Genomic DNA, 71,406 nt, shown 5'->3' on the forward strand with positions numbered 1-71,406 from the left:
CTACAATAAATACTCCAAGAAATCATCACCTGGTTGCTCCATGGATATGGATAAGCAGTTGGAAGAGGTCTCATCATTGGTATAACGGAATTATACAATGCAGCGGAATTACTCAAGGTAGCAATACTTGACGCGGCAGCAGAACTATGAATGGCAATAGTATTTGACACAGTAGAGGAACTACTCAAGGCATCAGTACTTGAAGCGACAGTGGAAGTAGAGTTCCATGGGTGTTGCTGCAGTTTTTCATAAAAAAAATTTAAACATAACTAATTAGAACAAAAATTCAATTTCAGAAAATAAAAACACACTAACTACAATAAATACTCAAAGAAATTATCATATGGTTGCTCCATGGATATTGATAGGCAGTTGGAGGAGGTCCTATCATTGTTATGGCGGAACTATATAGGGTAGCGGTACTATATAGGGCAGTAGTACTTGATGTGATAGCGGAAGGAGAGCTCCATGAGTGTTGCTGTAGTTTTCTAAAAAATATTTAAAAATAAATAATTAGACCAAATATTCAAGTTCATAAAATAAAGCATATGTGAACTATTTTATCATCCAACAATCACCTGATTAATAATTGGATATGGGTTGGCACTTGGAGGAGGCACAAAAGGTGGTAACCAAGCATGAGGTACTAGACCGTAGTAACTTGGCATGTAGTTTGAAAAGTTTGGATAAAGTGGTCTTGATATGTCCTAACATATAGCAACATAATGGTAATCAACGCACCCGTGCAATAAAATAAACATGCGTCAACTGTTGAAAGAGGTGTACAATACCTGGGTTGATGGAGTGGTGATAAGAGCTGTTATGCAGGATACGTCTTCTTTCTCTTTCTCCATCTACCTCAGCAATGAGGGTGATTGTCAAGAATGAAAACAAGATGCACGCACCTACATTATTATATTAACTTTGAATATGATCAGTGAGTACCCATTCATTTGTATCAGAAAGTTGTTTTTATTTTTTTATGACAAGAAATATATGATCTTTTTTTATTAAATTTCTTGTGTGCTTTTTTTTTCTTTGGGATCTACTTTCTAGCTACCTGAGTGTCAAAATTTATATGATACAACCTGAATAATATGATAAAACCTGAATAAAAAAAATAAAACTTGAATAACCAAGTGTAATATGATACAATCTGAATAACTAAATTCTCATAAAAATAAAACTGATGTTATAGAAATAATTTCTGCCAAAATTTACAACCAAAACAAACACTTGGAAAGCTATAAAATTGACAAATTATGCATGTATAACCATACAAATGCCACCCAACTAAGGAACACATGAACCAAATTCTATACAATGAAACAAATGGACATTTTTCACTACAGGCCTCCTGTACGTTCGCAACGAAAAATGAAACACATGTTCGATGCATAAATCCACATTTTTCACTACAGGCATTTGTGATTTTCACTACAAGCATCTGTAATTTTTCACTACAGGCATCTGTGATTTTCACTAAGCCTCTTACCAGGTTCCATTATGAAATGTGGGTAGATGGGTTGCTGCAAGTGATCAACGATGGAGTCACGACGCGAAGGAAGAAATTGACAACTGAGATCTGAGAGAGAGGAATAAATCTGATGAAACTTTCTGCAGCACTACGTTGAAGTCACGAAAATTGGATTTTTCGCCTTCGTCGTCGCCGGGATTGCCGCTTGAATGAAATGCAAATAATTCTTCCCTCCCACTTTTACATATTTCCTTCCTTTTCAGCCTTTTTGTCTTTTTCCCTTTTTTTTTTTAATTACAGGCACGCATTTGTGCCTGTCTGTAGAACTACTCAATAATTAAACCACAATATTTAACTAGGAAATTAATTTTTCAGCCAAGAAATTTCTACACATCTAACTCTATGCAATGCAAAAATCTTGTATTTAACAATATCAAATCTAAATCACAACATGCTGTGAAAGAAAAAAACCAACTAAATCACAACAGCAATGGAAGAAAAAAAATAACTAAATCACAACATGCTTGATTGTTTATCAGTGACCAAAACATTTAATCAAATGCAAAGTTAAAATTTCAGATTCAAGCACAGATAAAGATGACCCACGAACCTGACCCAAACGAAGCCCACAAAGCTGACCCAAACGACGCTCGGCCTTGACCCAGCCCAACACAGATTGGCCTTGCTTTGGGCACCAAACGCAGTTGGATTGAGGATCTCTGGGTTTCAATCTGCAGACCAAAACGAGGAAGAAAATCTTGCAAAGTCGCCCAAATTTCTCTTCTGGTCTCGCATTGCGCATGCAGGAATCAGGAAGCGAGAAACGAAATGAAATGTAATTTCTTTCAGCTTTTTCTTCTTTGTTTCGTATTTTTTTTTATCAGCTGACACGTGGCCGTCTACATGAGACGACTGTACATAGTAGAATTGATTTTTTAATATTATTATTATTTTAAGATTTAAAAAAAATTAAATTATTTATTATATTTTGTGTGAGAATTTAAAAAAAATTAAAATAATAAAATAAAATGAAATAAGATAAAATAAGATAAAATATTTTTACTATCTGGCCTTACACATCTTAGTGCAAGTGAAATTTTTATTTTTATTTGTTTTCGTGAACCTGGGCGGAGGATGAAAGAGTTGTACAGGCGAGAGAGAGAAATGCCAAAAATTGTAAAGAAGCTTTCATTTTACTTTTTATTGTTTTATTTTATTTTTTCTTTACTTATCCGACTCGGCACTATACGTGCGATTCGTGCACTACAAGGAGCTTCCAGTAGCAGCACTCGCAAATTAATATTTCATTTGAAGGTTGTATATACTATATCCTTGTTTGGAAATATGAAATAAATTAATATTTCATTTTAATTTTTACCCACCGGCTCAACATAGTTAGAGGTTTTAAAGCAAACAAAGATTTTATTATTAAATGATAGTGCCACATACACCGATTGTATAATAATTATATAATAATTATGTACTTGGTTGTAGATTAGTTATATAAAATTATGTCTATATTAGAAATTTAGGCTTTGTTTAGTTATTAAACTCATTTCAATTCATTTTAATTCATCATTATAATTTTTTTAAAATTTTAATATAAAATATAATAAATAATTTAACTTTTTTAAATCTCAAAATAATAATAATATTAAAAAATAATATTTTATGATCTCAACTCAATTCAAATCAACATCCAAATCCAACCTTAATATACATTGATTACGCATTGATTTAACAAAATTTTTACATAGGAAAACTCAATTGAAAATTTGAATAAATATAAAGTATAAAATTACTTTTGTAGGAATTTTTTTTATGAAAACGATGCGTTTAGGACAATGATAACCAGACTTTCACGAGGGGTGGTGACGGGTAAGAAGTAGGAACGGCGTTTTTTTTGTTTTGTTTTTTTGTTGAAGAAGATTGTCATTGTGGTTTCGAGCCTCAAGGGCGGTCGAGCTTCGCCGTGTCTGCGCTAACTGCAGAGAAGAAAATCAATGGCGACCGAACTGGAGGAATTAGTGGGCTTTCTCTCCTCCCCCTCTCCTCAAGTGAGTTTCCTGCTCTTTCTCAACAGTTCTCTGTTTGTTTTCTGAGAAACTTACGGGAAAGCTAGTTGCCAAAAATTGGCCGTTGCAAAGATTTCAATTTCTCTCCACGAATCTCTGACTCCCCAGCTACCAAATATTCTATACCGAGTATATTATTGAGGGTTATTTGATATTAGCTTCTTTTTTTTTTCTTCTTTTTTTTTTTTTTTTTTTTTTTTTTTGTGTTTTTTTTAAATATATAGGTTACACAGGCGGCTGTGGATATTGTTCGGGGATTAACAGGCTCTGAGGATGGCTTGCAATCTCTTGCCAAATACGCGAAGATCGTTCTTCCATCACTATCTCGGCTCTTAAGTGCACCAAAGGTGCCCCCTCAAATTCAATCTAGCCCAACTTTTGAGTGCGAATAGACAAGAGGTTTATGCACCACCATGTAAACAAAACTAATCAAGAATTGATAGGGCTTGCAAAAATAAAACAGAAAAGGGACCATTTACATTATTGCTATTATCATACGACATTTTTTTAATCTTATATTATGATCGACGGCAGTTGAACTTGGGATTATGATTTAACACAAACTTGCCGACTCTTTAGCATTCTATACCAAGTATAAAGTGGAGCAGCATAATAATTAGTTAAACGTTTATAGGAGGTGTCAGGACCTGCTGCGGAAGCTCTTGTAAATCTTTCACAGAATTCGGATCTCGCAGCAAAGATGGTTGAGATGGGAATGATCAAAATGGCCATGGAAAACCTATATAAGCCAGACTCTGGCAATGGGCGATTACTGGTTATGCTTCTAGTCAATCTCACGCAGTTGGATGCTGGTATTGCTTCATTACTACAGGTGTGATCATCCGCTTCTTTCTACAATCATTAGTTTTTTTTTTCATTCATTCTATCAAAACATACACACACATGCAGTGATGCGCACACACACGCACATATATATTATATATAGATATATATATATATATATATATATATATATATCAATTGCAATCAATTAAGCCATTTCTGGTTTCTTTTTTTTTTTCCCTTTTATCTTTTGGTTGAATAGTAGATAAGTTTTCTTGTTATTATTTGTTAGATCAAGGTAGTAATACATGATTTTATTGTTCTATGTCATATCGTATTGATACTTCAGTTAGCTAATTATGTGTTTCTCATGTATACTACCTGTGTACTTGGGCTTTGCCAACTTCTATGAATAAAACATCTTGATTACCTATATAAAAAAGGTATTGATACTTCAGTTAGTTATGGTGGAATTTTTCTTGTTGTAGACTGAAGACGAGAAGATGCACGGACTGTACGTTATGAAGCTTGTGAGATCATTTTGTAGGACCTCCAGCGAAAGTAGTGGTGTGTTTTTCTTCTTTTGAACTCAAGTTTGCTTCCATACACATAATATATGACAATACTGGAATTCTAGGTTGTTCAGGACCACTGTAGATTGGTGATTCGACCCAATTTTCTCTCTACACTGTCATAAAATCTTTGGCATAATTTCTTAACCTGTTTAATGGGCTTTATTGGTCATGAGTCATGACTATATTTCTACTTGAAGGCTGCATGATTGTTATTTTTATCTTTATTTTTTTTTATAAGTAGTTAAAATTTTATTTTTGGTGAGTATAGATTGTTTCTGCCTGAGAACTTATAATCTGGGACTGAAAAATTGGGAAAACAGCTATTGCTAATTTAAAAGCTCTTTTTTATTAGTGTATGCTTTTTGTATGTTATTATTCTTGTATATTCTGGTTTTCCAATATCTTGTTCAGTGTGTTCATCCAACAATGTTGTTCTGAGATTCTTTACTTCACACATCTACCAGATGATCCATTTGAACACGTCGGTTCAATACTTGTAAACATCTCAAAGCTGGAAGCAGGAAGGAAACTTTTACTGGACCCTAAACGAGGGCTTCTGAAGCAGATTATTAGACAGTTTGATTCAAGTAGTCCACTGAGAAAGAAGGGGGTATGTTCGATAGATTGGATTACCTAAAAGGACTATATTCTTATTTTTAAATGGAATGTTGTTTACTCTACCGTGTATTGGGATGTATATATTTCGAAGAATTTTTGTTATTCTTCACAGTTAATAAAAGAAAGCACAAACAAGAAGTGAAGGTCCTTGAATTTTTTAGATAGATGACTTATAAAAAAATAGATATAGACTTGGAGCATGGGTTTCTCAATGCATATAATAATTGCAGCAAATCATAGCCCAGAATTGTACGTTGTATAAGCAAACCTATCTTCTTTATATCTTGTGAAAGATGTGGGACTGGTTATGCCTCTTTTAGTCATGTCGAATTGGACCCTTATGGATCCCTTCTATGTAGTTTTAAAGCATACTAATGGATTTGATGCATTTTTTTGAGTTTTATTGCAAAGAAAGCCCCTTAATTTTGTATGTGTAATTGAACTTGTAACGATCCAAGGAAAGCATCAGTCATATCTACGTTTATACTCCAAAAGTATTCGTCAAGGTTACAATTGAAGGGCATTGAAATCATTATAAAGCTTTGTTTCACATGGTAGAGAATAATTTACCCACCCAATGTGGAGCTTAATCAATTCAAGGTATTACAATCTTTTCTACTCAGATCCTTGATAAGGAAAACAGTAGTTACATCTGTGCTTATACTCAAAAAATACTAGTTAAAATTAGAATTGGAGCTCCTTGGAATAAAGTCGAGTTACAGACCCAATGTGGGACTTGGCACTCATGCACCTATATCATTACTCTACTCTAGTCTGCCAACATAATATGGGACTTAGCCAATTCAGAGTGTTACAGAACTCTTTCTGAGTTAGAATAATTAGAGGAAATTGTCCTAACATTATATGATGATAGAAGACTATGTTTAGCTATATACAGATATGGTGAACTCACAAATTCTATGATTTAGGAGTCATTTTCTTATGCAACATCAAAGTCTTGGTCTAACTGGTACAATTTAATGCAAAAGAGCTGAAATGTAAAATTTTATCCAAGCCATCTCTCACGAGATCGTCCTTTGGTTGGACCAACATGATTAATGACCCAAGTTAAAAGATTCTAGAGGGCTTTGAAGCGGGGTAGCCATATCATACTGTCTGTTTCTGGATGACTTGAGCTGGCTTATTAAGTGCTTTATGCACCAAGCTAAACTTAAGCAGAGGTTCATTTTTTAACAGTGTGACAGATAATTCCAATACAATAGTCTTTCTAAAAAAAAGGATTATTGACAGATTATATAAACCTGGTAAGTTATGACAGGTAATTGTATGACCTTCAGGTGTGGATTGGATGGGCTAATTAGTGAGCTTGGTTTAGCTTCTGAAGCTTGACAAAGCATATGTAATAAAGGTTGCTATGGTCATGCTAAAGTGGCCAACATCAATACCAATTCCACCAAATTAGACTTTATAGTTATCTTAGCTCTGTGTGTGTGGTTAGAGGATATTCTTTTGGCATGCAGGTTTCTGGAACAATTCGGAATTGTTGTTTTGAAGCTGAGAGTCAGCTACAGAATTTGCTTTTGATATCAGAGTTTCTTTGGCCAGCTTTACTTCTACCAGTTGCCGGTAACAAGGTACTTTGCTTTTTCTTTTTTTGCTCTTCTTAACCCTTTAAAGCGTTTGTAATTTATTAAATTGGTTGGGAAGGGCTTGACTCTTTAGTTAACTACCAGAAAATTAGGCCCAACTTTCTAAGTTCGATTTTGCCGTGGTAAGTTATAGGTTGCTCCCTTATTAAAATATTCATTTTCCATGAAACTAGTTCCATTTGCAGATACAGAAAGGAGGCTGTAGTAACTATATGCTGTTTTATTCTTTGTATTTTAGGCATGCTAATTACTCAAATCAAAATTTAAAGATCAACCAAGATCATGGTTGATTGTTTTAGATACCTGCAGATTTTGTAATAAAAAACATAGAGAAGATAGTATTTGGAATGATAACAATATAGTTATTCAATGAGATTTTTTTATTTGCTGCTATTAGTTCTTTTAGAATTTCTTATTCTACTGATGAAGTTTAATTTTCATTGAAGTTTTACAGAAAATGTCTTCATTTTGCAGTTACAAACTGTGTTACTGTATATGGTGTTCGTTGTTTTTTCCACTTGCAATCTCAATATATGATTTCAAACTGTTACTGTATATGGTGTTCATTGTTTTTTCCACTTGCAATCTCAATATATGATTTCAACTTTTCTTTTCTTGATCGCATAAGCTAATGTTTGGAATTCTTTTCTGTTGGCTGGGTGACTTGTGTCCAGATTTATAATAAACAGGACACATCAAAAATGCCACTTGAGCTTGGGAGTGCACTCTCGATTGAGCGTGAACCTGTTACTGATCCTGAGATACGAGTACAAGCACTGGAGGCTGTTTACTTGATCTCATTACAGGTCAAATAAGTACCAAAAATTTTCATTTTTAGATTAGTTGTGCTGTTTTGATTAATCGAAATATACTTTACCAGCATGCAAATCGATTGAAACCATCTTTAAATAGATAACTCAGAACATCTATAAGAAAAATGTGCTTTCTTTAACAAATTGTCTTATAAGAACATGCAGAACTTTTCTCTCTTCTTGTTAGACAACAAAGAGTTGCAAGCTTGTTCCCTGCATCTGTGCGTGAACTAAGGAAATTTACCACTAGCCTTTGTAGCCATGTCCCTCCTCTTTAAAAGAGGGAGTTCCAGGTTCAACTCATGAAAGGAGAGGGCTTTGAGGTGGAAGAAGGCTGGCCATGTTATGTAGCCTACTCCTGCCATTAGTCTAAAATTTTAGTGTTTTTTTTTCTTCCAACTAAGCTGGAGTGAGGACTTGAGCCTAGCACCCTTGGCTTCTGAGCCCTATGGAAGACTAAGCACCTTTCCTAAAGCTGTGGATAATATTAAGTAAAGGAGAGTACTTGTGCTGTTGCATGGAGAGTGTGTTTGTGCATTGGTTTATATACGATGTTATTAACTTATTTCTGTTGGCAGAAGCATAATAAATTAATGATTCTCTTTATGCCAATAATTGTGGGCGTTCTCCTTATTTGGAGTATCTGGATGCTTCAAATATATATATATATATATATATATATATTTATCCTTCCAACTTCGAGCTTGTTACACCTAACTGGAAAATGGTATACTTCTTCTTTAGCCATTCTTCCATATTCTTTCAGGAGGCAGGTCGAAGAGCTTTGTGGTCTGTCAATGGACCAAGAATACTTCAAGTGGGGTATGAGACTGAGGAAGATGCAAAAGTAATGGAAGCATATGAACGGGTTGGCTCCTTGGTATGCAAAAACCCATCTTCTGACCTATTCTTTTCCTTCTTTCATTGTAATTTGTAGTGGCTTCTTTCGTCTTGTGCATTACACTGTTGCTACAAATATGAACTCTCTTATTGTTTACCAGCTGATTCACAACAGTGACACAGAGGAACCATCCACAGAGAATTCAAGTTAGCAGTTCTGTATGTATTCATTGAATCCCACATGAATTTAATGCTGGTTTTGAAAAGGTCAATGCAAGTCCCATACCTTTTGATCATTTATGGATGTAGTTTTTTATGATTCCTAGTTTACTTTCTCAGCATATAACAGTTGGGAAAGTTGTTCTCAACATGTAATTTAGGGTTTTATTTGATCGTATCCCATAAAAAGGTTGGGGCTAGATGGGAGGAGTTTTCGCATTCGTTGGTTGTATCCTTCAAAATCAAAGGAAGAGCTTAAAAAGTACAAGCCATAACCAGTATTCTTTTTGGCGTGTAGAGTAATGTAGACAGTAATATTTAAGCTTGTGATCCACATGCATTTTTATTGGTCTGGTGCGACATTTGGTTACTTCAGAACTTATACTCAATTGAACAGCCTAAATATTTTGAATGACAACAATATAATGATATTCATATTGAATAAGTTGATCAAGCTATGCCACATGGTTACAATATCGTTTATAGCTAATTAACTTTGTATACCTGAGCTCAGCCCTCGAGTGAACATCTGCTTGCGTGTTTGCACAGAATGACATCAAAAACACATCATTGGTCGATTGTATGGGCAATCTTTCTTCTCCTTTTCTCGAAAGAAAAACAAAAACTGACAAGGTTAACTCGATCTTCTCTTTGAAAAGTGACAAATTTACAAATAGATCTTACAAAAGTAAATTTATAAATTGATATTGTTTAATATAATATATCAACAAATCTACCTTATAAAAAATATTTACAATTTAAAATATTATATCAAGCCACACAAATTTAACACACGATTGGATCAAGACCTTAGGATATTGGCTAGAACCATTCAGTCCGCTTTGACAACATGATAATTGAAATTTATTTTTGAGCTTGTTATTTTAAAAAATAAAAGTTAATCTATTGTTTGATAGATATCTATCATTCTACTTTTTGAATAAAAATATGAGATGAGATGAATTGAGATAGTTTGCTCATAGTAGTGAGATTATTAGTTGAAATTAAATAAGATGAGATGAGGTGTGATTATCTCACTTTTGTATCCAAACGGACTCGTTAACCACATTAACTTAATGAAATGAGAACATGCTGCTAGATGTACTAAGAGAGTGTACCGATGGGTACATTTCCCCTGTTTTTTATTTAATTATTAAAAAAAATAAAGGAAATGTACTCATCGGTGTATTCTCTCAATACAATCTCTCGATCTGTTTAACATTATTCACTATGAAAAATATACTTAGCAGTCATACACCATACATCTACGGTCTACCGAGAGAAAAAAAAATAAAAATTCACATAAATAAATATGTAATATAAGATTGTTGAATAGAAGAACTCTATTCAAGATATATACGTGACATTTTTTTTTATTCTAAATAGCTGAAAAAAACAAACAAACGGGTTATGTTGATTAGCCTAAGTCCGTTATAACTTTAAAGTTAAAAGTTCATTGTTAATTCTGTATTAGAGCATTCTCAATGGATTAGTTAAAGTTAAAGTACATTTTTAATGAATGTAAGATGAATTTAGTTTTTGACTATTCCATTCACATAAGTCTCTATATTGGAATAACTATTTTTTCATTATATGATAATAAAATAATATAAGATGAATTTGGTATTGACTATTCACATCAAATCTCTACATTGGACTATCTATTTATTTATTATATAATAATGAGTAATTAATAATTTTAAAAATATTTTATTTTTTTAATTATGAATTTATTTTATTTTATCATATTTTACTATTCATAATATTATATATTAATTAGTAATCATATTTTAATTATATTTTTTCAATGGTCATTTAAAATGAAAAAAAAAATTGATATAAAAGGGAGAAAAAAATAATTGATATAAAATACATTTGATATATGAATAGTTATTTTCAAATTTAAAAATTATTTTTGAAATGATTGTAGCTAGCTAATATATTGTGATGCTATTTTATGTTGTAAAAGCTAAATTGGATTAGCTTTTGAGAATGCTCTAGTGGAAACATCCGCCGCACGCCCACAGATAATTCCCGCGGAAACCTTTTGTCAGTTTGCGCGAGCGGAGTTATTGAAAAATAGGAAAAGAAAAATTGCAGATCAAATCATCAACTACGTATTCCCGCCAACTCCTACAGTTAGTTTGTCTAATCTCTCTCCATTCCCCCGATCTCTTGGTTCTCTTCACATGCAAAACCTCCGTTCCCCTCTCCCCACTCGATAACCCGGTAGACCCGATTTGTTGAAAATGGACCTCTCGGAGGTAGTAAAAAAGCTGGGCCTGTCTGAGTCCAAGCACTTGATCCGGAAAGCCGCGGAGCTCCGTCGCCTCTGTGACGTCCAGTTCGACTCCTCCATTATCGGCGTCGTGAGTTTCATTACAATCTTTATTCAAGTCCATTTTTAAAAATATATGAAAATGGGCAAATAAATATTAAGTGATAATTGAATATCGGGTTGTTACTTGTAGGGAGAGGTTTGCAAAGCTATAATCTGCTTAGAAATCGCCGCGACAAGGTACTGATCTTATTACTTAATCGATGAAAACTTCGTTTTTTTTGTTAAGGGTGTTATCGTTCCGATCATTGGATTCAATGATTATAGGTTAGGGGTTTTATTTGATCGGCAAAGTGCTATAAGGCTGAGTGGCATGTCGGAGAAGGCTTATAGCAGGTCTTTCAATTCGTTGCAGAACGGACTTGGCGTCAAGTGGGTGCCTTTTTACTCGTATAACGTTTGTATTTTATTCTAATGTTATGGATGGTGGAATGGGGCTTAGATTGGATCGGAGTTGTTGCAATGCTGTGATGTTTTAATTTGCAGGAACAACCTGGATGTAAGAGAGTTGGCGATTCAGTTTGGATGTGTGAGGCTCATCCCTTTTGTGAAAAAGGGCTTATCTCTGTAAGACCCATTTACTTTCACAATGTCAGCATTTCAATTTCTTTCTCTTCATGTACCTTCATATAATGGCTCTCTTTGACAAAATCTCCGAGCATGAAACTTATTACTTTTGCAAAATGCTAGATGTTTCACAATGTTAGTGGTTATTTTAGTTTAGGTATAGTGGTTAATGTGTTTTTTTTCTTTTTGTTTTGGATTTCAAAGTGGTTGAAGTCTGTAGTTGCTGGCCCTTGTACGATTTTGTTGAGATGCTACATGTGAACGTTTGTTAAAATGTCTGCTTTTCAGCCATAAGGAACGGTTTTTGGCTTCGTTGCCAGCTTCTCGGCGGGCAAGTGCTGACTTCACTCGCCCCTTGTTTACTTCTGTGGCGTTCTATTTGTGTGCTAAAAAGCATAAGGTACCTCATTAATGAGTTCCCTTCTGGTGTTTTGACCTGATTATGATATTTTCCTGCTTATTTTACAGCTAAAGATAGACAAGCTCAAGTTGATCGAGCTCTGTGGTGCATCTGAACCTGAATTCTCTAATGTAAGACAGGCGCCTTCCAATTATGCATGATTGTTATGTGTAGCCAGCTATAGCTTTCGTTCTTAGCTTTTAATATGTTTGATAATGATTAGTGTTTCCTACTTAAGGTTTCTACATCCATGAAGGACTTGTGCCATGATGTTTTTGGAGTTGCAAAGGAGAAGAAGGATGCCGGAGATGTAAAGGGGAATCGAGGTACGTCCCTATAGATGCTTAGATTGTCACTTTGTCGCGTTAATGTTTGAGTCAGTCAATGTTGCTAAGCAGCTTATATCTTCCTTCCTTTTCAGAACTTTTGGACGTATTACCTAGAAAAAGGAAAATGGAGGATGGTGGTTATTTATCTGATGATGAATCAGAGGTACTTTAACAGCATCACAAATTGTTATCCAGTTTTTTTTTTTCAGGTAAAGTGTGTCACTCTTGTTTGGCTGTAGATAAGATCAAATGTCGAGATGTATCCAGTCCTCTCAACACTTTATTGTCGTAAAGTGTAGAGGCGGCATACTAATATAGTTCATAATAATAGGAAAATACTATATATTATACTCTTATCATATTCTTATCCTACTATAATGATCAAATCTTCAATTTGTCATTTTAAAAATCGAGAGTGGTTGATGTGTAATGTCACATCAATACAGTAGGATGGAAGTGAGATGAGTGCTTAGTATATATCATAACTTAACAATAATATGGTACGAAATATGAAATCAGCACTTATGAGTGGTAAATAATAAATTTCACCAAATAGAGGTCGAGTATGTGTTCCCACTGATCAGTTTCAGCTCAATAGACTGTGACATGTAGTTGGGATCCGATTCTAGAAGGCTCTGGCACTGGCCTTAGTTGATTTGTAGAGATTTCTAATTAATAGATTCACTTTTTGTTGTATGACCAGATAGATGCTCTTGGAAATGTCTAGTGTTTTACATGTGATTCTCTGAATTGAGCTTTATATGCAAGTATGAGCCAAGATAGAAAATAGGTGACAGTGAATCACTGCAAAAAATCCCACTACCACCCATTTATTGAGGCTGTCATTGTGCTTTGCTATATGGTATTTTCATTTTGCCTTATCCAATATTATGGTGTGAAGCGTTGTGTTCACCTTGAAGATTTAACTGCTGCGCCCGATAAGTCAAAACTCCTGAAATAAGTTTTATGTTCTGTCTAATGAATCGAGGTAATGCACCTGCAGTTTTCAAGTTACAAGAAGATCAAAAGAAAGGAAAAACATACTTATGAGGAATGGAAATCTTCTGTCGTTGCATCTAACAACCAAAACAACACAAAAGGTTTTGAAAAACACTTCCCTTCTCGGTTTTGCACTAGTGCCACATCTATTAGCCTAGATAAGTTTGTTATGAATGATTCTCTAGCACCACCTTAGTATATTCTAGAATATGTATTATTTACTTGTTATTTTCCTATTGAATATCATGTAACAGAAATATTCTCTGTAAAGTTATAAAAGAGAACACTCCCTCAATAGAAAGATGAGATTCAGATTTTTATAAAAATACTTCTTTGACATGGTATCAGAGCTGCTCGACTAGCAATCCTCTTGATCCATGGCCTCACTCGTCCCTTCTTCTTCCTTTCCCTCCCCTCCCAATTCTTCTATCATTTCCTCTTTCTCCCATGTTGTTCCTATCAAGCTAACCACATAAAACTTTTTATTATGGAATGTTCAAATTTCGGCATACCTTAGAGGACAAGATATCTATGGTTATGTTGATGGAACTCTCCCATGCCCATCTCAATTTCTCCTTGCTTCCTCTGATTCTTCTCCTCAAACAAATTCTGATTTTCTGTCTTGGACATGCATGGACTAGTTAGTTCTTAGTATTCTTTTCTCATCTCTCTTTGAATCCATCAATAGCCATATTCTCTCTACTGTAACTGCCCTAGACTTATGGCTCTCTTTGACCTCTATGTTTACATCTCATTCTCAGGCAAAGGAATTTCAGATTTGATTTTAGTTAACTAATCTTTCCCGTGGAGAACAATCCATCTTTGATTATTTTGGGAAAGTTAGAGCTCTTGTGATACACTTGCAGGAACTAGCAACCCTCTTCTAGACAAAAATTTTGTTACTTACTTGCTCAACGGCCTAGGGCCTACTTATGAGACCTTCGTGACTTAAGTCATTGCTCGAGCTGAGCCTCTCCCTTCTCATGAGCTCTATCAACTCCTACTCACCATGAAAACCGCATCAATCATTCCTCTAAAACCATCATTATACCTTTAGCTAATTATACTGCAAGTGGGGGCTGAGATACTCGTGGCCATTCCCCTTTTTGTGGTGGAAGACAAGGCCGTGACAAAGGTCGCTACAATGGTCGTGGTCGATAATACTCACATGCCTCAGGAATCAATTATCAAACACCTGGTGGAGCTTGACCCACATGTTAAGTATGCCACAAAATAGACAATGTCGCTCTTCAGTGCCATCATCGCTTTGACCATTCATACCAACTTGACCCTCCCTGCTCATTCTCAGTCAATTACACCACCCCAAACACCTGATCCTACCTAGTACTCAAACTCTGTTGCAACCCATCACATAACCAATGACTTGAGCAACTTGAATATGTCTTTCGAGCCGTACAGTGGTCTTGAAGCAATCCACGTTGGAGATGGGTTGTGCCTTCCAATAAGCATCTCGATGACTCTTCCTTTTACTCAAATTCTTCCTCATTTCGTTTACATAATTACTTCATGTGCCTAGCATCATTAAGAATCTTGTTTCAGTTGTTCAACTTTGTCATGATAGTGCCTACTTTTTTGAGTTTCCCTCCACTAATTTCTCTGTGAAGGAAAATCGGACCAATAAAATCCTCCTCACAGGACCCACCCATAATGGGCTCTACGTGTTTCCAATGTCTCCATCTTTATCTCTGCCTCTCCACTCGCCGCCTTCTAACTCTATCGGTGAACGATCCTCTATCGCACAGTGGCATCGACGCTTGTGCCATCTCTCACTCGAGGTTGGTAGCCAAAGGCTATCATCAACAACCTAGCCTTGATTACCATGATATTTTTACTCCAGTAGTCAAATTGACTACGGTTCGATTGGTCATTTCTATTTTTGTCAATCGTGGCTGGCTTCTGTGCCAAATAGATATATAGAATGCTTTTCTACACAGTTCTTTATCTGATACTATTTACATGCAACAGCCTCAAGGCTTTATTGACAAAAAATTTCCAAATTATGTGTGTAAAGCTTCATAAGGTCATTTATGGTCTGAAGTAGGTCTCGAGGGCCTGGTTTGCACTACTTAGCTCCTAGTTAATTGGCTATGGTTTCTCTGCCTCTCAATCTGACCCATCTTTATTCATCTTAAATAATGGTGATTTACATATGTTTTTTCTGGTATACATTGATGATATTGTTCTGACTTCATCAAAATTGAGTGCCATTGACAATTTTATGCATGATTTGGGCCTTGTTTTTCCTGTTAAGGATCTTGGCCGTCTATCATATTTTCTTAGCCTTGAGATTGATTATTCCGGTTTCGGATTATTTCTGTCCCAACGCAAGTATTTTAAAGATTTACTTGCCAGAAGCAATATGCTGCATGCTAAACCAATGACCTCTTCCATGGTTGCTTCTATCAAACTCTCCCAGGTTGATACTCCATCCTTTGATGACAGTACTTTATTTAGAAATATTGTAGGTGGTTTAGAATACTTGTCTTTTACTAGGCCTGATATATCCTTCTTAGTCAATAAAGTATGTCAATTTATACACTTGCCAAAACTATCACATTGGTTTGCAGTTAAAATGATACTTAGGTATCTTAAAGCCACGATTAACTATGGCTTGATGTTCAAATTTTCATCTTCCTTTACCCTTCAAGCCTATTCAGATGCAGATTGGGCAGGATGCCCAGATGATAGATGCTCTACATTTGATTTTTGTGTATACTTGGGAAATCATATCATTTCTTGTAGTTCCAAGAAACAAAAAACAGTTGCAAGATCAAGTACGAAAGCAGAATATAAAACTCTTGCCTCCACAATTGTAGAATTAATCTGGTTGCAAAAAATGCTTCGTGAACTTGCCCTCTTTCTCCCAAAATCCTCAATTTTGTGGTGTGACAATATTGGAACAATGGACCTGTCCATTAATTGTGTATATCATTCCAAGGCCAAGCACATGGATATTGACTACCACTTCGTTCGTGATCAAGTCGTTGCCAAGATCTTGACAGTTTCCTTCTACAATTCTAAAGACCAATTGGCTGATGTGTTCACTAAGCCTTTAATTTCGAATAAATTTTCAAACTTTAGAACGAGTCTCATTGTTATTGAAATTCCATTAGACTGGAGGGGACGTATTAGCCTAGATAAGTTTATTATGAATGATTCTCTAGTACCACCTTAATATATCATGTAACATAAATATTTTATGTAGCGTATATAAAAGAGAACACTCCTTCAATAAAAAAATAAGATTCAGAATTCATAAAGATGCTTCTATGACAACATCGCACATCGAAGAACGCCACCCTTACTAATTTTGTCTATCTATTTGCATTTTTCAGATCTTTGCAAGCGGACCAAACAAAGTGGACTCAACTTTACAAAGGAAGTTGCAGGGACACAAGAGTTGGCAGGAGGCTATGTAAGAGACAAATTTCTGGTCATGCTGTGATGGAAATTCACGTGGGAAGAAAAGTTGTCAAAGCTCGTAATGGATTATGACGTGACATTAAATTTGAAAGAGTATTTATTAAATTTTATTTATCTATAATCACTTAATATCACAATAATTAATATTAAAAAAATAATTTAATAGTAGTTTTTCCTAATGCATAGAGATTCTGTTTCGTCTGCATTATCAGTTCGGATCATGAAGACTGGCATCCATTATTGCAACAACGCGTCTTATATAGAACGGCAAGCATTATTGCCTGCTTTAAACATGGGCTTGGCATGTACTTTTTTATTTGTATTTTTTTAATTTATTTTTTATATAGATTTTTTTATGCTATTAAATATTTTTAAAAAATAAAATAAATTTAAAATATTATTAAAAATACTTCTTTAATCAAAAAGTAAAAAAAAAAATTATTAAAAAATACTTTTTTAATCATAAAGAAGAATAAATATTTGATGATTAAAAAAATATTTTTTAATAATATTATAATTTTTATTTTATTTTTTTAAAATATTAAAAATTATTAAAAAAAACACATAAAAAAATTAGCCCAGCGAGAGTCCCAACGGGACATCTAACATTTTCCAAAAAATAAATAGAGAAGCCACCCTATATGACAAAACACATCAATCTGGGTAGGTGAAAAGTACCCATAAAAGGAGCATTAAAAAAACACCATTGCAGAGAATCTGATACGTAGTTCCATTTTGTAACCTACATTTACTGTGGATTTAGCTCATTCATGACCGTTGATCTCCAGCCGTCTTGGGATCGTTTGGTTACCGTTGATTTTCGTGTCCATTAATTAACAAAGATGTGGGTGGTTTGCAGGGATTTCAATGAGAAATACTTACTAGGGAAATGAAATTCAAATCTACAAATTCGAAGCAGTCCACTGAATAATTTGAATTTTAATGTATTATAGACAAGAGTTTATATATTGGATGGATACTAATCCAAATCCATTCATGAGTTGATTCAAATGGATTCCTGATTAACATGAATTTTGACTTTTTTTTGGGATTTAGGGTGAATATTATATATATTCATATCCTAAGAGGGTAACTGAAAACATTCAAATATATTCTTTTAATAACTCTTAACACGATACTCAATAAATGGAAAAAAATAAAATTTATGTTAGCGTGTAACACGTGAGCTATAAATAATGTTACTTATTATTTTCGCATCACATACTAATATGTGATTTATCATTTTTATCTTTTTATTTAAATACACATATTTACATATCAATATGTGTATGTTTAGATATAAAAATAATAATAATTCGTATATTGACGTGTAATGTAAATGATGATAAATAGAATTTATCTATATGTAAAAGCAAGAACATAAACAGCCGTTGTAGTTTTAATAATATCAATGATAATAATTATATAGTCAGCTAAAATTTTTTGTGAATGATAAAAAAATGTTATTCATTATCCTTTTCATCATCGTTTTAACATTTCTTGATATAGTATTAGATGATTGGTTAATAAGTAAAACATAACAAATAGTTTTTCAATTATTTAATATTACTTCATGAGATGATGAAAGGATGTTGATGATGAGCATCATTACTCAAAAAGAAATGCTTTAGCCACAAAAAGATTTCAACAAAATAAACCCACAAACTGACGTGGCTTAATTTAGTATATTAGATTGTAAAGTTACTTTTATTATAAAGCAGATCTAATATATCATATAAAGCCATATCAGTTTGTGAGTTTATTTTTGTGAAATCTCTTTATAACTGCAACACTTCTCTTACTGAAATCTTATCCATTCTATTAACAGGAGAAGTACTATTCACCATATATATTTTTGTCATCATCATTCCATCTAGGGGTAAAAAAAAAACTTGTGAACCGGTAAACTGGACTGGACTGAACTGATGGGTTTTGTTCAGTACCAGTATCGGGTTTGGTCAAGTCCTGTACCAATTTTATTTTTCTCAAAACCGATCGAAATTGATCCATTTTTCTAACATCGAACCAAACCGATTTATATATATAATTTTTTATTTTTTATATTGTATAAAATATTTTTTTAATTTATATATAATATATATAATTATATATAAAATAATTTTGTATTATATGATAAATTACTAATTAATATAATATTAAATTTTAAAATCCTATATAAATAACTATATATTGTCACTATAGTTTATTGTATTAGTAGTTATACTATATAACTATATATTATAACATACTATAATATATCACTATATTATATATAATTATATGTATTAGGGGTGTAATCGGTGCAGTATCAACTCTTCAAATCTCAAAATTAATATATACTGATTCGGTTATAAAATATGTCAAAAATCGAACCGAACTAGACTGATTACATCCATAATCTCATCATCCCTAATGCGGTATTAAACAATTGACAAATTATTTATCATTCAATCATTGGATGCCACACATAGAATGCCGATTACCATGATGATAGATAAATTCTTGAATACTCTTATTTGAATGTCTTTACACTAAGCACTATTCACATAAAAAAATTCTATTTATCATTTTCACATTTCACATTTTTTTTCTCTTATTAAATGTGTGTTATATGAATGATGAGTAGAAGAATTCAATAAGTTTAAAAAGAATAAAATCAAAAGAAATTTAAAAAATTAAAAAAATATGATGTGTAGTATATAAAGATGATGAATAACAAAACACGTTCACATAAAATAATTTAATTGGTAAAATTCAAAATTTCTTGTTAGTATATAAAATAACCGAATGTACATTAGAGGTGAGAGAAATATAACTAGATCTAATAATGTAACATCTAAAGCTCTAGACTCTAGACTAGTACTGCATGTTAGTATCCCCAAACTATCATTCTTTAAATAACGTAGCCCACTCAACGCCTCCTACCATTTAGCATCTCACACAATATTTGAGAGGTAAAAAAATATAAAAACAAAAGTGTCACTTCCCAAACTTTATCCAATTCCACATTCCAAACTTTAATACTGGCTTTAATGGTGAAGTAATTGTGGCCAACCAACCAACCACCTATAAATATACTTATTAGGTAGCGATTCATATATAAATTCATTCAAAATATACTACATCAATCAATTCATTTACCCGAAATAATCAGACTTTAATCTCTTAGAATAATTTTAGAAAATATCTTTTACAAATAACGCAGAAATATAGTAAAATAAAAGCAGAATGAGTAAGAAAAACTCTCTCTTCTTTCTTTTGTTTTGTTGTGTTAATTAGGTTAATTTTTGTATTTTTTTGAATTCATTGGTAGTTGTATGATCCTAGCAAGTCAATGTTTCTTAGGGTTTCATTCCAAATTATAAAATATAAAATCCAATCTACCTAATTTGTATCGTCTAAAATATCATGAATTTCAATTAATTTAAAATAATATTAGATATAATTATAGATTGTGTAAACGTCGCACTCATGTTGACTATAAATATTATTTTTCGGCAATTTATGCGCCTCTATCTATGTTATGTTTGAGATTGATTTGTCCACGTGTGGTCAATGAAGGAGGGCGGCTACCTTGGATTACAAACAAGGTGGACACAGTCCGCGCACATCTTTTGCTTGGTTACTCCCTTCCTTCCCTCAGATAGTCAAAAGTCGTCAGTCAAAACCGGTGCGTGTTTATCGTCCACAGAATCAAAAAGCACACCGAAAATAAATAAATAAATCAAGAAGGATTAATCCCCATGGCTTTATTCGTCAATCAAGATTCGAAACCCTTCATCTACGTCTCCCTCTCTCTCTCTCCCCTATAATTCCAATTTCCAGAGAGTCCCTTCGGATCGGGTTGCCTTATTTTTCGAACCGTAATCTGATTCCATCACCCACCCGTATTAATCTATAAATTTTGGTTTCTTTTCGGAATATATTTGCCCACTAATCGTTTTCGGGAATACTATCGTTCACAAGAAACCAATTCCAACATAGACCGAAAAGCTACTAGGGAAGGGCAGTTCCCACTTTCCCCTTGTATTGGCGTGAGGCTTCCAATTCCAATTCCGACATTTGATTATTCTGTTTTTGTGGGGTTTTCGATTCTCATGCAAATTTCGTGACCTATGCTCACTTTCTAATACTTCTCCACGTTTTAGAAGATGGGTATTTCGATTTCGGACGAGTTGTTAGGCACTTTTGTACCAATCGTGGTGTATTGGGTTTATTCTGGGATATATGTTTTGTTGGGATCCTTTGAGAATTACCGGCTGCACTCTAAGAAAGACGAGTATGAAAAGAACTTGGTGTCCAAGGGTACCGTGGTCAAAGGGGTCCTTCTTCAACAGATTGTTCAGGCTATTGTCGCAATCCTATTGTTCACGGTAAGTGTATTCAGAAGTTCGTCTATTTTTTGGGTGGGTAACTTTGGATTGAGTTTTGCCCTTTTCTTTTCGGAATGAATTTTGGATCAATTAGGCCAAAAATATGGGACCGATAGGTTATAGATGGGACATTCGATTCAGTTATCTGAAAAGTTATTTTTTTATTCGTGTTTAATGTTTCCTTTTTTTATAGACAATTTGGTTTCGGATTTTACACGCATGGTCCTTGATTCCTTGATTATCATGCTTGATCAGTCAGATGTAGTGGTACAATACTAGCTTATTCTTTTGATAGTTGTTTTGCTTTCTATAATATTTTATAACTGCAAGATTTTATAGCGTGGTTTGATGCCATCTTGAAAATAACATTTGGTTAGAGTTACTATCTTTTCAACCTTTCCGTCTATTTGTTATTATTATTATTATTATTATTATTATGATTATTATTGTGTTATGAACCCACTAGGTAGAACTCACCCTTGAAAATCGACTTACAAGGGAAGGGTGCCTAGGGGCTTATAAACCATTAACCAATTCTATAATTAGTCGATGTGGGATCGAAACAACCACCACGCTCCGCAGCTGAGGTCCACAGCTGTCTTGGCACTCACATGGGCTGGCTGTGCGCTAGGACTTTCCTAGCTCCGGACAAACACTGCCATGCCTGCATCACTCCCTGTGCCGCACGATTGCAACCGTGCCAACATGGACTGCATATGTGGGGTGTCTCTGATACCATTTGTTATGAGCCTGCTAGGTAGAAATCACCTTTGAAAACTGGCTTACAGGGGAGGGGTGCTTAGAGGCTTATAAATCATCAACCAATCCCATACTTAGTCGATCCCATTGATGTGAGATCGTAACATATTATAAGCCTATATTCTTAATGGAAAACACTAGTTTCACAGAGGATTTCTACTATGAACGTGTCTCGAGCAGAATGCACCGATACGTAGTACTATAGGTCTTTTTCCAATTTCAGATCCTTTTCATCTGTTTGAGGTATGTCCACAACTTGATATGTCAACCATGATTCCTTGAGTCAGGAATTACTAAATACATATGTGCCTTTCCTTTTTAAACATTTGGCATGAGGTGGTTTTGGTGAAATTTTGCTTTGAAATGTGTATCTCTTTAGAAATATCTTTGATGGACAGTTTAGTTGCATCGCTTCCATGTTGACACGATTTGGTTCAAACCATCGATTTATGGTGGGTATGGGTGTAATCCAGTGTAAACAAGAAAATGGTTATGGCTTACTATTGGTCTACATGTGGTCATATATATTGCATTTGGTCTAGTTATGTCTAATGAGGGTGCAAACTTTTCTGACTAGTCACTACATGATTGCATGATATGGCATAGAGTCCGGTCGCCACTCTGGGGTTGCCCTGGTATCGAACTAACCTCCAGATTTGTCCTGTGTAACTTTTAGATCACAAAGTACCAGTTGAAAAGTGTGTTGTGCATCCCTATGTGTATGTTGTTGTATGGTATGTGAATAAATGCGTAAAAATTAAATTTTATTAATTGAAATGGAGTAGGCATTCTTATCATGAAGTAACATGGGCAAAGCAATCATGGAAACTGCCGTCAGTGCTAAATATTTTAGATGATTTTGATGTTGAAATTGGTTCGGAATATGGTTTGGATAGTGAAAGTGTTTGAGAATGTTTATGAATAGTAGTGAAAAAGTAATGAAAAAGTAATAAGTAATAATTGAATATTGAATAGTAGTAAAAGATAGGTGAAAAGTACTGAATAGTAGTAAAAAGTAAGTGAAAAGTAATAATAAAGTAAAGAATAGTAGTGAGAGTGTTTGAGAGTACTTGAGGTACTCTCATTACCATGATTAACGTTGAAGGTATGCTCACATGGATACTTTTGCTTGTGTGTGAATAGTAGTGAAAAAGTAATGAAAAAGTAATAAGTAATAATTGAATATTGAATAGTAGTAAAAGATAGGTGAAAAGTACTGAATAGTAGTAAAAAGTAGGTGAAAAGTAATAATAAAGTAAAGAATAGTAGTGAGAGTGTTTGAGAGTATTTGAGGTACTCTCATTACCATGATTAAAGTTGAAGGTATGCTCACATGGATACTTTTGCTTGTGTGGAATTTGTGTTTGCTTTTTACAGCCTTTCCAATTCTATTTTTTGGTTTTCATTGAGCCATTTTATCATTCTCCTTTTCCTGTCATTTTTCTTCCTATGATATTGATGACTGTTAAGCCAGTAAGTCCATATCTTTCCAGCAGCTATTGGACGCTAACTCCCAGCTGATATGTTGTATACTGTAGATATGCTTAGACCCTGCTATCAATATATAATGTATGGATGTTTTTATGTAGGTGACGCAAGATGAAGGGGCTGTTGATGGTCCACGGTCTTCCTTATTTGTTTTAGCTAGACAGTTCATAACTGCTATGTTGGTCTTAGATACTTGGCAATACTTTATGCACAGATACATGCATCACAACAAGTTCTTGTACAAGCATATTCATTCTCAACATCATCGACTTGTTGTGCCCTACGCATTTGGAGCTCTGTACAATCACCCATTGGAGGGGCTTCTCCTTGACACAATCGGTGGGGCCTTATCTTTTCTTCTCTCTGGTATGTCTCCTCGAGCCTCGATCTTCTTCTTCTCCTTTGCTACCATTAAAACGGTAGATGACCATTGCGGATTATGGCTTCCTGGGAATCTCTTTCACACGTTCTTTCAAAACAATACTGCTTATCATGATGTCCACCATCAGCTTTATGGCAACAAGTACAACTTCTCACAGCCTTTCTTCATAATGTGGGATAGAATTCTTGGAACGTATATGCCTTACTCGTTAGAGAAAAGAGCAGCTGGTGGCTTTGAGGCACGGCCTACTAGAGACTACAAGGATGATTAATTGTTGAGTGATAAACATACATCGTTTGTACGATTATTATTTTTTCCTCTAAAGAGCCACCTTTCCTATGTTATTATTTGTATGTACATATATTATTGTGCTTTATACGTCTATTTCTTTTTGTTAATATAGTTTGGAAACTCTTACGAATCCAAGGAACAGTGTACCACCAGATAAATCTTTTTTGGAAATTCAAGGTTTTTTTGGGCATCCATAACCTTAATCATGAGGCTGAGAGTGAGAACCCTGCTTCCTTGCCCGGAAGTTCCTAAACATGCATCGATGCTAACACATTTTCATTGTCAACAGCAATGCACACAACTGGGGTATAATAGAGATGCTAGGTTATTCTTTAGAGATGCTCTGATTTCAATTCCTGAATTTGACTAGAGATTTGTCCCTCTGACTGGAATTTTGGAGTAAGGCGTCAAACAAAATTATAATAATCATGGAAAAAAATTGATATCTTAAAAAAAAAAAAATTCAAATTGAACTAGTACTCCCACTGCTTCTCTCAGGTTTAGAGGCAGGTTAGATTGTTCTTCATCTAGAACATGTTGAAACAATGAATTATGCAGAAATTGATTTGTTAGAAGTTCAAGTGAGGACCATTCGGTCCCGATCATATTTCTCTGAGGAATACATTATTTAATTTCTTGAGTCATGAAGATATCAAACATTAGGAAATGACGGTTATAAATATGTTTCAGGCCTTGATTTTCCTTTTTTTCCCTCTCAAATCCGTTTAGATAGTTGGGAGATGACAGGGTTGTTAATTTTCCATTCATGTTCTTCAACTCGTTAGGTGGTTGAACGGCCATCTTCCTTCCACGTATGGCATTAATAACCTAATTGATGAGCATTAAGTGTCATCTTGTGCAGTGGTCCAACACATAAACCCCATCTTATATGCAGATAGATACCTAACGGTTTTATTACTCTGTCTATTCTGAATATTCTGGTTTCAGATTACTCTTTGCATAGTCTGCTAGTCTTCACCACAAAATGGTCTACCCTAGCTATCAGTTCTGGGGAAATCGATTTTCTTTGTGTATCAATTTTGTCCATTTTATATCATTAAAGTCTCACCCACTTTCGTTTTCCAGTATTACTTCTGGACCCCATCATGTGCAGGGCTGCCTTCTCAGCCATTTTCTCCCAATCGTTCTTCATATCTGAGAAAAACTCTTCATTCTAAGCTCCTTGATTTTACAAGACAAGTCATATTTACAAGGGTATGTTGCCACAAAAACATGTGACAATTAGCTCCCATTTCCATTTGGTTTTAGGAGTAGTGAAGCTGTTTTAAAAAGTAGTAGAGCTATTGCATCACTGGCTTCTTATTTTGCAGTCTACGCTTAATGTAAAACAGCAGCAGTTATTACTCTGTCCTTGATTAAGATTGACTTGTTCAGGATTTGTATCAAATCCAAATGATTTCTGGCACTGACTAAAGCCGGATTTGCTTAGACAAGTTACTGGGTTATGATTGATGAAATAGGATAAGATCATGGACCACCTTATTTATAAGGTGGTTATCAAAATTGATTTGAGCAGCCAGTATATGTCAAATTATAGATTTGTGTAGCAAGTTGGTTGTCATTTTACAGGACATTCCTTGTGTTTTGAATAGAACTTCTTGTTCTCCAACCGACATTCCTTTCTTGAAAATTGATAATTCATCACCAAACTGCTGGACAGAAAATGCTCACCTGGAACCTTTTGTGACCCCTCTTCTGGGAATGAAGCGCTTGTCTTGTGATTAGTGAGTGATATGTAAGTTAGGAGAAAATGCAGTAAGCAGAGTTTTCACCTTTCACAAAATACGGTTATGCTACCTTTTTGTATTTAGTTTCACATGATTTTGAAGGGTAAACTCAAGTCAAAACACAGGTCCTTTTTTATTCATTTATGTATTTTGTGTCGGTCACTTTTATAGTAGTTGAATGCACCTTTTCAGCCGGGAACTCGACGGAAGTGGTGAAGAGTCCCGGATCTTTTCTATGTTTCCTACTGGTGGTCCGCACACAAAATATCGACAAAGGCATGAAAGTAGATTGTTGTTGCTGCCTGTTGATCTATTTGGATTGTGAACAAGAAAGATATTGATGTTAAAAAGAGGAAAACAGTAACACCTGACAGAATTTAACGCTAATGGTACGAGATTCGTGCACAGTACAAAACATATAATTAAAGCATACTTATGAAAAAAACAGAAGAACTAGCTAGATCACTGAATGTACAAAGGATGTGGAGCACAAGGCGACTGTGACCGGGAGAGTGAGTGTGCCGCAAAGGCAGGTTGCCCTGACCTGGAATTAAAACTGTTCGACTTACTCTCAGCTTGAAACCTTGTCACAGGAATGAAGGAATCTGACCTACGACTCATTTGTGGGTAAACATGATCTGCATTTTCATGATTCGTCCTGTAGACATCTCCAGCAACTCTCACAGCTTTGTGACTCTTGCAACCAGACAAGATACCTGAACGGCGGCGCTGTATCTCTTTGTTAGCATTAGTTTTGGCATTAGGAACTGTTGAAATTGGCTTTCTTGGACTTTTCATGGTCGTTGACCTCAGCTCTTCACAATCTGACATCGCCGAGAAATCTGCAGCACTGGCTGTGACTACACTCCAGTCTATGCTTGCCTCGCTTGGTGCATAACAGTTTGTAGGGGTGACACAGCCTGACGTGGCATCTGAAGGTTGTCTTGCAAGAAATGGGTTGGCTTTGCCTGTGATGCTCTCTATCTCAAACAAGTCTGAACTTGCATCACTCTCAGTATCATTGTACAAGGTTCCACCCGTTTGTGCAGATAATTCGATGTCTTCCATTCTTGGAGTGGCATCCCAAGACAGCATTGTTAGCCTCCTCTCAATGCGTAATGACTTGTTTCTCTTTCCCATTACGGGGGAACCAAACACGTCTATTGACTTTCGCTGCTTTTCTTCTTCCCCTTGTGGAAATTGCAACTTTGTAGGTAGAGTTCTCGCCCCGGAATTTGAAGTTGGGAAGCTAAAACAGTTTTCTCTGCTCGATCCAGTTCCCAAATTATCCAATTTCGGGCAGTGAATATCTTCCTTGACCTTATAGTCCAGGAGAGATTTATGTGCTCGAGCTGCTTCAACAAGGTCTAGGCCAGTTTTCCTGGGCTCTTTTTTGCCGAGTGCTTTGCCTTGGACTGCATCAGCGGTAGCACTTTTGTTGAACCTGATTTCACCAACATGTTCTTTAATTTCGACAGAATCTTTATCAGAACATGTAGAGCAGCCAAGACCTGCAAGAATCTTCTTTCCACGTCCCTTGTTTGTGTTAGCCCTCGAAGGATTTCTTACACCACTCTGGAGTAACGCGCTTTGGCTGTTCCAACTTGATTCAGACTGAACACTCGGAGTTCCAGGCTGAACTCTGCACTTCTTTGTGTCTAGATCAACATGTTCATCGTTCTTGTATTGGTACTTCGACCTTGCACTCATGCTGGTAGTTATTGGGGTATCCTCATCCATTCCTCCTTTGAAGTACTTCTCGGCACCAAATACTCCAATTTCTTCCTCATCCTCCTTTGTTCTTCCAACGTGAGTTTTCTGATCTTCAGTGGTCACGATAGGCCCCAGATTTCCACTTGACACAGTAAGTTTACGAACAAATGTTTCCTCTGCACCGTTCAGATAAGAAGAAAATGAGGCGTCGCGGAGATTCCCCATGTTGTTTCCAGATGACAAAGTTTGCGAAAGACTGGTGTTGCAAGCTGAGTTTAAGGTAAAAATAGCCATGTGAGAGCTCTATAACTAAAGAAAATATTTCTGCAGGACAAAACCAACAAGAAGAGTAAATGACCACACAAGAGTTTCAAAAGTGGTCGAAAAACTTAGAAAGAAACCACAAAACTTCAAAAAGAAAAGAAGAAAGAACCAACACTAGAAAAAATTTGTAGCAGAAGATTCAAGTGCAGAGCTTGGGAAAATATAGAAGAACTACTTCCTTGAGACACAAGTACTTGGACTCGAAGAAGCCAGAGGGTCCCCCTATAATACCTAGACGAAAGAATCTAAACCTGAAAAGGGTTTGATGCAATTATCAAAAGCTGAAATCAACAAGATCAGGGAGATGAAGAATTGATCAGAATTAGCTCTTACAGCTGCTTGCCTCATTGATAACTAGTACTATAAGTAGGCATGTGAAGCATGCAAGATGTTAATAATGTAGGCCCATATGCTTTGAGGCCAAACCGACTAAATTGGTGATATTGAACACGAAAGATGTGAAATTTTCCATTCAAGTTTCTTTACTACTTTTATACTTTAAATTATAACATGGATTGTGGAAATTTTTTTTCCCCATATTAGCCGGTATGAGATTATCTTGACCTTGTTCTTCTTCAATCTCTTCTAGTGGTGAGAACTAATTGAGAATTAGTATGGATATTGACAACATCAATACCAACTTGATTGGATAGTATATATATTTGTAGTAAATTGTAAAGTTTTCAATTTTGACAAGCTGATGGGGAGGAAATAATGGAAAGGATGGTCCACATGATTGATTTAATACGTTATTTCCCCCTGGACAATAATCATCGGTTTCATACATCCTTATAGCATGCGCAACACCAATAATTATATATTATTGGGTTGCAAATTTTCACATGGGTTATCACAAAAAACAGAACTTAATAAAAGGATGTTTCTCATATGGATTGAAGATTATATATGTAATTTATATGCATATGATATTATAACCGAAGATGGTCGGGTATTTACAGTCACCGTCACAATTTCAATAATATATGAGTAATATTGTCATATATAAATTTAGGGTGTGCGAATCTGGTATACCTTCTTACTATAAAAAGTGAGTTTTTTAATTATGAGCGGGTCTCACTTTGTTTTCAAGAAACTTACATGGAGCTTGAACAAATAAGTAGTTTTCATAACTATAATGTTAGAATTGTATATTTGATACAGGTTTGGTCACACAAGCAAAACCTTAAAATGCTAATCATGTGATCGTCATAGATCCATGTTGTCCCATATAGACAGATTAATCAACGTCTATCTATTTTTATCCAATGAAAGATTTACAGACATGAAGCTGCTGGAGTGTGTTTAAATTGCCTCTCTTTTTGGCAAGATACACTTGTTCCACAGTACCCATATCAACAAAGACAATAAAGAAGAAAAAAAAATATTATTTACAAATGGTTTACTGCTAAATGAAAAATAGCAACTTATTTTCTAATCAGAAAATGATAAAAAAAAAAAAAAAAGTTAAAAAGACAATAAATAGCATTACTCGATAGATAAACAAATACATATGGCGGTGAGAATATTACAGTAGACATGCATGCATTGTATTCATGCTGGCTCACATATTTGAAACCTTTCCAATGTCCCATCTCCATCTCGATCGACCAATATCTCAAAAATCTACCAGCTTGTGCTTTGTGCATCTTTTAATTAAAGAGATAATTGATCTAATCTAATCTAATCTAATCCGCACCCAGCTGCATGCACAGAACCAATTAATTAAACTGCCTCTCAAAATGTTATGGAAGGTTATTAATGGATTAAAACGCATCAATTTAATACAATCGACAACATTCGCAGTGTATGGCTCAACTACATGTTAATGGGGTCTAGTTTTCTGATTCACTGGGACCTGAGTAGATCGGACGTACGTACGTGGGACCTGAGTGCACGAATGTCAAATAAGAGTTGTCGGTGGATGGCTTAAAAGGTGGTCTGTTCTAGACAGGCCCCTGGTTGCCTTAGGTGCTATATATAATATATATTGAGATCTGCTTCATTCTTCTACATCTGCCATAAATATTCGTTTAAACGATAAATCAATTTCCTGTCCTTCCTTCCATGCCAGGGTAGACAGTACGCTTCTATGGTGTTGGTGATGCAATGATGCATGCATGGTTTCCATTTGACGTGAATATTGCTTATGGTTAGCTCTAGCTAGCGACTGGATTCTGTTTTGCAGTCCGTTTCAGATAATATGTTATGGCGAAAGATAATAAACTTCAATTAAGGCCGAAATTCATTTTTAATTCCCTTCAAAATTTGTAGTCTTGGAGAAGAGAAAGTAAAGAAAAGGGAGGGAAGTGAAATACATGCACTAGATTATTTTCAATAATTATTTAAAAAAAAATAGAAAATTTTGAAGAACAAAAGTTTACAACCACCCAAGGGCCGCTCACAATATCTCACGGTGCATTTATCTCAGTTAGACATTAGGTGATGGTAATAGTTCATTGTGTACGACAACATCATACAACACTAGACATTCGACAAAAAAAATGAATAATGCCAGAAACCTTACAAACACAGCTAGCTTTGTAGCTTGTCTGTTGATAAATTACTGCAAAAGAAACATTGGGCCAAGTCAAGATTAGTGAAACATGAATCTTATGCAGCAGGAGTGACCATTGTAAAATGAACAAATTGGTCAGGATTTGTATAATAAAGAGCATTGCCAGCATAAACCTCGCCAATGAGTCCCATTTTCCTTCTTCAGAGTATTCATTCATTGCGTGGATGTGGAGTTTCCACCTGCAACCCAATACTGCTTCACAGCAATCAATATCTTCTCAGGAACAAGGGGGCCATCCTCATGGTCCACCATTTTAGTATCCCATCTCATCCCTCCAACTATTTTCTTCACCTTGATCAGCACATCGACCTCGTCCCGGAATATGACTGCTCCTTCAGGTCGCAAAATCCTGTCCATCTCCAGGAGAATGTCTTCAGCATTGCATCTGCATTTGTTTTGCAGTACATACAGGTTACATAAGTTGATTCTGGAACTAAAGTAGTTGATTCTACCAAGACCAAGTACTACTCATCTGCATACGGCAAAAAGGAAATCATCATTGAGATTTTTTAGGTGCCTGAAGTTAAGCAGGAAAATTCGGTGTCATCATACTTAATTCTGTAAATGGTTCTTTATCGAAGCACAGGCATAGATGAAAACGTTGAGCTATATGGCATCTATAAAAAACACTACTACAGCCCCAAACTGGAGATATGCACTGAGCACAATGTTGCTAGGAAGCAACCCAGCTTCAGCTTAATTAAGGTCCCGTTTGGTCTTACAGATGGTCTCAACCCATCTTATCTCATCTCAACATCTGAACACCATTCAAACACAAACACTTTTCAATTTCAAAATTTTAACTTTTTCATCTAATCATTACAACTTTCCTAAACTTCCAAACAAAACACAAAAACAATTCAATTTTTTCAAATCCTCAAAAAAAATAATATTAAAAAATAATATTTTAACAATATTTTAACTTTATATTCAATTTTTTTTCTCTCCTTTCCCAAAGCCTATAAAACATCTTAACTCAAACTATTTTATTACTAATCACAAACTATTCACAAATTTTTCATCTCATCTCATCTCATCTGTGTAACCAAACGAGACCTAAGAGACTCCTCCAAATAGGGGAAATCATTTGTGTTGACTATAAATGAGCCAAGTATTTCGTCCTTCTAATAGAATGAATGTAAAGCTCAAATGGAAGGTCCAAATCATATAGTCTATACTCTAAAATGATTAGTCAATAATACAATTGGAGCCCCATTAGAACATTATAAAGAGCAATAACTTCTCCTTCCTAAGCAATGTGGGATCCCATACACCACCTACCCTTATCAGAATGGGGTATCACAATTCCCCCCCCCCCCCCCCCCCCCCCCCCCCCCCCCCCCCCCCCCCCCCCCCCCCCCCCCAAAAAAAAAAAAAAATGGCGTACAAAGAAAAAAAGAAGAGTTGGATATAGGATTCAAATGAACAAATATGTGAAGAAATACATACTTGTCCTTGTACAAATGGAAGACGCCATATGCATGAATGAGGTCATATGTCCTTGGGTATGTGGAGAAAGCTTCACACCTGAACCAGGAAGATGATTAAAAGATAGTAGTAATTACTAGAAGGATATAAAATAAAGAAACAAAAGAAACAAATTCAGCTGTGGTTGGACAACTCTGCAACACTGGGTACATATCAGTGGATTAGAACCCCTACACAAGATGGGCCAAAATGAACACGTAGTAAAATAAACCTCCGTAAGCGACTAAGCAGTTTCTAGTGAGTGCTCTAAAAGGAATCTAATTTAGAGCAAAAGAAAAGATATTAGAACAAGAAGTGCATCCATTTTTTATAAAACCACTAAGTAGGCTAAAATAATGATTCACAGCTGAAATGATAAAATGGGACCAGAAAGCAGAGAAAGTTGTACCAGTCGTGATATATGCCAATCAATCCTCGCTCATAAATGACACCCAATGTGTTTTTCTCAGCAATAGTAGGCACAACATTCATGACCCACAATTTGGGAGATACAAGGGCAGCGGCAAAACCTCCCAAACCAGCATTCATATCCATAATGTTGCGATACCTTCCAGAGTCAATAAGTTTATTGATCCTTTTATAAGCATTCACATGCTTCTTCCATTTACTATTCTCCTCCTGGTATGTCTCAACGGAAACTCCTGGAATAGATCCACTAGTAATTCTAGGAGGAACAGAATAAACCCTTTCTGGAAAGGATTTTATTTCTCCACCAGCAACTTCATCTGGACTACTGACATCAGGATATGGAGTTATGCATGGTTCCATTTTCTTGTACCTATTAATTGCCAAAGAGAAAGTTTTAGAAAATAATGTATGTATGTCAACAACATCAGAATGGCTCAGGTTAAAGATTTCTGTTCAACTTCCAAATGACCAAGCAAAAGTTCAAAATTACTAATGTTCAGAAACTTAATTTCAGAAAAAGTTGATGATATTGCTAGGAATAATCCAGACAGCATTGTTTGGGTAATGTGAAACCTGGGTTACCACCATTTTTTTTTTTTTTGCAGCATTTTTCTAAAAGCATGCATATCAGACATCATCTACTTCAGCAGTTTAATCTCTATAATTTCAGTCTGTTTGAAGTTGGTCCCTAAAATCATAAAAGTTAAAAATCAAATCCTTGATATTTTAAAAATTATTATAATGTCATGCTTTGCTCCACTGAACTTGAGGCTGGGACATTTTTTTTTTTCCCCGCAAATCTGACTGTTAAAAACAGCAGAAAAGGGCAATGAAACACAATCTTGACTGTTGGATCTTAATGAAGGGTGCTATTCGACATCAGGTGATAGTTTGTGGGTAAAATGAGTAAGTTTTGATAGTTTGAGGTGTAAGTATAAAACACCTGATAAGTTCTGGGTAACATGTTATATTTAAAACATTTTCATTAGTTACTGCCAAAGCCACGTAGCCATAATTTTTTCATGCAACATAAGCTTCTATTGAAGTGTCAACAAAAATCATGTCACGTCAGTAAGCTTTGTCGACCCAAGGATGGCATTGCAATTATTTTAAATGTTAAGGATTTGATTATTGTAAACCTTGGGTACTAAGAACCAACTAGCCATAAACTATAGAGACCATAAATGTCTCTTACCTTAAATCTGAGGCCATTAGTTTGGCTTATATTGAAACCTGAGTTACTGCCAAAATTATATGTAAGATTAACATGGATGTGTTGCAAAATTTATTCCCTAACACATGCGTACCAGACATCATCTCCTTCAACAGATTTGCAAAAAGTAGCCTGTGAATCATCTTGTCTGCCAGGACATGAATAAGCATTTAATCTCTTTCTCCAGATGGCAATTTCACCCTTCTCATACTTCTTTTCCCAGCAAAGTAGTTTGGCAGTCTCTTCTATCCTTCTTTGTTCCTCCTGAAGTTCCTCTTTGGGACGTTGCCATGCTTTATAGTTATTCTTCCAATTAATTGGAGGACCTGAAAGGACCCAGTAACCACCAGGCCTAAGAACTCGATCAACTTCCATCAAATAGATTCCATCTGCAAAGAGAGAGAGAAATATCAGATCCAATTTCACAGAGCTGCTATCATTTTTCTGTACATTAAAAAGGTGGCCATGTAGGACAGGATGCATGGAAAAAGGGGACACAAATTGGCAAAACTGCAAGTCATTTCTAGTAAAACTCAATGCTCCATAAAGTCTTTTGTAACATATAATTCTCACCATTTGCCCCCCATGGAATTAAGCAACGGGAACAATGAGCCATGTCAAAGGCCCTAGATGGATACGGTAGCTTTATGGTACCTAAAACCCCAATTACTGCAGGTACACCCCTTTCAAGAGCAAATTGAACCTGTGCTTCGTGTGAATCTCTTGGTGCAAATGACATGGCAATAACATCTCTACTCAGAAGGTATGCCCCCCAACTGGCAACCTGAGCAAAATAAACCATTGCTGGAATCTTAGAAATCACACAGTTAAACACGAAAAAGTTGATCTGCGTTCCAGAAAACAGAAAAAGATGTAATGGGTAACACAATGAATGAGAAATTTGAGAACTTAACATACCCCACAACCAGTATCCAATGCAGTTCTAACTGTTCCGTTCTCAATTGGTATTACAGAAGCTAACTGATCAATATATTTGTCTGCCCCTTGGGGGAACTGTGTCCCTCCTCCAGGAAACCTGAATACATTTCCCTCGTACTGAATCCAGTTCTGAACAGCCTTCTCAACTGTCAAGCTCTTATATGGTGCATTTGCAAAGGGTACATAGTCACGACTCTTTGGCCAGGGGAACGGAGTTACATACCCCTTGGGTGCTGGGATTAGGCAATGCAACTTCTCTTGCTCAGAAGGACAATGTCTTTCTCGATAAATCATATTTTCCCTGGGGAAAGTCATGGCACGCATCTGATCTTGGCAGGGTGTGTAATCAGTGTGACGAGGATTGCAAGGCTCAAAAACTTTGAGTTTTGATTCAGATTCATCAACACTCCCAGCTTCACCACCATGATGAGTCTCAAAATTTAAATTTGAGACTATATTGCAATCTGCCCCACCTTTAGTGATTTCCATAGCTATACCATCTCCCTTCCCGAAACCACTCCTCTGCCATGCACCCAGAATATAGAAAAAACAGCATAAACCCACTACAATAAAAATCTGTATAGAGCTCCTAGTCCTACCATCATTAGAATTTGCTTTCATTGCCATATAGTACCTGAAACAGTGCCCACATTGTTTTAGTACCATAGAAAATGAAAAGTCCACACAAAGTTTAATGCTAATTCGGAACAGCACAACCAGACACACACACGAAGGTAAATATGCTTGCTTCCAGACACAAGAAGCTTGCAAATGTGCGCTAGCGATTATTTCTTTTACCAAGAAGAATTAAGAACTAATAGAAACCAATAACAGGTAAAAATAAAATCCATAAGAGAGGACTTGTATAATACTCCCAAAAGCGCGGAAATTTCCATGAAATTAAAACTACTTATTTCAAGACCAATGCACTAAAAAAAGATGAGCAAACTGCCAATTTAATCAGTGAACCATCAGCTAGGTGTAATAAACCTTGAAACAGCTGAAATCTCAGAGAACATCAATGATGTCCAATCATCCTTAATTATTGGCGTAAAGCAAGTATTCCAAAAAACACAAACATATGAAACAAAAAGATAGCTTTAGATCTATTGTCTCAGATGTCGCATTAAAATCGTTGAGTTGCTGATAGACGAGAAGAGGGAAGTGGTTCAAGTTTGAGCAACGTTAGAAACTCTGTTAGTGTTCCTTTCGGCTCCAAAATAAACATCCATGTTTTACATTAATGAAGCTCCCTATTGGTTTCAGAAATTATATGGTACAGGAAATTACGATTCTCAAACGTTTCAACTCTAAAACTCTATTCACCAATTAAGATCCAAAAAAAAAACCAGAACCAAAACCTCTACTCCATTTAGCTTAATTGAACTACTAATTAGTTGGTTTCACATTAACAATTCATCAAAAAGAACTTGGTTCAGTACAGTTAGCATCCAAAGCGAGCAAATTTATAGAATTATGAAAAAAAAAAAAAAAAAAACGAATCAGAGAGGCTTGTCTATCCCTTTACAATATCATACCACCAGGAAGTAGATCCGACTCTACTTATCCAACAAAAAGAAAGTGCAGCAGCATATAAGGAAAACAAAAAAAAATGGCGCTAAAATAAAAATGGAGATCTCTTACATAGCATGAAGAGACGAAAAAGCAGGGGAAGATCTGGCAGACCTATCAGAGACGAAAAAGTAGGGAGATTGGAAAAAAAACAAAACAAAACAAAACCTCGCTGCCCCTTTTTTTCGGTTGTTTTTGCGGAGCAACAAACAATGATAAGAGTGAGGGATGCAATGACTCTGGGACGTGTTGATAAAACCCCAGCAAACCCTATAAAAAGCTTCAAAAAATCAATATATTGCAGACGGACTTCGTACGTGGAAGGAATTGGAGGAAGCGTCTCCGAGAAATCACGCACTTTCTCTTTTCACAGGTACGATCATGCACCGTAAAATAAAGCATAAAAGACACCGCCACAGACACACAGTACGAGACGAGGATCTCCGTTTTTTGTAGTTCCACGACAAGTAGGTAATTATATCTGGGTTGTTTTTATAGCATGATATATACTGCGTATGTCCGTCCTCCCGCAGAATGCAACCCAACTGGGTTTCGGCTGGACCCACGCGCAATGGGAGTGAGTTAGCTGGGAGCCCACACTGCGTGTGGGTCCCATCCCAACGACCATGGGGCTCCTCACTGGCCAGTGCCGGTGGTGATGGAGGGTCGTGGATCTCATTGACCGGGATGCTTCAGTTTGCGGTGGATCGGTTAAAGGCGCATGCAACGATGGTGCGGTCTGGTCTCTTGAGGCTTGTGTGACGTTAGCTCCATCTATATACAGCGCTATTAATTTTAGGAAAGATTAAAACTACTTTGCCTCGCTAACGCATCGCTCAATTTGACCGATCCACATAATTTTTTTTTAGTGATTAAATGAGTGATTTTAAGTATATTAGAATTTTTTTTAATATTTAAAAATATTTAAAAAATGTGAAAAGTAAAATAATAAAAAAAACAAAAATAAAAATACACAATCGGTCAATTTGAGCGGACTATTCTTAACGACAGAATAACCCGACTCTTTAGGAAAATGATGATACGATAATCCAATGTATCTAACTATATATTTTAATAGTTTAAAAAATGAGTATTAATAAATTTTTATTTTTTAATAGTTTCTAGAATGTTTAAAAAATATTTAAAAGAAAAAAAAAATCTATTTTTACTAGTGTACATATTTAAAATACATATTTAGTATGCACTCTGGCATTATCCTTAATTTTAAGTCGTTTCGGAATACGTACACGCGTTGCTCTAACTTATCATAAGGTGTTATGTAATTAATATTTATACAAAAAATTTTAATTTCATGGCATGTTATGTTAGATTGAAATTACCATATTATTCGTACTTCGAGACTATTTAATAATTTTCTTTTCTAAATAGTTTGAATTAGATTTAGATTTTTGATAGTTTAGATATGAATAGATACGTGAAGTTGCTTATATATAGACACGTGAAAGGATCATATAAAAATAAATTTACAAATTAATATCTTAATGTGATTCGTTAAATTATACTACGTGAATGGAGCGTGGTGTAAAAATATTTAAATAAAATTATTAATCTATTTTACCACTTTTACTATTTGACATATCTCATCAATGTACCATTATAAATTTATAAGTTTTCTCTCTTTTTATAGATGAAGCATTTTTTTATTATTTATAGTCGTCAGTGTGAATTTGTCAAAAAACATTAAATACGTATTAAATACTATAGAACCGACTCACTTCAAATGTCTATTTTGAGTAAGGTTTTGTTTAGTTTTAAATCCATCTCAACTTATTATTATAATTTTTTTAAATTTTAATATAAAATATATTTTAAAATTTTAAAATAATATTAATATTAAAAAATAATATTTTAATAATATTTTATCATTTCAATTTAACTCAGTTTAATATCTAAATACAGTCTAAATCAAACGGAATGAGATGGCCTGAAAGATTGGATGACCCTATTTACCATTTTTTTCAAATTGAAAAATAAAAGAAAAAGAAAAAAAAAAAAAAAAAAAGAAAGAAAGAAGAGGAATCCTCCAACCAGCACTACTTGCCGACAAGACGGCAAGATCATGGTGGGTTCACTTGAAAGAATATATTTACCAAACTTTTGTTTCTTTATATATTGACGAAGTCTCACTTTCAGCATGGATCAAGGATTAATTGATGGCCTTCTGCCCCACAACCCCCATAAAAAATAAATAAAAAATTAAAACAAATAATTATAAATAATGAAAAAAATCTATTCATCATCTATTTTCTTATCATTCTTTGATTATCATTCTATGATGTAGTATTAGATGATAAGTTTACAAATAAAATATAATAAATAATTTTTAATAATTTAATACAACATCATAAGATAATAAAATGATGATGAATAACATTAGTCATATATAACATATCAAGAGACTTTGGAGGGCACGACTCTCCGTTATATATGTTGAATGGTTTTTTAACGTTGTCTCGTAACATGATAAATGCAACTTCATGGATGGACCATTTCCCATCACGATTTATTATTCAATGGAACCACTTGGTAGGTACCAAAATAATGAAGATGGACCAACGCATTAAATGATTTAATGTATAATTTTATTCCTCTAAGCCTTTCATAATTAGGTTGATCACTTGGATTTGAAAATCGGGCAGATCTATTTGCAGGTTTTGGATCAGATCAAGCTGGCTGATCTATCCCTCAGTGTAGATTTAAATAAAAAGGTCAGCTTTCCACAACTACTTTATTTAATTGAACCAATGTGACAAGGTTTGTACTTGGGAATAAATTATTAGCTAGTTTTAATTTCCATCATTTTATATGCATGCATGCTTTCATGATTCTTTGGTTGATAATGAAGGGCATAAAGCTAGCTATCTTTTGGATCCAACAATGGGGGCAAGGTCTTGTTACTAGGACAGAAATAGATATTGGCCCACATATGGCCCATCATAGCCCATTGCCATTCATGTACATGATACAAGTGAGTTAACGTGCGGGCTTCTCATAAATAATATATTATTCGTAACAGTACTCATTAGCAAACAAGGGGGAAGATTTGGGCCGTGCTTGACAATTTAGGACTTTGAGAAGTAAAGTTTTCTTGCATTGGGCCCACCGGCCATCTGCCCAACAATATCTGGTAAAATATATTTTTTGAAATAGTTTAGTGATAAAAAGATAATATAAAAGTAATATAAATTTATAAATTTGTGACTTAATACGACACGTTAGATTTTAAAACTCATTATTTTCCCTTTCTTCCTATATATTAAACTGAAGTGCAAATATAGTGAGGTTGGTTAATTAGATGCATGGAAAACCATTCATGACCAACCAATATCATAGATTCATATATGAAAAATGCTTGTTGCAAGCGCTTGGTGAAAATGGCGTGCAAACAGGGTAGATGTGGATACACTTGATGAGAGAGAGACCGAGCTGATAAGATAGAGATGAGAGAGAGCTGAGGAGAGAGAGATCAAAGATCGAGCTGATGAGAGACATAGAACTGATGAGAGAGAAAGATCGAGCTGATGAGAGAGAGCTGATGGGAGAGAGAGACAACCCGAGGAGCTAGAGATAGAGAGAGTTGATGACAGAGAGAGAGCCCTGATGAGAGACTTGATGAGATAGAGCTGATGAGAGAGAACATGTAGGTTTAGAAAAGGAGTAAACAATTCATTTTAAATTTGACGTGGCATGGACGACTGCACACCGATTATATCTAACGACTGTATATAGAAGAACTATTCATATATAGCATGTGAAGTAGTGTGTTAATCAAAGACGAGTAGTACCCTGCAATATGCAAATATGTCATGACAAATATATATGGGAGGCAAATAAAGGAGAAGGACAAAACTGAAAATGAAATCCCCCCCGATTTCATGCCACAAGCAGCTTTTGACTTTATTTAAAGGCCTGCCAATGTGAATTTGGATTCATGTTAGATCTTTTATGCATGGATTTTTGTTGTCATCTAATTGTATTTGTTTTCTTTATAAGAAAAAGATTAGAGACCTGACCCATGATTATTATATTGCTCATGAGATATAATTTAACTAATAAAAAATCCATCTCTTTCTACCAGCTCTTACTTTTGGGACAAGTGGTGATTTCACATAATGGGATCAAACTAGATCAGTTCCTCTCTCATGTTCGAATGATCCTGATTTTACACTCTACTACATTTAATTAAATATTCTACTTTTTAAACTCACTCATTAAAGAAAACCTAGTCTACACATGATGAGAAATGTTAAGATATAAATTAAATAGATCCCAATTGCTTAAATTGAATTTGCAAGTAAAAAGATTAAAAAAGCTGCAGCATATATACGAGCTGGCAAAGCGGGCCGCATCTATTTAATCGATTGAAAGTCCTCACTTTTGTTTGCCTATTCATTTGATCACTTCGTCTCCATATAAGTGGCAAAATCCACCCGGCCTATATCATTTGATTTCTTCTATAATATTGTAAAGCAACGACCATCCACGCTAGCTATTTGCTTATGAAAAACGTACAAGAAATGTGAGACCTATCAAGATAATATCATGTATTTATAATGTGGTACGTACGTACCCAAGTAACTGGTTTTGATTTAAATTGTGTAGGTCTATTTAATTAACGATCAGCTAGCTTCCACGTGTTTAATTATTTAGAGCTAGCTAGGTCATGATATTGGAAAAGGCATGCATTGAAGCTTGAGCATGGAGTGTTTGACTCATTTTTAAACTTTGGTTGCACGCTTGCATGATGGGAAGCAAAAACCTAGGTCAAGCAAGGAACAGACAGAAAGGGTTCCAACCGAGGGCCGCGGGGGGCTAGGTTTTGGAGAGTTTCACTGATTTTGGAGTCCCAAGTTTTAATTTGCTAGCTGTTGACTCGGTGAATTTGACAGCATTAATTACATCGTACTTCTCTTGCTATCCAACCAGTAGACATATCTAGCAAATTATATTATAAAAAGTTGGACCTAATTAATTAATTAGGGTGATTAATTCATGGAGTTAATTTGGAGGAAAATTCAAATATTTATAATAATTTAATTGGTTCACTAAAAGCAAGAATTGAGGAATTCCATACTACTTGGGTTTTCCGAAGGACTTTAACATACATGTGCCTTAAAAAAGGAGGAAAAATCCTAGCCTAATTCAATGTCTCCTTTCACATGCAATTGCTGATGATCATGCGATGATATCTTTGTGGGAAAGAATTATGAGTAATGTTATAGGTAGTTATGGAGTATACAAGCATCGTGCAGTCGTTTTGAAAAAAAATAGAATTTACTGTTAAAAAATTACTTTTTTCATATAGGTCCCATATTTATTCACTTTTTTAAAGCGACTGCACGACGCTTGTGCACTCACGATTATAACTATCATTTCTCAATTAATTATATTATGCCCTATATTAGTTTTGCATCTTAATCCCAACTTTTAAAGTTACAAAAACTAGCTTAAGAACATTATTATTATTATTATTATTATTATTATTATTATTATTATTATTATGTTTTTAAGGTGTAATATTTTGACATATTTCATCACATGTTAATTTATAAGGCTATGACCGATGACGTGGAGCCTACACCTCGTAGCTTGCCTAGCTTGAGGAATTTGGATAGGAGTTGAACATTAATAATAGCGGCCAAGTCCATGGATCAAATTGGAGAAATATTTAAAAAGTCAAGGACACTTTGTTTTTTTAGAAAAAAACATATAAATTAATTATTAGGGCTTTTGCTAGGTGATACTATATTTAATTTAGTAGGAGGAGGTAAATTAAATCATTTAATTTATTTTATAACAATTACATACACTCCACAAATTAATTAAAGCTTGAAATGAAGTTTAATTAGTTCATCAGTTGCTCAAGATTTGAGCGGAATAATATTGGAGTCCATTGACAAAAGTCCTATTGTCGACCGAAAATGATTTGGGCAGACCTTGGGCGCGCAGTCTCAATGCAGTCCTTTTGAAAAATAGTGGACTCCATTATAAAAAAATTATTTTTCATAATTTTTTTGTGGTGGGATCTATTTTTTCTCAAATGGATGGTACGGGACTTGTATGTCCTAAGCTTATATCTAGTATTATTCATTGCTTACAATATGCAGTTTTTACATCGTATAAGAGCCATATAGAAAGGGGTTTTTGTATCCAGCCGGGCAGGCTCAAGCCACTCCACCAACGCCGATGACCGATGACTTGGGGGGCCGGGGGACGATAGGATAGAAGCTCAAGCCGATCCAAGAAGAGACAGATGGCCCTCCCTCGAGCCTAGTGCATTAATGAGAGAAAGATTGGTCATGATCTTATTCGTTGCAAGATCGGCCACATTGAATGGGATGTCCATTGGCTGACACTGAAGTCGAGTCCTTGTTGCTGAAAAGAACGGCCGCATTATGCCATGGCGTCCATAACAAGGGGTGATCATTACAACGACAGAAGGGTTTGTGATCCTCTAGGGCATTTAATATAAATAAGAAAATGATGTTAACAAAAGGGGGTTATAAATCACACTCTGAACTCTCTGAGCTTTCCCCCTTCTATTTTTTGTGAAAAATATGTTTTGACTTTAGCATCAAATGTGTCATGGACATATCCATCCACCACTTCTTACTCCCTTACAGGCACTTAAAGCGTTGTCGGAGATGGTCATTACAAAAATTGCCTTAACAAGTTATATGAAAAGTACAATGCTACTTAGCCCCTCAATTGCGTACATACCATACTCCATTTTATTGATTTATTTTTTAACTTCTTTTTCACATTCAAAATGTTTATTTATATATGTTTACTTTTTTTTTTATTCATAAATGCTCAATTAACACTCGATGACCGCCTTTTTTCCTTTTTTTGTTTGGACTTTTTCCCCCTTTGAAGATGTTTTTGAATCAGAAAAAAAAAGTGGCTTGATATATAACTCATCTGTATTGATAAGCATCTTCAAAAGAGAAGCGGTGATTGAGGGCTAAGTAGCATTTTCATGATCATGATCATGATCAGTAACGTACACGTAATAAAGACGATCAGGCGACCTTTGGCAATTAAAGTAATTATAACCACATTATTGAAATTTCTAATTCTCTGAAAAAAAAAAAAAAAAAAAAAAAAAAAAAAAAAAAAAAGAAATTGCCAAAGTGATCGCAATGTTGAAGAGCCATAGTCACTGGCCCACTAGGGTCAATAGTAGCTGGAGAGTCAATTATTTTACTCAGATTTTAAAAAAAAATATTTACGCACAATATTTTTTATAATATTTTATATAATTATATTTTAAATAAAAAGTATTTTTATAAAATATTCTATAAAAATAATATCATTTTATAAAAATATCTTTATTTTATAATATTATTATAAAATATATTGCGAAAATGTATTGATGTATATTATTATTATTATTATTATTACCACTGAAAAATAGGTACTGTAGAATCTGGAGACCATTGGCCTTCGAAATTAAGGTCAAACAAGAACTTTCATGCAGTAGTGCTATATATTTTCTAATCATGGCAAGTGGTCCCTTTTACCCTTTAGACGACATCATCATCATCAAGTACACGTTCGTTTGGAGGTATCTGCCCATTACTTTGACTCAAAAATATATTGCTTGGGTCTGACAAAGTCAGTGGAATAGAAGCTCTGGGGAATGGAATAGAAACGGGATTTTCGGATTCTGAGAAGCTTAGAGACAATAAAATATAAGTCTAAACTAGCTTTGTGTGTCATGGGATGATAATCTAGATCAGTTGAATATAAATTTGAGCCATGTGTTGGAACTTGGTTCAGGTCTACGTACGTACCTACATTTCCAAATAATAGTTCAAAGACTAACAATATAAAATTACTAATTCCTTGGAAGTTTGCTTTGTCTTGATTTGCAGTGAAAATATCAGAACTTTCATGAAATTAAGATGATAATTGGGAAATTAAACATGGACCCATGATCCCTAGAAGCTCCAGATTTGGTGGTTTCTTGAGATTCCTCGATTTGGATTAAACTAAAATGGGGTTCATTAAGGCACAATTAAACTAGAATTAAATTAGACCCCTTGACAAAATCCATTTTCTTGACTTGGGGCTTTCTTGGTAGTTGTTCTGTCTAAGAGCTTTGTCATTAGCTTCTGATCTGTGAGCCAGCGCAGCCTCGCAAACCACACACTCCTTTAAGTCATCTCCAGAAAAGACGGCTGAACCTTCGGAGGCAGACCCCTTTCCAGGAAGCATATAATGGCAGCTTCAAACTAAGTGAGCTTCGTCAAGTACTTGGGTGTTTTTTGTGTTCATCTTCTTTGAGCTGGTGATCATATTCTTGGGGTTTGCTTCACAGAAGCAAGAAAGCAGATTTTGTTTCAAAACTTCGTTATCTGGGTTTAGTTTTCCAGAAACTTTCTTAATCGACAAGTTCTTTTCTGTTAAAGATCTGAAGACACGTTCGGGCCGAAAGTTTCTCATTAGTCCATTTCGAACGGGAAATAATTTTAAAAATTCCGTGTCTTTTTCTTTCTGTAGTTACCAAGAAAAAAATTAGGGTTCAGAAAGGAAGATATGGATGCGAGGAGTACTGACGCTGAACATAAAGTAGACGAAATCTTGCTTCCGGGGTTTCGATTCCATCCAACTGACGAGGAGCTTGTTGGGTTTTATCTGAAGAGAAAGATTCAGCAGCGGCATCTCCCCATCGAGCTTATCAAGCAGCTCGATATCTATAAATATGATCCTTGGGATCTTCCAAGTAAGATAAAGCTAAAGTCTTTCAAGCTTATGTAAATTACTATCATGCATGACTCGTTTACTTAGCTTTTCATAGCCTAGCTAGCAAGGAAAGATAAATTTTACTGAAACTTTTGAGTCTGTTTCTGTGTGTAATTCTAGTTCTGGGGCTAACAGTTTTTGCTGCTCATTTTTCGTGTAGAGTTGGGGACTGGTGGGGAAAAAGAGTGGTATTTCTTCTGCCCTAGGGACAGGAAATACAGAAACAGTGCGCGGCCTAACCGTGTAACCGGAGCTGGGTTTTGGAAAGCCACGGGAACTGACCGGCCGATCTACTCTTCCCAAGGTTCCAAGTGCATTGGCTTGAAGAAATCGCTTGTTTTCTACAGAGGTAGAGCCGCCAAAGGAGTCAAAACTGACTGGATGATGCATGAGTTCCGGTTACCTTCACTCAACGATTCATTACCATCAAAGAGATTCGTGGACAAAAGCATTCCTGCCAATGTAGGTGTCTCTGAACTAGGGTGTATTCTTTCAATATTTTGCCTATATTTGAATTATAGATATTAATCATGATTATCTGTGCTATATGTGCAGGATTCGTGGGCAATATGCAGGATATTCAAGAAAACTAATTCCACAACCCAGAGAACTTTCTCACACTACTCTTGGGTCTCTCCAGCACTACCGGAAACTAATTACGGTCAATTATTCAGTTCCGAGAACATGTCATTATTAAGTACATCAAAAACCAGTACTTGTTCGGCCGTTGATCAGTTCCCTATCAACAATGATATGGCTGCATTTTCTCCCCTTGATTTTCCATCCTACCAGTCATTGAACCAGAATATAGTCGATAAACCTCCTCAACTGCCCGTACTCTCAACTGGAGAACACCACCCTAGCTTCCTTTTTTCTCCTCTAGAAACTTCAGTACCGGCAAAATGCAGCTTGGACATGCTGTTAAACATGCCGCCTTCAATGTTTGGTGATTTTGGGAACAAGCTGGCCGGCATTGAGAGCATAGTCGACGACTATGGTACCGGCCCACAAGAACATTGCAATGGCTTCTCTATCAATTTACTTCAAGACATGCAAGGTGGGAAGGTTGATGGATCAGGAGGTGATGAGCATGACAATGTTTCAATGAAGTTTAATCCTAATACCGATGACCAGTGGGAGACAGTCAAGTCCATCGGATTTCCATTCAGTTTGCCTTTGAATAGTAGTAGCACTATTAATGCTTGGAAGCCGAACTTGGTCATGTGGGATTCTTCACCATGTCCTAGTGAAATGTCCACACGTTTTTCTACAACCAAGAGCTATACCTAAAAACTCAAAAACTAGATTACAGTCAAAGTCAATTATTTTATAGCTTTTAGACGTTGTCGAGTACTATTTGAGTCCATCATTTTATAAAATCTTTTTGTAGGCCCTCGGAATGTTAATTTTCAAGATTGAAAAAGATCAATCATGTGACCGCACGTACGCTTATATAAGGACGTGAAGAAAGTTTGACATTGACAACCATCTTTCGTCGATCGATCGAGTCTCATCGTTAGAGACAAAAATACATACATGACTAGCAAACACGCGCCAATCATGGGGGGTTTTTGGTCTCAATATCATGTTAACTTTTCACATATATGGTCGGCAAACAGATCACCAACAGAGAAAACTAGGAAATTAAACCCTCATGTACCGCTGATCCGGCTTTAGTTGATCTGCTTCTTCCGATCTATTCATTCTTTTTTGCTGGCCTGTTTTTTTTTTGGGTTGGTGGAGGGCACTGATCATGATCATAACATGATCAGTGAGTACCAAATATACATGCATACGTCTAATCCCATTGCTAAGAGTATATGCGCGCATGACGTGCACCTGAATGTAGTATACCGTTACATATACAACATCAAGTACCATGCATATGATAGGCTTTAGAAAAATAAACATGAAAATTATATATCCTGTGGATGATCAATACGACTACCTCCAATGAACGATTGAACAATATTCCGATTCCCCCGGCAAACGAATTTAATTCTTTAAATTAATAGAAAAAAACAAACGTATAAATTAGGAAAGGCTTTGACGAGACATTCAAGTGACTCGATCGGAGAGAAACTCCACCTACGTACACTTCAAGTGAAAACAGACTTGTGACCACTGATCTATTGTCTAGCTCTTTGCAATTGATCTGATCAAGGCAATGATCTCCAATATATATATTCTTCTTCAATTCTTTTTATATTTTGTTTTTTTCCGTAGCCAATTGATCATATGCATTCGATAGTATTGATGCGACTTCTTGATCAATATCTATTCTAATTAATTTGTAGTACTTTTTTTTTAAAGTACTGTTACATCTATAAAAGAATTACACAAAAATAATTTTAAAAATTGACGTGACTTCATCTGATCCGTTAGATCTACTTTATATTAAAAATAATTTTATAATATGACGAACCACATCAAATCACGTCAATTTGTGATATTACTTTTGTATAATCTTAACTTTGTGGCTAAAATATTTCTCTTTAAGGAAAGATTAATGCCGGTGTTCTCATACGTACAATAAAGAGATCAGAAAGATTGCGCATACCCCTTAATTTTAGTTTGTATATTTTTAAGTTTCCTTCGTAATTCGTAAAGGTCACGACAGTATACTGCATGTATCTCCTTAATTTGTCGATCTAAATTCTGTGGCATGAGTTATTTATTTATTTAGTTTTTAGTTTTTATAGGCCTGTCGGCATGACTTTTGTTACAAGTACTTGATCATTGAACAATTATATATATATATATATATATATGGTGATGTTCTGTGTGAAGCAAAAGAACCATGCAAGTGTGTATATATATATATATATATATATATATAATGTTGAGTAAAAGTCACATAATTAATCTATATATATAGCAGCGATTTATTCTGGTAAACTGTCCTCATCAATTATAGAGACCACCTTGCATGTGATATCATATTATAAGTACTGTTATCCATTGGAGTTGGAGTACTACTTTTGACAAGAGTATCTTAATTTCTTGTAAAGCATGATCATAAACTCTCATTTGTTTTCAGAAAATATCTCATCTTATCTCTTCCCATTTAATCATTACAATTTTTTCAACTTCCAATACAAAATAAAATAAATAATTCAATTTTTTCAAATTCTAAAACAAAATTAATATTTAAAAATATATTTTAACAATTTTTTATTCAATTTTTTAACTTTAATCTCAACTCATCTCATCTACGAAAACAAACGAGGCTCGACAAGTTTGGCTTTCCTATATTCTTATAATTAGTTTTTTCACTCAATTATTAAAAAGATTCAGATAAAATTACATTGCGGATGATCAAGACGGCTAGCTTGATCTTGTTATGAACATTCGTATACGTATGATATCGTTTTGGGTGTTGCTTAATTTATAGAGAATTAAAAATAATAAATAGAAGACGGTGTAGTACTCTTTCTCTCCCTTTCCCTATTTCTTCTCTCATGACAAGTCTACAGTATGCACCCTTCGACTACATTCCCCTATCATTGATCATTATATGATCCCTTTTCCAGCAAACCGCATCCCATTTTCACCTGCTGATAAGCCCCATGCATTGCTTCAATTGCATGCGTATGAGCCTGATCACGAGTCACGTGTGACTAAACTGTCGAAGAAATTTGTAGTAATATTTTGAAAAAATAATGGTGACTTTGAGGCGTGTAGAACACTATCTTTAAGGTGATAATTGCCCCCACTCAAAAGAATTTGTTATCTGGTTATAAGCAATTCACTTCTATGATACAACAAATTCACCAATTGCATATAACAAGTCTAAATGGATGATGAGTCGAATATGTGGAGTTTAAATGGATTATGGATTTAGTATGTGTATTTTGTGTTGGTTGTGTGTATTGAGTTTAAATGGATGATGAGTCGAATATGTGTGTTGTATTTATTTCTAATAGGTTTATTGATTGAATATAGTAATTATGAAGGTTGAGATTGTATGGGGACATGAATGAAGCATATTAATCTTTGCGGGTTGTAATTGTATTGGATTAATATACATGGGCAGCAAGTATGTTAGTAGTATATTTTATAAACTGAGTCATGCATATGGAAGCGTGGAATGAAATAATGTAAATTGATACTAGATGTTGAAGTGATATATTGACTAGGACTATTGGTGGTGTGTGCATGAAGCTGGAAATGCTAGCTATGTATTGGTTTAAGTGGCCGGACAAACTGTGTTTAAATTGGTATTCTTGTTGTTTATATTTGTGAGGAGTACATATGATTTATAGTTTTAAGATGCTAAAATTTTAGAGATGTATGAATGCTATTAAGTAGCATAAAATTGTATAAGGATACTCTAGGAAGAATTGGATAGATTTGTTATATTGAATATGTTGGTTATGATTAATTAGGAGGAAGTGATATATTAACTAGGAGCTTGTTATGGAGTATGTGTGTCTGTGTTGGATGGTAATTTAGAAACATGTATGTGTTATCAAGAGGCTCATAAATTGAGTGGAGTATTTGTAAATGTTGGTTGGACAGATTTTATACATATTGAATGTAATAGGAAGTTTTATGGTTATATTGTTATGTAATGGGTTTGTGTTGAACTCCAGTGCTAGATGGATAAAATATGCATAATTTTGCTAGATTAAATTACATGGGCATCAAGCATGTTGTATGTCTTATTAGTTGAATAATGTATATGGAAGAGTGTAGAGGCATTTGTGGATTTGCAGGTGCTAAGTAGTCAAGTGTGTTATGTATTGAATCGACTAGTGAATATTGGAAACCATGTATATGTTAATGATTCTATCGGTTTGGGATTTGTGAAGCTATGTAATTATTTGAGTTTGTTGGATATTAAATTTAAATCAAGCTTTTGAATATTGTGTCGTATCGGCCGGTACGATCAATATTTATCATGCCAGACCATTAATCGGCACAGGGGAGATAGGTGTTTCATACTAGATTAAATACCAGCCATTTCGGTGCTTTTCGGTCAATACCCATCGATTTTTTGTGTACTGGCTGGTTTTCAATGTGCCGGTAGAAATTTTGTATTTTCAATGTATTTTTATAACTTTCACATCTGAAGACTATTTTCTTAACTTTTTAATCCCCTTTTCTCGATGACTAAAAATCATGTCCCTGCTCCCATTTTCGTGATGAAGAGTGATTATTTTTTTTAATAGTTGGATTGAGAACTTAGAAGTATTGTTGAGTTTTATAAATATGTGTTTTAATTTTTTAAGACTTGCATTGATGTTATTTTGAAATATAATTTATATATATATAATTAGTTTATATATATATAGACTATCCCGAAACGATATTGGTATCAAAATAATTTGTTCCAGTGTCTTAACCGAAATGGTATTCAAAACTTTGGTTTAAATAGATAATAGATTTAATTTATATGTATATATTGATTTAGTTGAAGAGTTGGTTAGATTTTACTTAAGTACAATGGTTTATAGGTTGGAATTTATATAAGGACCATGAGATACAAGAATTGGATAGATTTGAATATGTTGGGTGTATTATGCATGAACAATGGTGGTGAAGCATGATGATTTGTGGGTTTCTAAATATTGGACAGATTTATATATTGGATGTGTTAGTCGGGGTTGCAATGGAGTTTATTGTATGTGGACGGAACATTATTCCTTTTGCTTGTCAAATTCATGGTAAGATTTTTGCCAGATTCTTAGATTTTTGCCATTTGCATAGTCATGCACTTCTTTTATCTATATATATATATATATATATATATATTTTTTTTTTTTTTAGTTGTCATATTAAATTATTGGCATTGAATAAATTCTTCGCCTTTAAATTTTTTGAGGACTTTTCACAAGTAGTTCAATTGATTTTTTAAGACCAAATCTTTCTCGGTTTGGGAAGATGGATTTTGCCAAGGGCTACAACCAGAGGATTGCCTTCAAGTGTTTCTGCCAAGGGCTGCAACCATCGAAGGTTTATTGTTATCTCGAAGTGGTAGTTTTTCCTATAAAGTGTTTCTACTTGAATATTCTCATTAGTGCCAGAGGACTAAATTCTTTTTAGCTCTTGGGTTCTCGTTAAAAGTTTTTCTTGTGAACATGTTAGCACAATTTTAGATATATTTTTTGAAATTATTATGAGTGTGAATTTGGATTTTCAGGGTTCATATATATTTTTTTAACTTTTATTAGACCATTTCTTTCAATTTTGTTTGTTCTCAATATCATTTTCTTTTTTTTTCTTGAACTCTTTAAACATTTGCTGTGAATAGTAACTCACGGAAAATACCTTTTTTTTTGTCAGAAGTGATTATTTCCTGCTATAACACTTCTTCGTAAATAAGTATTTCTGATGAAATTTTTTGTTGGAACTATCATTTGCCAAGAAACAGTTTTGTGGAAATATTTTTTTTCCCACGATTTACTGCCAAAGGCTTCATATTTTTTCCGGTGAAATAATTTTTTTCTCGTAACTAATCTTGTGAAAAAATGTAGACATTTCCCACGAGTTGGGATTTTCGTGGAGAAAAATATTTTATATCACTAATTTTATGTCACAAGCATCAATCCCACGACTAAAATTTATGGGAAAAGATTTTTTCCTACAGAATTGAGGATTTTTGCCACCACAAACTCTCGTGGGAAAAATAGGTATTTGTTGTAGTATATACCCCATGACCAATGACAATTTTTCAAATTTATCAATTTTGAAGCATTTCTTTCCACCCAAGCACCTGTTCGGATAGAGCATGCGGGCAGGCTAACGCATGCTTTGTTAAAATTAAATCATAGTTATGAAATTTTGAACTCATTCACTTCCCTTTTAAAACAACACACCCTTACTATTAAATCGATGCATCTCCTTGTGATAGTGATTCACAAAAAAAAATAATAACTCACATTCAATAAATTGACACATAATCTACAATATAAATATAACATAAACCCTTGCACCCTGCCTATGCTGCATGAATGACCCATCTGATCTACAGTACTCCCTGTCTGCCTATCTACTTTTCTCGACCAACAACGCCTCACTTCCTTTTGGTACATGAGTTGTATGTATGCGTTGCATGCCGTCGCTGTGCATGATCAGTATATGATGCTTAATTTCCCCAATATTTGTAAGAGAAAGACTTGCAGCCGGACATGTATAAATTCATTTTTCACACTGGACCAATCACAGCACGACACATAAGGCATTCAACAAAAACAACTCTGCATCTCGAAACACTTGACCCCCTCTTCAACTTCCTTTCTCCACACGTAAACACCCTCCCTCCCTCCCATTCTTTCCCTCTCGTTGCAGCGGTCCTGCACCAAAGAATCAATCACATCTCCCTCCCCCTTCCTCTCCCACGGAATGCTACCAACCTAGAAAAATATTCTGCGAAAAACCTCTCCCTTCCTCAAGCCTTCCAACCCAGACGCATCGCTGGTTCTCTCCCTCTCCCTTCATCAAAACCTATTTCTAGTTTAACTAATCACTTTCACTGCTTAAAATAAATAAAGAGATAAAAAATAAACTCAAAAAGAGGAAGAAAGAATAATAAGAGAAAGAAAGAGTCGAAGAGAAAACATAAATGTATTTTACATTTCCTCTAAATAATCAGATGGAGATGAATTTTTGAGCACTCATTAATTAAATATTCCAAGTATAAATATAGAATACATAAATATTTCAAAAATATGCTTTTGAAAATAATAAATTTCTCAAAAGAGATATCTTTGTAGTTTTTATTTGAATTCTGAAACTGAGAATGGAAAGGCAGGCAAGCGGCGAATTTTCAGGGGAGAATAGAGTAAGAACAAAGCATAAAGACACTGCAGAAACGAAAAGAAAATTCAAGAGTGGGTGTCTAGTAGAGGAACGAATATAGTCAGTTTTTCACAGAATATTTTCTGGGTTGGTAGTGTTCCGTGGGAGAGGAAGGGAGAGGGAGATGTGGTCGATTCTTTGGTGCAGGACCGCTGCAACGAGAGGGAAAGAAAGGGAGGGAGGGAGGGTATTTACGTGTGGAGAAAGGAAGTTGAAGAGGGGGTCAGGTGTTTTGAGATGCAGAGTTTGTTTTTGTTAAATGCCTTACGTGTCGTGCTATGATTGGTCTGGTGTGAAAAATGAATTTATACCCGTCCTGCTGCAAGTCTTTCTCTATTTGTAATTGAGTAACATGCATACTCGTTTGAATTAATTAAAGTTTCAAACTATGAATGTAGCAGTCCGTGTGATTTGATCATCTTTCAAACTGAGGGAGATAGTCTGAAACGATGTTTTTAGGTACCATCCATGTATCAAATTAAATGATGGCACTGTCTAACTCCAAAATTCATTAATATTTTATATTGTAGGTAACGCTTTGTATCTGAGTCTAGCTATATATATATATATATATATATATATATATATATATATAAATATATTCTCAAGATTCATGGTCTTTCCAGGTTAGTAGATAAGAAATACATATATTCTCATGATGCTGATCTAGCAGCTTGTTGATCAGTGCATTAATTCTAATATTTCAGTAAAATAATTAACTAAAGTCTTCCCTTGAATGGCCAAAACAAAGTCATTCTATCACATAATACTTTTTAATATGTTATGAGATAATATAATTAACGATTAATTGCATCGCTAATATAATATATATATATATATGAAGTATATACCGATTTATTTTACGATTTTTAACAATTATTTATTTATTTATTTATTTATTTATTTAGATTTCCCATACGAGCTGCATGCATGTCATAATAATAAGATCATCGTGTATATATACAAATTACATATATACAATATAAGTTGTGGATTTTTTTATTTAATTTTATTTTTTGGGTTTCAAATATATATAATCAAACACTCACTCTCTCTCTCTCTCTCTCTCTAGATCTCTCTCTCTGACCTAACACAATATTAATTATATTATTTATTTTTAACGTTACAGGTGCAGATAAAAGGAAAATTAAGGCTAAAACATATATAACCTGCTACAAAACAAATATAATAAGGCTATAATGGTTTGGTTTGGTAGAGAGATATATGGCCGATGAGATCATCTCGTATTGGTTTGGTTATAACATATTGGTTTGGTTTGGTATAAGATGAGATGATATTACATCTTATATAATTATTATAACTTTTTAAAATTTTTATATAAAATATAATAAATAATTTAATTTTTTTAAATTTTAAAATAAAAATTATATTAAAAAATTATATCTTAATAATATTTTATTTAATTTTTAATTTTAATTTTATTTCATCTCATATCGTCTATGTATTAACGAAACGAAACTTTTAATTTTTTTCTCTTTACTATTTATTTTACTTATTAAAAAATAGAATAGAATAGAATAGAATATTTATACATAATTACTACATATACAAGAAATAAAGTGGATGGGACCAGGGATATTGTACTTGTTGATTAAAGCTTTGCATTGTCAGCTGGAGGGTGACACGAATTGAACACGTACAACAAAGTCTGTCTCCCCAAATTAATTAAAATAGTCATGATGGTATTTAATATTGATGCATGCTAATTATACTGAACAATTATGTTCACAACGATATAATTAATAGAGATGATCACTCTATGTATTTGCAACGTTAGCCATCAATATTGGTAGGGCGAGTAGTATATATGCATGCATGTAGTCATCTACTTATTTTATTTTTTGCTTTTAAATTATTGAGTACTTAATTACATTTTTAATTATATTTTATTTTTAATTAATTGAGAAGTGAAATTTTGAAATTCAAGTTGGCCTCTAACATGTAGTAATTACTAATAATTAGATAGGCTGGTTTAATATAGAAACGTAATTCACCATTCTTTCATCATCTGTTAGTATGATATTAAATAATTGAAAAATTATTTTTTATTTTTTACTTATTCATCAATTGCTAAGTAAGATAGCGATCGATCAAAAGAATAATAATTAAAATGATTATAAATAATTTTTTTTAACTTCTTTAATACGTGGAGACTTTGTTTTCTGTTGAGAACATCATTGGCAATTAGGGGTGAAAATGGTCTATCATTTTTTCGGACCGGACTGGACCGAACACCCAAAGGGACCGGACCGGACCGATTATCGGTCTGGTCCGGTCTAGTCGGTCCGACCTAATTTTTTTATTTTTTTAAATAATTAATAAAAAAATTTATTTAAAATACTAAATTAAATTAAGTGACTTATTAATGTGGATTATGTAACAAACTGAATAAAAAAAATATTTTATATGGTCAATGATAATAAATTAGATGAAAATTATATTACTAATTTATATAATTACTATATAATTAACTAATTGATATTATATATTAGTTAATTCATAGAATATTAACAAGTGTTAATAATATATTTAAAATTTTATATTGTTAATAGTGATAGGTTAGATGAAGATATATATAAAATATTATTAATTTATAGAATATTAACAAGTATTAATAATATATTTAAAATTTTATATTGTTAATTGCACAATTATTATATATAAAATATTTTTTTATTTATTTTTACATTCGGTCCGGTCCGGAAAAATCCTGGACCATGGACTGGACCGAAACTTTTCGGTCCTCTAAAATGTGGACTGGACTGGGCCGGTCTAAGTCTCGGTCCGGTCCGGTCTGGACCAAAACGGTTGGTCCATTCGGTCCGACCGGACCGTTTATCACCCCTATTGGCAATGGCCTAATCAAATGCTAATGCAAGTCTAAATTTTAGCTATATGTGATAAAAAGCTTCCACAATAGACTAGCTAAAGGTCCAAATCTCAACACTTAGCTACAATAATTTAAGGAAGTTGTCCATTATTGGTGAGTTCCTGTTCACCCTCCATCCCATTATTTTATTCTTTCATCAACGTCTTCTCTCTCTTTCCCTCGTTCTTCTCTCTCTTCAGACCCGCAACGTTCTCGTCGCCCTCTTCTCTCCATCGTTCGTCCCTCTTCTCTCCCTCGTTCGTCCCTCTTCTCTCGTGAAAGTCTTCTTTCCCGTCTTCTTCCAGGCCAAGCCAAACTATAAGTCTCTTCCTCACTTTTCTCGCTATTCTCTCCCTCTTCTCTCTATTTTCTTTTTTGTTTGTTCCTACTTGGTTTGTCAAAAAAACACAAAAAAAAGTAAAGTTTCGTGGTGCTTTCCAAATCTAAATTAGTAAAGGGATGGGCTAAATGGCCTTGCCTTATCTTACTCGTAATAAAAAAATAAAAAAAAAGGGTTGCAAAACTTTGATTACTCATAGTCCATGGGTTGTTCTTTTCTTTCTATATGCATTCTGGTTTGTTGGATATTTATCGATTTCTATGACTTTATTGATTCTGGTTTTGATTTCATGCCAGAGTTTTGATTTCATGCAGGTTCTGGTTTTGATTTGTTGGGGAATGGTTTCCTTTCAAGTCTCCAACAATCTAAGCAAATTTAATGTTTAGGTGAATGGCTGAGAGAACGATGGCATCAACAATGACAATTTACATATTTGAATTTGTAATTTGTAATTTAACCTTGGTATATTGTTCCAAATTCTATGGAAGAAGGTGTTGTTGCAAAAATCGTTATTCTTACATTGTGCGATATCCATTTGAATGATCTTCCTATGCAGCATATGTTATCCTGAATTTCATGTTCCTAAATGTTTATTTTGTCAAATATTATTAAAATATATAACATTATATTATTATTTTGACTTTAAAATAACTAGTCCAATATGAACACATCTAATAAAAAATTGATACTATAGCTAAAAGTTGAGACTCTAACCAAACTTTAGACTTGTCATTATCAATGCTCTAATATTGTAAATTGATCTTAGTGTAAGCCTACTCTGAGTGATTTAGATTTAGAGATGAATTGAGATAGGTTGAGATGATTTGTGAATAGTAGAAAGAAAGTTAAATTATTTATTATATTTTGTGTAGAAATTTGAAAAAATTGTTTTGAGATTTGAAAAAATTAAATTGTTTATTATATTTTGTATGAAAATTTAAAAAAATTATAATGATGAGATGAAATGAGTTGAGGTATATTTTGAATGTAAACGAGAAACAACATAATTTGAGTTGGCCCAAAGTAATGAGTGTATAAACAATCACTTTGACCTTTCTTTTGACCTAAGAAAACGAAGCTTTGCTGGTCTACACCTTTTCATCGAATGTATAGTATTGTATACTATAAAATCAATTACGGACCTCGGTTACTTAGGAATGTTTGGGGACGAGATGAAATGAAAAATATGTAAATAGTGGTGAATTGATTTGAATTATAATGTTTTGCGAAGTTATGAAAAAAGAGAAAAAAAATTAAATAAAAATATTATAAAATTAAAATATTATTATAATAATATATTTTAATATTATTTCAAGATGGCCAGCACAATTTGCACCCTAAAAACCTTTTAACTGTATTTATTTAAAAATTAAAAATTATATTCATCATTTCTACACAGTACACATTATATTTTATTATTATTATTATTTTTTTCTTATCAAATATACGGTATATAGATTATTAGTAGAAGAATTTAATGAGTTTAAAAAGAATAAAATTTAAAAAATTAAAAAAAAAAAAATGATGTGTATCAAAATTCTTTTAAAAAAATTGTAGGAAGAGAATCTGCAACGGTTCAAAATATACTTTTTTTTCTTTCGGTCATAAAATACCGGACTGGATAATAGAAGAAGTGATGTGGAATTGGGGAAGAGTAGTGCTAGACCCACCGGGTCTTGATAAGAGCCAAAAAAATTATTATTATTATTATTTTTTTTTCATTCAATTTTTTTATACTTTTAAATATTTTTTTTTAAAAGAGCATAATATCATTAAAAAATATTTCTTTAATTACTAATTAAAAAATAAATAAAAATTATCGGGACCTAATTGGGACCTAAGTGTTGTTGGTGAGAGTAGCATTTTTGATTGGGGTAGAGAAATCCTTTGAACTGGTCCGGCTGATGTTTCTCAAATAACAACCTACCAATAGTTAAGTGACACCTAGACTTTCCACCACAGTTATCTTAAGCAGCGCTATAGAAAATCCTTGGCTCCCTTCTCCCCCACCTCACGATCTCAACCCCACCCAGCCCCTTCGCACTCCTTTCCACACCCCTAACCTTCCTCTTTCCTTTCCAGTTCAACTATCAACCACTTTACTATCTATTCGTTCTTCATTGTATGGCAAATACTATTACAAGTGAGAGGGAAAACAACAGAGTCAACAAGGACTAGTTGAAAATCAGGAAAAAACTAACACTTGCAGGCAGCACCAAAACCCAAAAAAAAAAAAAAAATTGTAATCTAAGAAAACCAACGTAAGATTTGCCAAAAACTACATGAAGTATCTGGAAAGATGAGAAAAGCCATAGAGTGAATACAAAAAGACAAAGCCATACAGATAAGGGAGTAAGGATGATATTCAAAGCCCAAGAAAAACCCATGGTACAGCATAGCTGTCATTGCCGTGAATTCCTCCAGAATGCCAAGGATGTAACAGAAAGAACTCGTCAAAGTGCAGGCCTTTTCTTTTTTAGGCTCTGGTAATTGGTAATAAAAGATCCAGATACAAAAAGTCACCGGTAGGCAACGAACGGTCGATTGGCTTTGGATTGAGATGGTGGATCTGGGTTTGCTCTTGGCGACGGTGCAAAGAGACGAAAGAGAGGGGCAGCGAGGAAGACGAAAGAGATGACAGGCTCGTGCGAAATCAAATATGTCCCTTGTGCCAGATGATATTCTGTGTAGTGGAGCGTATTGAAATTATTGTGTATTTTCTTACGTGGAGGAGGGCTGCTCTTGGGCGATTAATAGCCCAACCGTTTAGAAACGCCGCTCATTGGGGAAACGGCTAATTAAGGAGTTGAGAGTATCTATGCTTGCCTTTTTAATTGGCAAAAGAAATTGGGAAAACGAAAGGGAACTTTGAGATCCATTTGGGTAGGAAAAATATTTTATTTCATTTTATTATTATAATTTTTTTAAATTTTTATATGAAATATAATAAATATTTCAATTTTTTAACTTTTAAAATAATAATATTATTAAAAAATAATATATTAATAATATTTTATTTACTTTTTACTTTTTATATAAAATTATCTTTTCTCATCTCAACCAATCTAAAAATCAAACAAACACTAAAAGCCAACGCAAGAAATCCCACAGATGGAGCTGATCTATAAATGCCTCAAACTGCATGGCAGCTAGATATGCATTACACCAACTTAGAGACAACAATGGAGAAACAAAATGAGGTTGTGTTGTTTGGGACATGGGCAAGCAGCTACTGCAAGAGAGTTGCGATAGCCCTTGCACTCAAGGGCATTCCTTACGAGTATGTAGAGGAAGATCTGACAAATAAGAGTGAGTCGCTTCTGTACCACAATCCTGTTCACAAGAAGGTAGCTGTTCTTGTTCATAATGGGAAATCCATTGCCAAGTCACTTGTTATTCTCGAGTACATCGAAGATTGCTGGAAACACGCACCAAAACTACTGCCAGGAGATCCTTACCTGAGGGCCAAACTTCGCTTTTGGGCCAACTTCTATGATCAAAAGGTGGGTATATCATAACAAGAGAAATGTTATCTTATCTTAAATTTTATTATTTCCAATTATACTGGTAGATATGACAGATTTTAATTGGCTTTCTATTAAACAATTACCTCATTAAACCACTTGAAACTCGTCATATCACCATGTGTGACCAAAGATATTAAAATCTAATACGAAGAATATAGTATTACTCTTAACTTAAGCTATTGATTTGTCAAAATTTGTGATCCCTCCCTCTATGTGGCTCTATGAATAAATGCTAATGACTTTCTTATATTTAGCAGTTTATGGCAAGTTCCTTACAGATCATCATGTCAAGAGGCGAAGAGAGAGAACGAGCAATCAAAGATTTCAGCGAGGTGCTTAAGGTGTTTGAGGATGGAGTCAAAGGATTTTCCCGCAGATTTTCTTTGTTTTGACGGCAAGAACTTGGGATTTCTCGATATTGTTGTGGGCACGATTGCTTGCAACTACGAAGCTTTCCATGAAGTGGTAGCAGTGATTTTTAGCCCTGAAACGAACCCAACATTTTGGTCGTGGGTGACTGCTCTAAAGAAGCAGCCGTTGATGAAAGAGATGCTCCCACCTCATGACAAGCTGGTTGCCATGATGAGACAGAAGTATTTCCTGTCTGCTTGAGTTTGATGCTTGTGCTGCCTTTCAGAGATCTTATTGAATAAACCAAGATTTGTGTCCTTTGGTACCACGAATGGGCTATAAGAGCATTGGTATTAGATTGGCTATTTTACTCTTCAAATTTTGAAGAATATGTAACTTTTTCACTTTTAGCTAATCATTCAAAATTTAAAATCTACATTGGATTAGTCATCACACTCTCTATAATAATAAAATATTATTATTTTTTATTTTTATATTTTTATAAATAATTTTAATTTTATAATTAATTCTATTTTCATAACCTCCTATAATGTCTAACAATCATATTCATTTTTATTTTCACAATCCAATAAACAAAATTTCGAAACACGATATCAATATTATCAAAATAATTCCATCGATCTTCAATGCAACCAAGTCAATTCTCACAAACATCATCACCAACTAATGCAAAATAAGAGTAATGAATAGGGTGGTAACCAACATATAAAACTATGAACATCACACCCATATTTGTAATCCAAAATAACAAAAAGCCACAAAATAATCATGGGCTACAACCCCAAAACAAAGACAACCACAATATACAAAACAGATGCTTTTTCATCAAGTATGATACAGCGATTTCAAAATAAAAAATCAGATCTTGGGTGAGCACATGCAAGGTACACAAACTCACATCAATAAAGGAAGAAATACCAGCATAAAAATTTGAAAAAGGCTAAGAAAGTAGCCTATCAACAAAAACATTTTAGCAATACTGAGTATAAGAACTTCATCAAAGTGACCTGTCTTAAAATACCCAACAAGAATTAAATTCCAGAGAGACAGATTATTGATTACAATTCTATCAAATACCCATATGGAGTCAGCTAAATGATCAAACTTTGTGTAACAACTCAGGAGCTTAGAGCCCAAAAAAATACTGTCTCCAAGCCCATGAGCGAAAATGCAAGCATGGAGTTTTCTCAGATAGAAAATATCCGAACAATTATCCAAGAATGAAGCAAATTTCTCAGCTATGAACCGAGATTGAGAGAGTTGCTCTACGCCACTTGTGTTCAATAAAAATTTGGTTTGAGCTGTGTTAGATGGTCTCGGGTTGTTGCCATGGACTAGTGAACGAAACTCAGAAGAAAAAGCTACCATTTTTCAATCACATATCTCTCTCACAGACGACCTTGTCTCTCTGGGAAAGACTATGGACTAAAGTTACTAATTGGTGGGTCGAAGTCGAAGGTGCACTGTGGCATAATGGGCCATTTTGCCTTGCTATTTCAAGAATCGTGCAAATGCGCGAGACCATCCACAAGCAAAAGCTAACCCTCTGCTCCCTTGCCATTCACTCCCCGAGACCAACAAATTCAAACCCAAACATCAACAAAATCAGAGCTAGAATCAAAGCTAGGGTTTCGAATCACACCCAAGCAACATCAACAAAATCAACAAAATCAAACTCAAACCAACAAAATCATTATCAAAATCAAGGTAGGGTTTCGAGTCTTACCGTGAGCTTGGGAGTGCCGTGCTGCCGCTGTGCCGTGCTGGGGAGTGCCGTGTTGCGGGAGAGAACGGTTGCCGGAAGGAGCCAGTTGCGGGAGAAGGAAATGGGGAAGATGAGAAATGAGGAAGAAGAGAAAAAACAAAAACGAGAAGAAGAGAAAGAACGAAGAGATGCGGGAGAGGGAAGAAGAGAAGAAAAGAAAAAAAAATAGATGAAGAGAACAGAGAAAGGAGAGAAAGGAGATGCGACAGAGGAAGAGGAACGAAGAGAAGAAGAAACGCGGGAGAGGAAGAGGGGAAGAGGGAAGAAGAAAGAGAAAGGAGACACGGGAGAGAGAGACGCGATATCACTGTAGCTAAATTAATAAACAATTAATTTGAAGGTGAAATAGTACTTTTCATCTTTAAAGAAAAAGATGAATTTACTGTAGCTAATATTTAGGATGAAAAGTGTTTATCTAATTCAATGTGAACAAACGATTGATAAAGTTAGTTAAATTTAGAGATAAAATGTTATTTGAAGAAGCCAATGTGAATGTTCTAAATAAAATCGTTTTGATTGGCTTCCTCTTTCTTTTCTTTTTTTCTTTTTTTGTATTTAGAAAAAAAATGGAGTGCGTATTAGATGCTAAAAGCATAATGCTAGATATAGTTTTAGATATAGTTTTAGAATATGTAAGTCCTGTACTCACTTTAAAATAAAGTCGGGTCCATCATTAAAAAATAATTTTTTCATATAAGTCCTAAATTTATCTATTTTTTTTTAAAGTAGTGTGCGAACAGCAAAGGTATGTATACAAACTACAAATATTATTTCTTGGGTAATGCTATATACAGTTTTGAAATGTGCAATTTACACGTATTCTCTTTGAAAAAAAGTAAGGATCACTGTTAAAAAAATAATTTTTTCATGAGGATTCTAGATTTATCATTTTTTTCAAATGGAATACACAGTAAATACCCATTTCAGGACTGCAAATATCATTTCTTTTATTTTTCGTACTAAAGTGTCTGGTTGCATCTTATTTATAATATTGTAAGACATTATTTAATGAGGTTTGCTACTCATTATCGCCCACACACCACACTTAATTTAATTTAATTTATTTTATTTTAATCTTCTTAAATTAATTGAATTATTCTACTCATAATCTATACACCACACATTTAGTAAGAAAAAAAATAATAATAAGTATAGTGTATAATGTACAGGATGATAAGTAGAATTTTTCTTATTTAATTGATACGGTAGGGTCTTTAAGTTCTTTTATAATTAAGAATCATTACAATTTGGATAAATTATTTTTTGACAATCACAATGTTTTAACAACTTTATTGTAAATGGAATAAATTTATGTAAAATTTAAAACTCAAATCAAATGAGAAATTCAAAGAGGTTAGTGCTTTTTTATAAAGTGACCCTATCACATTGATTGGTTAGTTATGTTTAGATGTCAAGATTATCTTAATTTATCTCAAACAAATTATGGATGAGACCTACTACTTTTTTAACTTCTCATCAAAAGTTAAACCCATTTGATGATCATATCTTAACATATTTCATACATTTAAACACATATTTTAATTTATTTGTATTTAGATACATCTCATGCAATGAAATTCATAAAATACTACTATTTACAAATAAACTTAAATCATCTGAGATCACATTAGCATCCAAATACTATTGACATTTGCACCCCAAAACACCATTTTTTTTCGCTTTACAATTTGTAATTTTTGGATTCGGCCCAATCATTAAGATCCGCAAAACATGTCGTGTTTGTAGTGGAAATTGAAATTAATTATCAGATAGTGAAAGTTTGCCACAAGAACTCCTTTTGGGTACATCCCTACACAGTCTTAAATCTGGGTTCGATGTTGCTGTTTGTTGTTCTGTTATGGAGGGTTTTCAGTTTCTTGTCTATTAATTTATATTTCTTTTTCCAAATCAAGTTTTTTCGAAACCTTTCTATATATGCTCTGTTATGGTAGGGTAATCATTAGTGATGATGCATGGTTTAATCATGATGCTTATATCATACAATTATGTTCACAACGATATCAATAGAGATCATCAGTAGTCTACGTATTTGCAATAAGCATCAATGGTAGCGACTAGTGTGTGTATATATATATATGAATTATTTTTTTTTTTTGGCTTAAAATTGAGTTCATCACATTTTTAATTACTTTTTGTGTTTGATTTGATAAGTGAATCTTTCGACAATACTTAGAGGACAAGTACTAAAGGATAAGTAGTAGATTACATATGCATGATGAGTACTACTAGTACACCATTGAGAATTGCACCTATATCTAGTTTTAATTTTCTTGGAACAAATAATAATTAAGATAAATATTAAATATTAAAATAGTTCATGTGGTTTGATTTTTAGACGGATAGTTTCTTACTTTTAAAAGTGAACCTTTTTATTTTGTACTCATAATTTCAGTCATTTTAATCTTTTTACTACAGATGCGACGTCAAAACTTGTTAACAAAAATCCCGCCATGTGGTTTTTTTCTTTAAAACCAAAGCCTGCATCTTTTTTTTTTTTTTTTTTCAGCAAGGTTCATTTATTAAAGAAAGTTCAAGCTACAGAGTCATTAGAGGATGTTTAAGAGTTACATATTAACAGGAAGGTCTTTACTACTGTGGAAATCTAACAGACCAAGGGGAAATAGAGATGAGGGGAATGCTTCCATTGATATTCATGGAAACTGCCTATTGTGCAATATAATGCACGCATCCATTTAGGTCTTGATGTATTTTCCTAGTTTGCTAGCTTTTAAAGGATTGCAGCATGCTTCTAATGTCATTGATTAGAGGTTGAATAGTCCAATCTGCATTTTTATCAAGATCATTCACAACTTGCAATACAACTAGGGAGTCTCCTGCAATACACTTTTGCTTCTTGATTTGGATTATGACTTTGGATGAACTTTGTTATGACAAGAATCGGGGAGCCATACTATAATTTGCATATTGCTACTGTTGTGCTGCCTTTGTTTCTTATAGCTACATCAAATGATAGAATGTAATGATCTCTAGGTGTAGCTCTCCAATTATGACTTTTATTCAGTTGTTTATTGCCCCATGCATTACAGTGTTCCTTATAAATTTTTAAAATACCAGAAACAAAACTTTCAATGTTTGGGTAAAAGACTCATGAATAATCTTGTTTCTTAAGAACCAAATGCTGTCCATAGCATTAATGGCAAAGATTTGGAAATGATGTTCTTCACTACTTGGGATGTTGAGTCTCTTTGAGGGGGAAATAATGCATTCTATCCAATGGCTAATTTCATTGTTTGCAAAACAGGAAATATTCAAAGGTCAAGGGGAGTGTCTCCAAAGGATTCTTGTGAAAGTACATGATAAAAACAAGTGAGTTTGTGTTACTTCACTGTTGCAAATAGGACAGTAAGATTCCTCCTCATTCAGAGGGAGAAATCTTTTGAACAAGGTTTTTGTGGATATAATGTTGCTCAGAATTTTCCAACAGAGAAGCTTATGTCTATCCTGTATCTTGTTTTTTCAAAAAAAATTTCCAAATAGTGGACTGCTCATGAAGAATGTTGGGATTCATAGTAATAGCTGCATAAGCAGATTTTAGTGAGAATCTCCCTAAAGAATGATGCATCCATATGAGTTTATCATCCAAACTATGAAAATTAGTTTGAGCGAAAGGGATTTTCATAATCTCAATAATAAATTCCAACGGAAGTCCATGTATTTGCACCCAGAAATTAGACATTTTTAAATCAATTTCTTGTAGGCTCAAGCCAGGAGGCCACTCATGTACCAGTATGTGGAAGCCCTTTATATTCCAAGGGTGCTGCTCCATCACTCAATTTGTGTTGGAAACATGAAGAAGAAGATATTTACATTCAGTTCTTCTATGGTGAGTCCTAAGACGAAGTTCCAGGCTGCCTTGTTTGTTGCATGCAGTGCATGCTTGTTAAGAGGTTTGGATGAAATGATCCGGCCAATGAGAGCATGATCTGATAGATATGCAACAACCTCTGTTTCTGGTTTAGTTACAAGAACTAAATCTTCATGGAACCAACTTAAGAGGGGTTTAACTCACTAGGGAGAGAGGGAAACCTCATCCTGAAGAGAGAGTTGGAAACCAAAGCCTAAATCCCGTCATGTGGTTAATACACCAACTCGTTGCCAATAAGAGCTACCCCATGTACGTCATATTTAACCACGATTTATGTCCATGAATCACAATACATGACAGTAAATCAAAAACAAAATTAGTTTAAAAAAATAACTAAAATCTTCGAAATAAAAGAAAAATTGCAAGGGGCTGGTTGCAGCTGACCTAATTCATGAGCGAATAAACAATAATTGTCATATTTCTTTTGAGCCAAGAAAGCCAAGGTTTGCTTGTATGCACCTTTTCATCAAATTTACTCTTAAAAAATCACGATTAGTTAAACTTCTTCTCAAGCCAAACTCTAGTCTTCCTCTTGCAAATTGTTAATATTATCTTCAATTTTATAACCGATTGGGCTTTATGACCATTGACTAAACCTGAGACTGATTCTCACCAAACACCAAAAGCCAAAGCAAGAAATCCCATAGATGTAGCTCTATAAAATGCCTCAAAACTGCATGGAAGCTCTGCATTACACCAACTTAGAGACACAGAGACAACAATGGAGAAACAAAGCCAAGTTGTGGTGTTTGGGATATGGGCCAGCTCCTACTGCAAGAGAGTTGAGATAGCCCTTGCACTCAAGGACATACCTTATGAGTATGACGAAGCTTTTCAAGAAGTGGTAGCAGTGATTTTCAGCCCTGAAACGAACCCAACATTTTGGTCGTGGGTAACTGCTCTAAAGAACCACCCATTGATGAAACGGATGCTCCCACCTCATGATAAGCTGGTCGCCAAGAGGAGACAAAAGTATTTCCAGTCTGCTTGAGTTTGATCTGTGGACGGCCCTATTACAACTATTATTGAATTAACCAAGATTCATGTTCTTTGATATAATCGACTAATAGGTGTATAAATGAAGTCGAGTGGATTGATTTGTTTCCTTTTCTTATCTTTTTCTCCGAAAGAAATGGAGTATGTATTACAAACAAAAATGCTTCGCTGGCATCTTATTTATATTGTAGGTTACATAGTTTGTGTTAGAATCTATTAGTTTTTTAATTAAGAATCGTGAGATACAATTTCTATAATTATTTATGAGCAATAATACGTACAAAGCTTTTCTTTTTACAATTTCTTATTAAATTATAATTACAGTCGTGAGTGTATAAGCATCGTGCAATCACTTTGTAAAAAGTGACTATATATGAGATCCACGAAAAAAATCAACTGTATACATAATGATAAAATCACCATCCCCAGCATTTTAAATGACATCAAGGAGGCTCATCAACGCAAGCTTTCATAAGCAATGCCACTGGGGAATTTCCCCGAGGAAGATAAGAAATACATATATTCTCATGATGCTGATCTAGCAGCTTGTTGATCAGTGCATTAATTCTAAATATTTCAGTAAAATAATTAACTGAAGTCTTCCCTTGAATGGCCAAAAGAAGTCATTCTATCCCATAATACTTTTTAATATGTTATGAGATAATATAATTAACCATTAATTGCATCGCTAATATATATATATATATGAAGTATATACCGATTTATTTTACGATTTTTAACAATTTTTTTTATTTTATTTAGATTTCCCATACGAGTTGTAGCACTGTTCATTTGGGCTGGGTTTTTTCCCGGCCCGGTCCGGAACTCGGAAAACCGGATTTCGGTTTCGGCCCGGATCATAACGGATCTGGAACCCGGATTACAAAACCCGGACCAACACTGTCCGGGTACAGGTTGGGGGGTAAACCCGGGTCCCGGGTCTCTTTAAATAGAATCTCGTGTGAATCCCCCCCCCCCCCCGACTCACCTCTCCCTCTCTCCCTCTCTCTTTAGTCTCTGGTTGTCTCTCTCGTTGGCAGAAGCAGAAACCCTAGGTGCCTAGCCGCCGCCATCGCTCGTTGTTTCGGTACTCTCTCTCTCTCTCTCTCTCTCTCTCTCTCTCTCTCTCTCTCAATCCGAAGAAACCCTAGCCTCCCTCCCTCTGTGTCGACGAAGAAACCCTAGCCTACCTCCCTAAATGCCGACGAAGAAACCTTAGCCTTCCCCCTCAGTGTCGATCGAAGAAACCCCGTCATCCTCGTGACCCCATCATCGTCGTTGTCGACTGGCCTCATCCTCGAGACCCAAGGTTTATTCTTTGCAATTTGGGTCCGTTTTATTCTGATGTGGGTCTGTTTTATTACCTTGGAATGACGACGATGAAATGCTACGGCTTGTGTAGCTTTTGTTCAGGTAAGATCTGGGTTTTTTTTATTTTATTTTTTTGTTGTTAAATATGGGTATAAAGTATATGCTGTAAGTTTGATAGATCTGGATTTTCTTTTGTTATTTTGCTAGTAAACAATATCATGAAGCAGTTGTGGATAATGTCTCTCCATCAACCATATATGGTGCTGAGCATCTTTTACGGCTCTTTGGTAGGCTCTTTGGTATGTTTGTCTATAATAAGTACTGATACTTTTGAATAGGCATTGGATCATCTGTAAGAACGTTTTTTCATGCGACCAATATGTCAGAATGCCTTTGATTTGATGAAACTGATGTGGCATGCTTAGAGTATTACTCTCTCCTTGAGCTTCTATTCTTTTGATCTCTCAAGTCAGTTTCTATATTTTCTGGTGCTGGTAATTCTTGGACTACATGGCATACACAAATTCCTATTAAGCCTGCAAGCAAGTTGTTTATAAAATGGAATCACAATTTTTTCTTTGCATTTATGCACCAAAGAATCTCATAGTCTCCATACACTTGCCCATATCGTCATTTATAAGAGCTTATTTGTCTTAATGTTGTTTGGAAGCAAACTTTTGTTTTTAATTTATCTGTCTTTTAGGCTTATGCTAATGGTGATATTGTTTTGGTGTTTGCAGTTAAGTTGCCTGAGCTTTTGGCATATGTGAATATTGAAGAGGAAACGCTGACATGCTTGCAGCAGAAATTACTTGATTTTCTCAAGTATCAACTCAATCCTTACTCTATTGCATTGAAATATAGTATTTGACTGATATAAGTTAATGTAATGTATTATTTATAAAATTTTGAATTTTTTCATGATTTGCTAAAGTTTAAAAACAGTTACGTGGGGTTGTCGATGTCATGGGACTGAATTGTGACATTTTCCCTTCCATGATTTGTCACTGTTTTTCAACTAACATTAACTTCTTCGTTTTTGCTTACAGAATGTGCAGGATCTCTGTCAGATCACTTGAAGTTCTACTTGCAGGAATTATTTTGTAATTCATATCTTGTAGTTTTGTATTTTGCAATGTAATGTAATGTGTAAATAACAAAATACTGTAATATGTAGTGGATTGCATGCATTTTAGTTTTTCATTTTTATATATTTTTATTATTCTAGAAAATGTTAGTTTTATGCTTTTTAATGATGACTCATAAATTGTTTTCATAAAATATCATGCTTTTATAAAAAATTATGATTTTCAACACTTTTTTTAATTTTTTTTTAATAAGTATAAGAAGAACTATGGTTTTCAACATTTTAATTATAGGCTTTTATAAAATAAAATAAAAATGCTTCTAAACACTTTACAGGAAAAAAAAAAAACCGGGTACAATTCAGAACCCGTATTGTCGGGTTTTAAAAACCCGAATTCATTCGGGTTCCGGCCTGGGTCTGACCCGGACCAATCCGGCCCGGGTTTGGAATCCAGGTTCCGGTATGGGTATACCCGGATTTCCGGGTCGGAACCCGGATGAATACCTCTAACGAGCTGCATGCATGTCATAATAATAAGATCATCGTGTATACAAATTACATATATACAATATAAGTTGTGGATTTTTTTATTTAATTTTATTTTTTGGGTTTCAAATATATATAATCAAAACACACTCTCTCTCTAGATCTCTCTGTCTGACCTAACTCAATATTAATTATATTGTTTATTTTTAATGTTACAGGTGCAGATAAAGGAAAATTAAGGTTATAACATATATAATTAACCTGCTACAAAACAAATATAATAAGGCTAGAACATATTGGTTTGTTTGGTAGAGAGATGGCCGATGAGATCATCTCATATTGGTTTGGTTATAACATATTGGTTTGGTTTGGTAGATGAGATAATATTACATCTCATATAATTATTATAACTTTTCAAAATTTTCACACAAAATATAATAAGTAATTTAACTTTTCTAAATTTTAAAATAAAAATAACATTAAAATATTATATCTTAATAATATTTTATTTAATTTTTAATTTTAAACTCATTTCATTTCGTATCGTCTATGTAACCAATCGAAACTTTTAATTTTTTTTTTTTTACTGTTTATTTTACTTATTAAAAAATAAAATAGAATAGAGAATATTCATGATGTATAATCACTACATATACAAGAAATAAAGTGGATGGGATCAGGGATATTGTACTTGTTGATTAATGCTTTGCATTGTCAGTTGGAGGCCGGTGACACGAAGGAACACGTACAACAAAGTCTGTCTCCCCAAATTAATTAAAAGGAAAACGCTATGCGCCCGCTCGGGTGTCCCGCTCGGATGTCCCGCTCCTACTTCCCGCTTGACGTGGAATCCCACGTTGTAAGCATTTAAAAATTAAAAAATAAAGCCTTCGCCTTCAACAAGAGAAACCCATCCCGACTTGCCACCTCCATCTCCATTTCGTAAAGCCTTCAACAAGAGAAACCCATCCTGTGAAGCCGCCCCCATCTCCATTTCATCTTCAACCTTCTTCGTCTTCAAGTAAATTAAATCCATCACCAAGAGAAACTCATCCAGAAACCAGTTCGTCTTCAAGCCAAAGAAGATCAGGGCTTACGTGCATACAAAAATTGGTTTGGCAACCTTATCGTGTACACGCTAGAGCAGCTGGACCCTTCCTATTTATTATTGGTTCAGTCAGTTTTGTCTGTGTGCGCATTTTAAGCCAAAATGGCTTTCAGGTTGTTGCATTTTTCCCGGGCAAAGCACATGGAAATTCGTCATTTATACAAAAATGTCCCAGTACTTAAGGCAAGTACTTTTCGTTTGTGTGGGCCTCTGTTGGATTGGTTAGAGACTTGGGAGATGGTGTCAAGGATCAAGTAATTGGAAACAATGCTATTTCTACATAATTTTCAGAAGGTTGTTCAGTGGTTTCTTACAATTACACCATTGTCGAGACACAGCCTCTTCTTCTCCACTGTAAAGCAACCCATACCTCCCTCTACAAAGCGTCACCACATCCCCTCAAACCAGCACATGCCCAAGCCCCACGTTCAACCTTGCTTGCAACAAGCTGAATACCTCTGTTTTAGCCCAACAAAAACAGAGCACAACTCCTTCCCCCAAACGACAACACAGTCACTTGCACCACCACTGCCCACTTTCGTCTTCCTTTTTTCTTTTATGCCCTTTTTGCTTCCTTTTTTTTTCCTTCCCATTTCGTCTTCCCCCTTAATCACCTCGCCCGCCGTGACACCATTTTTTACCCAGTCACTTACTCAAGAAGTCTAGCAAAAATTGGTCTTCACGTA

At 34.5% G+C, this 71,406-nt stretch overlaps 8 protein-coding genes and 1 pseudogene across 10 annotated transcripts in view; 7 read left to right on the plus strand and 2 right to left on the minus strand.

The window, feature by feature from the left end:
* Window positions 1–3,371: 3,371 nt before the first annotated feature.
* Window positions 3,372–9,265, plus strand: LOC121258219 (protein HGH1 homolog). Its single transcript, XM_041159628.1, has 9 exons — window positions 3,372–3,534; window positions 3,777–3,899; window positions 4,187–4,384; window positions 4,824–4,902; window positions 5,375–5,520; window positions 7,010–7,123; window positions 7,813–7,944; window positions 8,717–8,830; window positions 8,952–9,265. Exons 1-9 carry the CDS (start codon window positions 3,481–3,483, stop codon window positions 9,000–9,002), a joined length of 1,011 nt encoding a protein of 336 aa, XP_041015562.1. The 5' UTR covers window positions 3,372–3,480; the 3' UTR covers window positions 9,003–9,265.
* A 1,822-nt stretch (window positions 9,266–11,087) lies between these two features.
* Window positions 11,088–17,158, plus strand: LOC121258755 (origin of replication complex subunit 6-like). Its single transcript, XM_041160295.1, has 10 exons — window positions 11,088–11,378; window positions 11,481–11,527; window positions 11,615–11,719; window positions 11,834–11,914; window positions 12,203–12,314; window positions 12,383–12,445; window positions 12,553–12,640; window positions 12,736–12,806; window positions 13,647–13,768; window positions 17,095–17,158. Exons 1-10 carry the CDS (start codon window positions 11,259–11,261, stop codon window positions 17,156–17,158), a joined length of 873 nt encoding a protein of 290 aa, XP_041016229.1. The 5' UTR covers window positions 11,088–11,258.
* A 3,675-nt stretch (window positions 17,159–20,833) lies between these two features.
* Window positions 20,834–24,514, plus strand: LOC121257633 (sphinganine C4-monooxygenase 1-like). The gene is made up of 2 exons (XM_041158752.1): window positions 20,834–21,459; window positions 23,808–24,514. Exons 1-2 carry the CDS (start codon window positions 21,238–21,240, stop codon window positions 24,357–24,359), a joined length of 774 nt encoding a protein of 257 aa, XP_041014686.1. The 5' UTR covers window positions 20,834–21,237; the 3' UTR covers window positions 24,360–24,514.
* Window positions 24,515–26,470: 1,956 nt separating this feature from the next.
* On the minus strand, window positions 26,471–28,515 carry LOC121257636 (protein PHYTOCHROME KINASE SUBSTRATE 1-like). 3 transcript variants are annotated; one of them, XM_041158756.1, is made up of 2 exons: window positions 28,498–28,515; window positions 26,471–28,109 (listed from the first exon to the last, which is right to left on the minus strand). In XM_041158756.1, the coding sequence occupies exon 2, from the start codon at window positions 28,063–28,065 to the stop codon at window positions 26,590–26,592; it is 1,476 nt and encodes a 491-aa protein (XP_041014690.1). In that variant the 5' UTR covers window positions 28,066–28,109; window positions 28,498–28,515; the 3' UTR covers window positions 26,471–26,589. The 3 variants fall into 3 exon arrangements, with proteins under 3 accessions (XP_041014690.1, XP_041014688.1, XP_041014689.1); XM_041158754.1 differs by having other exon boundaries at window positions 28,416–28,503; XM_041158755.1 differs by having other exon boundaries at window positions 28,396–28,499.
* A 2,045-nt stretch (window positions 28,516–30,560) lies between these two features.
* Window positions 30,561–36,836, minus strand: LOC121257635 (probable methyltransferase PMT2). Its single transcript, XM_041158753.1, has 7 exons — window positions 36,431–36,836; window positions 34,767–35,422; window positions 34,422–34,632; window positions 33,943–34,237; window positions 32,616–33,005; window positions 32,189–32,266; window positions 30,561–31,124 (listed from the first exon to the last, which is right to left on the minus strand). Exons 2-7 carry the CDS (start codon window positions 35,412–35,414, stop codon window positions 30,893–30,895), a joined length of 1,854 nt encoding a protein of 617 aa, XP_041014687.1. The 5' UTR covers window positions 35,415–35,422; window positions 36,431–36,836; the 3' UTR covers window positions 30,561–30,892.
* An 8,085-nt stretch (window positions 36,837–44,921) lies between these two features.
* Window positions 44,922–46,418, plus strand: LOC121257637 (putative NAC domain-containing protein 94). The gene is made up of 3 exons (XM_041158758.1): window positions 44,922–45,108; window positions 45,289–45,590; window positions 45,684–46,418. The coding sequence occupies exons 1-3, from the start codon at window positions 44,922–44,924 to the stop codon at window positions 46,416–46,418; spliced, it is 1,224 nt and encodes a 407-aa protein (XP_041014692.1).
* Window positions 46,419–59,313: 12,895 nt separating this feature from the next.
* LOC121257639 lies at window positions 59,314–62,506 on the plus strand (annotated as a pseudogene).
* LOC121257640 (glutathione S-transferase U10-like) overlaps window positions 62,422–71,406 on the plus strand; it is a 13,046-nt gene continuing 4,061 nt past the window's right edge. The window contains exons 1-2 of the mRNA XM_041158760.1: window positions 62,422–62,433; window positions 66,417–66,420. The gene's annotated coding sequence lies outside the window, so the exon portion shown is untranslated. The remainder of the gene's footprint in view (window positions 62,434–66,416; window positions 66,421–71,406) is intronic.
* On the plus strand, window positions 66,454–69,146 carry LOC121258757 (protein MRG2-like). The gene is made up of 4 exons (XM_041160296.1): window positions 66,454–66,704; window positions 68,247–68,338; window positions 68,780–68,864; window positions 69,089–69,146. The coding sequence occupies exons 1-4, from the start codon at window positions 66,454–66,456 to the stop codon at window positions 69,144–69,146; spliced, it is 486 nt and encodes a 161-aa protein (XP_041016230.1).

This window comes from Juglans microcarpa x Juglans regia, chromosome 3S, assembly GCF_004785595.1.
Source record: "Juglans microcarpa x Juglans regia isolate MS1-56 chromosome 3S, Jm3101_v1.0, whole genome shotgun sequence".
Classification (NCBI taxonomy): Eukaryota; Viridiplantae; Streptophyta; class Magnoliopsida; order Fagales; family Juglandaceae; genus Juglans; species Juglans microcarpa x Juglans regia.

Bases quoted from the DNA above. Each gene is read 5' to 3' on its own strand.
- LOC121258219 (XM_041159628.1), top strand. From the start codon at position 3,481: ATGGCGACCGAACTGGAGGAATTAGTGGGCTTTCTCTCCTCCCCCTCT. The intron at 4,903-5,374 runs GTGTGTTTTTCT...CACATCTACCAG, and splicing joins GACCTCCAGCGAAAGTAGTG to ATGATCCATTTGAACACGTC. The intron at 7,124-7,812 runs GTACTTTGCTTT...ACTTGTGTCCAG, and splicing joins TACCAGTTGCCGGTAACAAG to ATTTATAATAAACAGGACAC.
- LOC121258755 (XM_041160295.1), top strand. From the start codon at position 11,259: ATGGACCTCTCGGAGGTAGTAAAAAAGCTGGGCCTGTCTGAGTCCAAG. The intron at 11,528-11,614 runs GTACTGATCTTA...CAATGATTATAG, and splicing joins TTAGAAATCGCCGCGACAAG to GTTAGGGGTTTTATTTGATC. The intron at 12,315-12,382 runs GTACCTCATTAA...CTTATTTTACAG, and splicing joins TGTGTGCTAAAAAGCATAAG to CTAAAGATAGACAAGCTCAA.
- LOC121257633 (XM_041158752.1), top strand. From the start codon at position 21,238: ATGGGTATTTCGATTTCGGACGAGTTGTTAGGCACTTTTGTACCAATC. The intron at 21,460-23,807 runs GTAAGTGTATTC...GTTTTTATGTAG, and splicing joins TCGCAATCCTATTGTTCACG to GTGACGCAAGATGAAGGGGC.
- LOC121257636 (XM_041158756.1), bottom strand. From the start codon at position 28,065: ATGGGGAATCTCCGCGACGCCTCATTTTCTTCTTATCTGAACGGTGCA.
- LOC121257635 (XM_041158753.1), bottom strand. From the start codon at position 35,414: ATGGCAATGAAAGCAAATTCTAATGATGGTAGGACTAGGAGCTCTATA. The intron at 34,633-34,766 runs GTATGTTAAGTT...TATTTTGCTCAG, and splicing joins CATTGGATACTGGTTGTGGG to GTTGCCAGTTGGGGGGCATA. The intron at 34,238-34,421 runs GTGAGAATTATA...CTCTCTTTGCAG, and splicing joins AATTCCATGGGGGGCAAATG to ATGGAATCTATTTGATGGAA.
- LOC121257637 (XM_041158758.1), top strand. From the start codon at position 44,922: ATGGATGCGAGGAGTACTGACGCTGAACATAAAGTAGACGAAATCTTG. The intron at 45,109-45,288 runs GTAAGATAAAGC...TTTTTCGTGTAG, and splicing joins TGATCCTTGGGATCTTCCAA to AGTTGGGGACTGGTGGGGAA. The intron at 45,591-45,683 runs GTAGGTGTCTCT...CTATATGTGCAG, and splicing joins ACAAAAGCATTCCTGCCAAT to GATTCGTGGGCAATATGCAG.
- LOC121258757 (XM_041160296.1), top strand. From the start codon at position 66,454: ATGGAGAAACAAAGCCAAGTTGTGGTGTTTGGGATATGGGCCAGCTCC. The intron at 66,705-68,246 runs GTATTTCCAGTC...TTATTTTGCTAG, and splicing joins GTCGCCAAGAGGAGACAAAA to TAAACAATATCATGAAGCAG. The intron at 68,865-69,088 runs GTATCAACTCAA...TTTTGCTTACAG, and splicing joins AAATTACTTGATTTTCTCAA to AATGTGCAGGATCTCTGTCA.